This window comes from Photinus pyralis, unplaced genomic scaffold (genome assembly GCF_008802855.1).
Source record: "Photinus pyralis isolate 1611_PpyrPB1 unplaced genomic scaffold, Ppyr1.3 Ppyr1.4_LG6, whole genome shotgun sequence".
NCBI lineage: Eukaryota > Metazoa > Arthropoda > Insecta > Coleoptera > Lampyridae > Photinus > Photinus pyralis.
In genome coordinates, this window is record NW_022170663.1 from 35,076,666 (window position 1) to 35,148,754 (window position 72,089).

A 72,089-nucleotide genomic window follows, 5' to 3' on the forward strand; every position below is an offset into this window, starting at 1 on the left:
GAACGAAGTTTGGTTTTTACACATGAAAATAAGAAATTCAAAATTAGCTTTGTAAAAAGTATTTTTTCTTATGGTGTGTGTTTTGGGCACCGTTGTCGTGCCAAGTATTTCCAATAAGTAAGTTTGGTTTTGTTATGTGCATGGTTATACCCCAGTATCAAATTTCGTATCTCCGTATAGGGTTACACATAGGTACATAGGGACATTCTATTCTATATTCGGGAGGGTTCGAGAACTTTCGAGAAAGATTGGCGTTTATTATATAAACAAATCGAATTATGCCTAAATCAGTTCTTAGTTCTGTTGTGCTCAGATTTAGATGTATTTTATACCGCCCTGCCTCTGGGAGACGCATTAGATTTTGAAGGTTTTCCTAAAAAATTAAAAGATAACCTGAAAAGTGCCATGAAAAAATCCTTGAACAGTGTCTCAACGAATTTCTTGCAGATCTCTTACAAAAATCTTAAAAAGTTCCTTTGAACGGTTTTCTAAAAATTGGAAAAATAAGATATAAAATGCCTTAAAAACCTCCCTTCGGTAGCATTATGAAGTCTCTTGAAGATCCTCGTTGCATATCTTAAAAAACCTCTTGAAGGTCGCTCGCCATCTTGCGGCGGCCTTGGAAAGGAAGTCAAGGTGAATGTCAAGGGCATTTGCTTTAAAAGTTATTCAATGTCAATGACCCCATTTATGTAAAGTAATCTTATTTTCAAGGTTATCAAATTTTTTAGCGCATTTTTTAAGAATTAAAAAAAAATGTGCTATTGTTTGCGTTTTGTCCGCCGTCCATCCGTCCGTCCGTCCGGACCCACTTCTGCCGTTTCGAAGTACTTCTAATGGTCCTAGAGTCCTGAAATTTTTTGCAGTTCGTAGCCTATACCTTGAAGGTGTGCCAGACGGCTATCAAATTTCGTTGTTTAAAAGCCCCCCCCCCCCACGAATTGTTTCCTGAGATGCTGATTTTGAAAGTGAAACGTGCATAACTTTTACATACGACAACCAATAATTGGTCTCAGATTTTGCATACAAGGGGGGGGGGGGCACATGTTCTACCCTTCATGGTATTCTAATGAAAGGTCTCATCGAAATAATTTGGTTTGTACAAACTATCTCCACGAAAGGAACCATTTTCTACCAACTACTCCCCTTCTTTCTGTCCTCTTATTAAAGTACGGGGTGGAGGGGGAGGGGGGAGTGGAACTACTTTTACAACAAGAGTTGTGCACAATTTATACTTGTTTCATCTTATTTCATTGTCAATGGGCTCCATTTTTGTGCGGTTTGCGTATACGTTCACTATTTGATTCGTTTGATCACGTTCACGCGTTCACGTTTTGGGCTCGATTTGCTTTCGGCGGAATTCCACAAACGACTGAGTGCGTGTGTGCTGATGAATGCTTCACAACGCGTACCCGAACGTGAACGATAACCCGAACGTGTACACGAACTCAAACGTGAATGCGAGTACAAACGTGAAGGCGAACCCGAAAATGAAATAAAATATGACAAAATGGCCTTGGTGACATTACAAGAATCTTCAATGGCCTGGGTAGTTGTGGCATCGTGAAAATGTTGTCGTTGACCTTTCGTAACCTCGAAAGTAAAATATGACAACCACAAATTTAGTCATTGACCCCCGATGACGTTGAAAACGAATGCCCTTGAGGTTCACGTAGACCTACTTTCCAAGATCACCGCCACGTGGCGGGCGCCCTTCTACTTGACCTGCATTTCAAAGTCACCGCAAGGTGACGAATGACCTAATGCTTTGAAAAATCCCTTGAATAGCATCTTGCGGGTTTCTTGAAGAACCTATTAAAAAATTCTTTTGAAGGGTCTCCTAAAAATTAAAAACAAAACCTAAGGAATACTTTCAAAATTCCCTTGAACAGTTTCTTAAACAATCTTTTGAAGGCTCTCGACAGATATCTCTTTTTTGAACGAGCGCATGAAGAATGAAAAGACTCTTTAAAAACAAAAAAGCGGATAATTTCATGCTGTCAAACTACGAGGAAGTTAGACAATTTTTGACAGGGGTACAAATTTTCAAAAAGCCGATAACTTATTAAAAGCTAATGAAGTAAAGATCGCTTGCAAGCTCTTGAAGAATTCTGGCGCATCTGTTAGAGGACCTTTTAAAAAATTCTTTTAGAGGGTCTCCTAAAAAATTAAAAAAGAACCTAAAGACCGTTTTGAAAAATCCTTTGTGTAATGTCTTAAAAAATGTCTTGAGTAATCTTATGGACCATGTTTTGCTCTCTAACGGCCGGTCTTATAAAACATAGATGCTAACAATGTTGTTAAGGCATGTGATTGGATGTTTTTTTTTTGCAAAGAATGATGTTATCCTTTGAAAAAACAAAACATTCATATGCATTAACAACATAGTTAGGTATGCTGTCTGTTAAGAAATCTGAAAGGTGTAAAAATCCCTTGAGGAATGGGTTAAAGAATGTTCTCGCTGAATAAGAAGCACTAGGTAAGAAGGTACACTACCCAGGCGATCTCAAAGTGTTTACATAATCTTTGCCAACTTACTTACATAACAACAGCGTAACAATGTGACGAAACTTAATATCGATTTTCTTGGAGTTCACAAATAGATAAACTGGTTGTGTATTGAAGACACTGGGGAATGCCCAATGTACAGGTCTAAGGGGGGGGGGGGGCTCAAACAAGCCTCGGAGCTCTATGCACTCGGAAAGTGACGCCACATCATAGACATCACGCCGAAAAGGGGTATACAGCGTGACTTGTTGTTTGACTAAGAATACAGGGTGTCCCAACTCAAATTCGTATCTCTTAATAAATCTATTTCGAAAGTTAAACAATAAATGCTTAAATCATCCAATTTGTATTAAAGGAGTCTTAAATTTCATCCCCTTAGGTGGGGTGATCATTTGAAACAAATCAAGCATATTAACATATTATATGTTCGAAATGTAACGTTTTGAATTGTATATTTGATGATAGTGATTGAAGTCAACATTAAAGTTACATCTGATTATGATCTACCACGAGGGCCAGAATGGTTTATTGGGAATGGTGCCACTTCCCGACTTAGTTGCACTAATGAGATTAAAAAATTCATAACACCCTAAATCCCTCATGTATTGCTAGGAATTAGCCAGCCCTTTTAATTTTAAAATAGCAGATCTAAAAACGAATGTCAATAAGGTAAGCCATTATTGTATGAATACAAAATCCTAAATAAGAACTAAGAATTAACGCAATCGGTTACAGATGTTAACCGAGACATGCCTCATTCTGTTTATAAAGGAGGGTGTAATTCTGGAAATAATTACTAAAGAAACCGCATCTAAACATTTTTCGCAGTAAATGTTACTCGTAATAATTCAAAACTGCCTGCTATACATAAGCAATAACGAGTTATAGGTAATAAAGCTCATAGGTAGGTACTATTTGCTTTTAACAACCGGCGGGTTGTAGTTAAACCAATACACGAACACGCACATTACGGCCTTTTTTCTTTAAATTTCTAACATTATTTAAATTTGAATGCGAATACTTGGCGGAAATATAAGGGCGCATTATAAGAAAAAAAATTCTGTTTCGACAAATACATAACAGAAACTGCTGTGGGTAAAACGGCTGGATTACTTTGTAGATCCACACAACGGGGGGCGTCCGGACACCCCCTGTTGAGGTTTTTGCTATTAATACAATACCGTCACTCAACACTAGTCTGTAAAATTCTTTATTCATAAATAGGTTACAGTGCAGATGTAAAAACGGATTTTGGGATTTGCCAGGCGCTTTGTGTACCGGATCTTCAAGATCGCCAACTTAAATTATGGCTAATTGTTTCACGTAAAGCACATTAGCAAGTGAAATTTGCGCTACCCTCGCCTAACGAAAAATCGTAAAGTTTCGAGGGTTACAATAGTCGAATGTGTTTATCCGAGCATATGTTACATGCTAAACCCTTGTTGATCTCAACAGGGGTTCGCCATTGTTCTCCGTTGTTCAATATTACTTGCGCCTCATTGTTGGGAACGAATACGAAATTGTTATAGTGGGATTTTAAAAGCGAACACACGTCAATAAAGCATCGGCGGCGCATGGGAATTTTCTAATTTTGATTTTTCTTACTTTCAGGTTATTTGGAATGAAAAGGTGCGCGCGCTGTCAGGCGACAATCCTTTCGTCGGAATTGGTAATGAGAGCACGTGAACTGGTTTTTCACGTGCATTGTTTCTCCTGCGCCGTCTGCAATTCACCGTTAACGAAGGGCGATCATTTCGGCATGCGTGACGGCGCTGTCCTGTGTAAATTGCATTTTGATATTCCGTTATCGGAACCGACGTCGCACGGTATCTATTCCGGTCCGATGCATTATCCCTCGCCGTTTCCAAGTCCAGAGTTCCATTCATGTACACCCCTGCCTCCTCCGACGCCCATCGAACCTGTTGGTAAAGTTCCTTTTTTTAATGGTACACCTACGCCGCGACAGAAAGGAAGGCCGAGGAAAAGAAAACCTAAAGACCTGGAGAGCATGACGGCTAGCTTAGGTAAATTCAAATTTTCTTAATTACTTAATTACACTATTCAGGGCTACAATGGCTTAATGGAACAAGTTATTAATTAATTGGGCTGACAAGTCATGCCAATGTTTCCACTTAGTGTTATGCCAGATGTAGTAATCCCAAAATAAGCTCGCCTCAATGGTATTCCGATGAGGGTTTTCATGAGCCTTTTCATTATTCAACTATGCAATTAACCAATTACTTGGTTCATTGATCAATTCTTTTTTGACACGCGATTACGTGATTAATGAAATGCAATTTTCTACGAACAAGTACGTCCAGTGCCGGGCTGGAGAGAAGGGGTACCGGTGAATTTCACGCGGGGCCTTCTCTTTGGTACCCATGTCAAATAGTCATTTTACATTTGCTTACAGTAATACAACAAAAGATCATGTTAAAGAATGTAGTCAAATGGAAAAAGGCCATTCTTTTCAATTATATCAGAACTTTCTTGTTTTTATAATTCAAGTGAAATTGAAAGATTTCATACAGTATGTTATCATTATCAAGCATGTATACCGGGTAGTTGGATTTTTACGGAATTAAATAGAAGACAAAAAACGAAAAATGACGACGTGTCACACTATACTTTTGCATAAATTTACAAAAAAAGTTTCAAAATCAAATGTTTTACATTCATTTCTCAAAAAAAAACATCCATAGGTAACTATATCTTGCTGAATCAACAGCGCAAATCGTCTATTTCCGACAGTTTGAGCTATGGACAATGAAAACCAAATTTGACAGTTTCAGTTATTTTATTTTATTTTGCCTTTATTTTTGAGTGGGTGAGGTTTCAGCCAAGGCTGCTCTACCAAACCAACCCACTATACATTTACAAATATCCATGCCCGAACCCGGATTCGAACCAGGAACCCTTAGCACCACAGTTCAGCTTTAACTGAACTGCGCCACACGGGCCGAAGATATTTCAAACATTTGAAATGCGTTTTTTTACTCACAAAAAGAGACAACTTTGTCCTCATTTAACCTACACTGTATCTCTCACCATTACGGAGGTCCCAAGCCACGAGTTTGAACCACTCTGATGTACAGGAGACGAAATATTTTTTTTCTACAACTGTCCAAAAAACCTGTCATTTTCTGACGGATTTCGAAACGCGAAGTACTAGATTTTTAAACGGTTAATTAATAAGTAAGGTTGCTCTTGACAACGTGCGCGAAATCGTCAACAGTGAAAAAAAGTATTTCGCGCACGGGACAAAGTTGAACTTAAACAGCAATTTTTATTTTATTATTAACAATCGGTTCAGTTGTAGAAAAAATATTGTATATAACGCTAGCGCGAAGTTATTTCGCGCATTTGACTGATATTTTAACTCGGCTTCGCCTCGTCAAAATACCTTCAGTCTCAATGCGCGAAATTGAACTTCGCGCTCTTGTTATATAAATAACTATTTAAAGCAAATAGTCCAAAATGTTTTGTTTAGCAGTTGTGCTTCTTCTTTATTTTTTGACAGCCATAGGATACAGCTAACGATCTTTGTGACGTTCTTTTACTTGGAAAAAGGTGTTCCAAGGTTCTGAAAATTCTGAAAGAGCTTTCAAGTGTCTTAAGGATAAAGCTCTTGGAGATACGCATAGACAAGCGCTGTTTAAGATTATTTGCCAGTTTTACAGACTTCTGAAACCTCTTCAAACTAATAAAACCCTTTGCAGTTTCAGCTCTTAAAAAGTTTTAAACACAAAAACCATCTAGAAAGATCAAGGAGTACCCTCAACTGACCTTAAAGACCCTTAACGTGAGAAAAGCTGCTGTCTACCAGAGGTTTAAAGACCCCTTTTGACTCTTAAAGGTTTTTCTACAACTGAACCGATTGCTAATTAAATTGCTGTTTAAGTTCAACTTTGTCCCGTGCGCGAAATACTTTTTTTCACTGTTGACGATTTCGCGCACGTTGTCAAGAGCAACCTTACTTATTAATTAACCGATTAAAAATCTAGTACTTCGCGTTTCGAAATCCGTCAGAAAATGACAGGTTTTTTTGACAGTTGTAGAAAAACAGTGTTTCAATGAGTTCCATTGTAACATTGTTTTTGGTAACTTTTCATCTCTAAGTTGGCAGTTCGCCAAGACGTCAACGTCAAATCATCAGATGCATGTGAAATCAAATTACGTAAAACTTATGTGTTTTCCTTGATTTTTGGTACACGAAGAACTTAATACATTCCAAATCAGCAGTTTACACATCCACCATAAATTTATCTACGAATAAAAAATTACACATTCAGTATTCACAGAATTTAAAGTATCCAAATGTCAGTGTTGTGTTTATCTACGCTGCCAACTTAAAATTTGTCAACGTAAATGGTGTTGCCAACTTAAGACATATTAATTCTAAAGTTTCCTGTAGTTTTTCATAATTACTTTTTAATTAAATGAAAGCCCCGAAATAGAAAAAATAGTATGAAAAACACGTGTTACAATGCTTTATTGTAATACTCCTATCTTGTGGACACTCGTGGCTCCGCTTCGCTACGCCACTCGTGCCACAAAATAGTCGTATTACAATAGGTCGCATTGTAACACTTGTCTTTCAATATACTATTAAAGGACCAAGACAAGCCTCTTGAATACCTTTAAACTTTATTAAGGGGTTTTAAAGGCTTTTAACGTTTAAAAAATCCTGTCTTTTGGAGACTCTAAACGACCTTTGGCGACTTGTAATGACTTAATAAATGGAGAGAGCGAAGTTTAATTAAAACATTAATAACAAAAACAACAAATTCAAGTCAAAGTTTCTCTCTCTCTTAATCACAGGAGAATAGCTCTAGGGACTTCATTGATTACAAGGACGGAAAAAGGCTAATGAAATCCTTCCAGGGTATGTAATCACTTACTTTTTTACTTCTATCACAATGTGCATTTTACAATTTCACATTATAATTGTTCTCAGCCTATACGACAACATCGGGAAAGTTTAGCTCCCTCACAATCATGACTTGACGCCGATGTTTAAAATATTGTGAATAATACACATAATATATCATTTTTGTGCATTAAGAGATTACCTGTGTCAGCATAACAACAATAAAGGGGTGTTCAGGGTTTGTGTTCGTGGTTTGAGTTCAGGCGTCCGCCTTTTCCTAGGGCAATCTGTCTCATTATATAATACAGGGGTATAATATTTGCATACAAAGTAAGGTTTCATGACCACATAACAGTCTTCCAATAACATAAAAAACTTCAGGAGCCATGAGAAATAATCACATTTGGCATTTATGCAAAATAAGATGGTGGAAAAATACGACTGTAAACAAATTCAACAATTATATTACGCCCCCACATAAAATAAACCCCCCGACTTATCACACAAGTCGACAACAAACATCATAATTGAATTTCAAAGCCACCATCCTGCGAATGGTTATAAAATATAAAATACAAGAGAAAAGCTAATTCAAATTTACGATAACAAGTATCTCTATTAAATCAACTGCAAATAAACAAAAGCAATTACTTAGCTACTGGTACAATTAAAAAACCTTTGCCAATTTAGTCGTTGTGTCGACAAAAAGTTTCCTTCGCAGTCATCTTGCTTAAAGGGAAAGCCAAGCCATCTCTCTTTTACGCGCAATCTTCGTCCTTTTTGCAACTTGAATTGCTAAGATTCGCGGTAAAACATTTCCAGTGGCGTATCAGGCGCGTCTTTCGCCTTGAATGAAATACACAAAAGCGGGAACGATAAAATTCAAAAGCTGTCAGATATGTTACGTCACAAAGGCATTTAAAAACTTTTTTTTTCTTGGAGACTTTTGGAACCTCTTAGAAGCTGTTGGCAATTTTTAAATGGTCTTAAATCTTTTTAGGGCTCTTCGAAATTTGAATAAAGATTGTTAAAAATTCGTAGACTTTTAGGGGTCTTAAACTCTGCTAGAGGCGCTGTGAGCGTCATTGAAATCTCTTAGGAGGGAACATTTAATGGCCCATGAAGGCTCTTAAATACCCTTAAAGACCAATAAATCCTCTTAAACACTTTTAAAGGCTCTTAAAGACCTTTTGAAATTTTTTAGATGCTGCTAAATCCTCATAAAGACTAAAGCCGCAATAAAATTCCAAAAGACTGTTGAAAGTGAGAGTGCACATAAATGTTATTAAAAAGGATTCATGAAAGCTCTCTAAGGCAAGTGTCTTGATACTCTTAAAGCGTATTAATGGTTTTAAGTCTTTAAAAATCTCTAAAAAAAACGTTGAAGTCTGGTGAAGACTCTTGAAAGCCTTTGAAAACGTATGAACATTCTTCTTAAATGCTTTTCAAGATTTTATTAAAGGAATTTTTAAAGGATTTTAAAGATCCTTAAATGCAACTTTAGAGGCTTTGCACAATTCTAATATTAAACACTCTTAATTTCCATTAAAAGACTCTGAAGGTTTCTCAAGAGCTTTAAAGGTCTGTTAGTGGTATTTTTCTTTGGTGAAAGTCAAAAATAAAACGAATGGACTTGAGAAACGAATGTTGATAAACGTGGACTTTTTACGTTTGGTAAAGGATCTTGAAATCTCTTGAAGGCTCATGAAGATTAAACTCCTCTAGAAAGCTTTAGAGATACATAGAGGTTTTTAAGGTTCTTAGATACCGTTCAACAATACACACCAAAGCTATTAAAAACTGTTAAGGATTCATAAAAGTCTTTAAAGGCTTAAGACAGGTCTATTGGTACTCTTAAAGCGTATCACGGATTTTTTAAAGTTCTCATAACCTCTAGAAGACCATTGGAAAGCCTATGGAGGTGTATGGAGATGCTTCTTAAAGACTTAACGATTTGTAAAAACTACACACTTTTAAAGACCCTTAAACGCACTTGGAAACCTTTAACGGTTCTTCAAAATTGGGATATTAAATACTCTCAACAATTTTAAAGATCCGCAGGAACTTTTAAAGGTGTGTTAATGGCATCTTTATTTGTTCAACCATAAAAAGAAAACCAAAATTAGGTTTTAAATTTTGTTTTATCGCTTATGAAAAATATGACGTTCATCCTTTAATAATGAATCGAATATGAAATACAACCGTTTGTCGGAGTATCTTTAAACGCTGCATGTGGATTAAAGATCAATTATACATGCGTTTCTTGTAGTACTTTCTATTACACCTGCAATACAAAAAAATAAGAGAAATGAAATAAGATCATATCGACGTTATACTGGCATTCATTTTTGATTAAGTGGGCTGTTTATTCTTAATTCCATGGTTGTCATGAAAATTTCACTTGAAGTTTCCTTATACAAATCACCGTCTTTAGAAATAAAATAAATTTGAATGGAAAAATGTAATAAACCGCCCATTCAGTGGTTTGTTGCAGAAGCAGAAGAAAAGTTGCTAGCTACAAATTTGAAATTATAGGAACAGGAGCAAGTTGAAGGAACCTACAGGCCACAAAATTGTTTTTTCAAGTAAGCTAAGCGTAAGCATGTATCTGTTGTTAGTGTCAACGTTTATCATTGACTTTCCCCACTTTGTCTGTTAATTGAGCGCAGTCGGCCAAGCTGCTTTGTCTCTGCTTTTCGTATTACAAAGCTACCGAATTTCAATGCAATCACAAAAATCGTCAAATTATAATTTTATTTGCGATTGCCACCTAGCGTTGTGCCCATATCAATCCATTGGAACGCACTACTCCATCTGACTTTACTGCCGTACCTACTCATATTTTCTGATTCCCAAATTTTAGGACTCAAAAACGTCATACAGTGAAACGTTCAGGCTTCGTCTATCACTGATGATTTACAATTCTCGACTCTTGAGATTTCGACACCAGAGTTCGCTGTTGTGTCTTTAATTTTGCTGACTATATGATCAAAATATTGCAAAGAATTGTCTCAGGGACAAACAGCTTAATTACCTCTTTACAACTGACATTCCGGAGAAGCTTCAAGATTAATTGTCAATTATTGACTTATGTTAAACGCATACTTGCCAACAATATTTTATCTGATTGTAATCGACACGACAACTGTTTATACCTGAACTTTACTGTTAAGAACAATTTATTAATTCTTGACAGCTTTACACAATGCCAATGCCAACTCCTAAATGATCACATCAACGTAAACAAATTATTTCGTCAAAACGCTGTGCGCTACTGTGAATACAGGGGGAGTTCGTAATGTACGCCCCGATCAAATGAAGATACCAAAAACAGAAAAAAAACACCGAAAATATATGAGGGTCGTTTTAATTAGGTTAGATACTTTTACGACAAACCGGTCGCATTCTTACAAACCCGAAATGTCGTTCGCCAAATAATATATATTCACCTGCTCCAAAGCTTTTACAAATACAAGCTACGGTTAGAGTTGCTCTATATATTGCCCCCATATCGACAACCGATGACAGCGAACGCTATAAACGTAAATAACCCGAAGACGTATAAATTATTGTGACTCTACGCCGACCACTGTCTACCCGATTATTCCTTTGCTACTTCATTTTAATTATTTAATCATTTTCGTTTATCTAAGCCATAATGTGTAGAGAGCGTCGCTTGTGCTTGTTCTCACTTTTCCCAAGTGCAGGAAAGAGATTAATTGGCGACCTTCGAGAGATTCAATCGTTCATTGGTGTATTTACACTTGCTGTAATTTGTTTTTTTTATTATTACTTTTTGTTCTTTCCTACTTTAGTTTAAGACATTCGTTTGAGAGAAGGCAAACAGAAACCATAATATAATAAATCAAAGAGAGTTTCTACATGACTCGAAAAATAGGGGTGAATTTTTCATTGCGATCTCAAAAACTAGGCGAAGGTAACAGACAGTTAAGCGAGTAAAGATATATAGGTCTTTTGTTTTTTTTGTAAAATCGATGGCTCACTAGATATTTCGAAAAAATATTTTTTTTCGTTTATATACGAAATGGACACCATAAACCACCAATAACTTTCTTAGCATCATCTACGAATTGCAGGTTCTATGTAACTAGGACGCAACTACCCTTTCAATAATTATAGGTATAGGAACTACAAATGGTTTTCATTACGATTCCGTGTGTATGAAGCAATTAGTGAAATTTGGGGAAGCTCTGGGGCATTTTGGGGGAAATAATGAGAAATTTTGACGGTGTTTGGGCAATATGGCGAAACTTTGGGGTTGCGGCTGCCAAAGTTTCGGGAAATTTGAGCCTCAAATAAGGTTCGTTTTTGAACTAAGAGAAATCTATACACGCTGAAAAATTACCGGCTTAGGTGGGCAATGAGTTGGTCAAAGACACGATTGCAATGAGAAATTGGTAGGGCACTAAAAGAAATTCCAAAAAAACATAAGGCAACTTTATGATAATAAAAAGATATTCTAGGGAGAGAGGAAGGCAATTTTGGGAAAACAAAATCCACTTCAAGAAAATTGTGTTATCGCAATTAAGTTTTTGATAATCAAGGGAAATAGCAATCTTTAGACCAGTGAAGGTATTTTTGAGAATGGGATTATTATCCTGTATTCAGGCAGCTCCTGTTGAATTTCTTTTCTTCAATAGAAATAAAACAATATAGTATTTATTTATTAACGAAATGGTTCGTGTTTTTTACCACCCGCTGGTTAGTAAGGAAGGTATTGATTGGGGTATAGTACCATATGCTTCTCTCTGCAGGCTCAGACCACGCCGCACTCACAGGTGAAGCTCTACGACTTGTAAAATGCAGAACTGTCGTATAGTGGAATTCTCGGTGACACGCAGAGGCGTGGCAATTAGTAAATGTTTGTAATTGGCCGACGGTCTTTTGGGTAACGATATCTTCTGATTTTTTCTGCAGGAAATACCTTCTATAATTGGTCGTGTACTGAAAAAGAGACTTCTCTTCGAAAAGTGATCGGAAGACCCCTGTAACGGTCACGGTCACAGGGTCACTGGGTCAACTGGATCATTGGGTTAAATTGGGTCACTTCATACTCTCTTCAGTTGCTCAGATTGACCCAGTTTGACCCGGTGACCCAATTTCGCCCAGTGATCTCGTTTGACCCAGTGACCCAATTTTACCCAGTGACGCAATTTGATCTAGTGACCCCTTGAAGATCCTTAATATGTCAATGTCCATATATCCGTTATTGTGTTATTTGTGTGGAGCTGGAGAAAAGCTCTATGTATACATTGTGGACATGTACTAATTATTTCTTAGTGTTTGAATTTGACCCCTAGGTAATAAATTGCGCGAAACTTAAACTGGGTCAATAGTTTAAGCTGGGTCACCGAGTCGCGGGGTCACTGCGTCAGTAGACTAAGTGAGTCACTGGGTCACGTTATTCTTGGCCCAGTCCAACTCTGCGTTTGAGAAAATGTTGCCGAGGAATAATTAGTGTTAATTGGGCCATCCGTCTTTTGGTTTTGGCTTGAAGAAAGTAGTTGGTGATGCCGCTTGCGGATTTGATCAATCTATTTATTGTGGATTTGGATTTTGGAACCACGCGGTAGATTTTTTTATTACTGGAGATAAAAGGCAAATAAAATTAGCTATTTTCATTTGGGTCATCCGCTTCTATACAAAGGTGCGAACCGTTCTGATATTTGTTGTTGTTGTGTTTCGATGTTACATTTGGGGTTAATTTTTAGCGGTTCCAACGATAAGGCGTCAAAAACTCATTTTAAATCGCAATATAACTAACAGATAGCGCGGCCAGAGGCGAAAAAATAGACGGTTAAGCATATCAATTACGTATACCCACGCAGGTTTGTGATGTAGTAAAATATTTTCCGAAATTCCAACGGGAACGGGAAAAAAGGATTTAATACTTTACAGTCGAAAAGAGACTTGACATTTAGAACGTAGGTTTCTTTGAAGGCGTTAAGGTGTACTCCCAAAGGGACGGGAACGGAGTATGGAAAAAAAAGTTCCCAAAGGCGGCACGAGTGTTAAATATTGTTGAAGGTGGTAGGAATTTTGGGAATTTTTTTTACAAAATCCTCCAAAACTTTTTCGAAGACGAAAGGAATTAATTTCTACCAACCATAGCCCTCCTCCTCGACCTCTTATCGTAATCGGATATATTCCCTTATACCTCAACAACGGATTGTCGGAAGAGGGTACTCACAAAGGGCGATTGAAACGTCTGCAAGAAATATATCCATTGGTGATGTCAAAACAAAAGCTATTTCGGTTTTAAAAAATGCGCTTTATCTGCACAAGAGTTGTGCACAATTTATACTTGTTTAGGGTGGCTCCCAAACAAAACAGTTTGGAAAAAGAGGAAGAGGGTCTGTTTACTGATACCACGCATGCAAGCGATCGATAGACAATTAATTCATGAAATTTTAATTAATTACACTTTTTAATAATACAAGAAACTGGTCGTTAACTGCGATATTCGATTTAACATTCAACAGGCTGACTGTCTACAACAGTGTTTAAAAAGAGCACTAATACTGTCAGACTACTACCTAGAAAACCTCCGATATGCGGGAAAACGCAACGGCCAAAAGCGACATTTCAAACGTCCACCACCAAAGAAGCCTTGTTTTTCGTTATGTTCTCGTATTTAAGGGATCTTCTCTCTTCTTAAGATGTCGTAGCTAAACAGCCAATCAAAACGAAATTTTAATAATGCCAGCTTCAAAATAAACTGCGCACCTGTTGATTATTATCGGCGATAACACGTGCTTATCTTGAAACTAATTAAATTTCACCTTGCGCAACGCGGTATTAAAGCTTCTTATCGCAAATACACGTTTTGAAACGTAATTTCACCTTTAGCAATTAAATAAACAAATTTTAAGGCGATCAGATTAAACAAAACTTAAACATTCCACAATTCTTATGCAAAACAACGTTGAACTTTGAAATAAAAAAACGAACTCCGTGTTTAATTCAAAACACACCCAAATTTACTCTTAAAAAATGAATATTCCACATACAGGGTGGCCCATTATTATTATAGGTGCCGAGCCTAAACAAAACGTCTGCATGAAGTTGTTTACACAACAATATTTTATTATGCACAATAAAACGTTGTCATGTTTAACAAAATTCCGCTTACACAGCCGTCCTGTCAACGGTGAGTTCTCGTGCCGTTTTCTTAGGTTAATCTGAAAATGCAAAATAGAGAAACAGATTTCTATTGGACAATGTTTGTTTTATGTTTTTTTAAATTATTTTTTTCGCCTACAAAAAAATAAACAAAATTCAAAAATCAATTTAAAAAACAAAAAACCAGCAGCATTCGTTGCTGGTGTGGTAGGTCCCATTAAAAAAAACACAAAAGGGCATGTCTCATTTCATAAAAGAAAGGTTTTACTTTAAATTTTACTTTAAATAAAAAAATAAAAAAAGAGAAAAATAAAATTAAATATATTAAAAAAGGAAAATATCAAAAGACCGACTCCATACTACTACAAACCTGTTCTGTTTATTAAGATGAAGTGCACATCTTGAAGATGGGAGAGCATAATTGTATAATATCTCTTCAACTTAATTAAAACAATAGAGGACGGGACAAATATCCCACCCATTTTGATTAATCCCGTTCCAAGAAAAGAGCGTAAAAATTGAAGATTTTAAATCTTTTTTTAATGTTTCCAAAATAATGATCCCACTTCTAACGTAAAAATTCGATGGATAAAAAGGATGAGGGGTAGAGTGTACATTCCTTAACTAAATGCTATACAACTCAAATGGGCGTTTATTGAACCTCGATAGACTGCTATAATTCTCGACCCTCTTGCTTGGATGTCGCGTACGGAGGGCCCTGTGATATAATTAATGTGCCTTAGTGAGCCAAATAAAACGTGATGCTTTCATGTTTAACAAAATTACGCTTACATGTTCACTAAACCACTAAACTCCCAAAATGTTCTTCTCTTCTTCTATCGTTTTTCCTCAGCAGTTCTAAAATCAAGAGGGTGAAACTGGTATGATTTTGGGTATAAGCATATGAAAATTACAGTAGGTCGAAGAAAAGTCTAATCCCAACGTACGCGTAATTTGTTCTTGTGGACATGAAGATAATAGATCCTATCAAAGATGGTCCATTTTTTGTATTCCGAAGACGCTGCCTCCCAAATTATACCTATATTTTATGTTATCATCCTACAAAGAGATACGTTTTGATTCCAACGGCACAAAACTCCCCATAATTAACGTCAAATACATGAAGAGGAGATCGTGCTGTTTTATTAAATTTATATATGACTATGTACCATACCTACTCGGTACCATATCCACCCTTCGCTAAAAACAATATTAGCGTACATTTTTTGAAATTTTCTCCGGCAATCATCTATTTTGTGTATACCTACTTTAAGTATTGAATGCGGCAGTCGACTCGTAATTTGAAAAATGCGTGGGAACTAAGCTTTATGGATAGTAATTTCAAATGGAAGCCATTTTATGAGCGCAATTCAACAAAATGGATTCATTAATGTAACTTTTGTAATTTATTTATAACGCCCCATCGTGTTTACCGGAATACTTTTACGGTCTTCTGATTTATAACATCTTCAAATTGGATTCAACGCGCACCACATCGTGGAGACTGAGAAATTTGCAAGCCGCACAGGCGATTTCCTAATTCGGCGGTTATTTATCGCACTTTGATTGGTTTGCGAAGGTAGCAAAGGTTTCTAATGGCCATGAATAATGGATTAGTCTTTGTTTTCTTATGGCCTGCCGCGTAACAACCGCAAAGTAAATATGCGGTCGTCGGCGGTGAACATCGATTACAAACATCTAACCACAATTTGGGGTTGGCTTAAAAGCTTACGGGTGCGCGATGCATCCGACTCTTCATATTGTGCGAGTTTCACACACGAACGAGTCTAAGGATCGCATTAACATAAAACAATTTAATGCTATCATCAGCTATTGTTAATAGTCAAATAAGCGAAATAGACGCCCTAATCAACCCCTACAGGGTGAGGTTTATTTGTTTTGACGGTTATGTGAAATTTATATATCTCCACTTGAAATTATGGCCGCTGTAAAGTTTACAACTTCATTGAGGTGTAAAAGGGAACTCAACTGGGGCAATTTCATACCATTATTGGAAGTTTACCTCGAAGATTGCACTTAATTTATTTATATTATGAACTGTTTATAGCTCCGACATTTTTATCTATAAAAATAGTCCTTTTATAAAACAAGCCGGTTGTTGTTGAATTTCTTACCCAATAATAATAAAATGAGGCATTAATGGTTTTTGACCGTTCTTGTAACGGACTTTTTCCCAAGTTTTAGGTACGCGCAATATAATTTAAACATGCGCAATTTAGGACCACGAATTCAATTAGCTAGAGATTCGGTTATGGCGAGCTACCGGAACCAAATAATTAATTGTAGATATAGGTGATTGCATTTGCATACAAATTTAGCATTAATTTCTGTTCCTTAACGGTGGCAGGAACCATAAATAATATAGTTACGCAATGCGAAAAGGTATCGTATGATTCATAGTTTTATGAACGGAAGGCTTTTTAACCTTGGCCACTTGGTCATTTGCATTTTAATGTAACAAATCCTATTTTTATGCACATAAGATATGTTGTAATATAAAATAGTAAGCAATATCCTTGTTTTTTAGTTATACTCAAAAAATACCTAAACCAATAGCTGGAAGTTGAACTGCACAAGAAAGCATGTGCCAACAAGATTGGGCCTTTTCCCTAAAGTCCGGGAGATAACCCGATGTGAGAATTGGACGATGGAATAACATACATAGGAAGCTTTCCACGAACAATCTTATCATATTTAATGTAGTGAATTAACGTTGGAGGATCTTCTCATGTTTAGTCTAACGCAAATTTTATTTGAATTAATTATTAAAATTAATTATTGTTTCACTTTTAAGTAATGGATGTTTCTTAAGTGCTTGAGAATCTGAAATTGAAACAAAATACCGACAAATTGCCGTTTTTTTATGTGAGAGTCATTTCAATGCCACATTACCATGGCGAACGAGTGCCTATACCTAATTTAAATTAAAATCTTTTACTCCTTGTGTCTTCAAATTGTTGTTTAAAATCAGGTTAAAAATTGATAAATTCGCCATCAAGATCGAAATGAGCGTTTTTCAGTGGTAAATTTACGTAATTGAAGTTGTTAGTTGCGATGAAAGGAATCCAACCCTAACGGAGGGAAAAAATTCGGATATCGACAGTGACACTTTTGGATACTGCAGGAATGTCGCATGATGAATTTCCAGGCGAATATTTTGACCATGGCAATGTCGACTGAATCACTGGGTCAACAGGATCATCGACATGATGACCCTTAAGTCAAACTGGGTTTAGCCAAACCGTTTTTCAAAATCTCGTTCCTAACCTCAAATATTGGTAAAATGAGATTAATTAATTATTTAATTAAAATGCTTAAATTGTATCTTATTTGACGTATTTCCGGTATTTGTCGATGGTGCGAAAGATTGTTTGGAAAGGGACCCTACACTTTTAGGTAGGCCTTGTAAAATTAAACAAATGAAACACGATGCATTATAAAATAATAACAGCCGTAATTTGTAAATTATTTTGACTTTGTAATCTTTTCTAAAATGCCGATTTTTAACCAAGCAATTATTATGCTGGCGGCGATGGTTCGTGGTCGATTCGGAAACGGATAGAAGATGCGGGCAGCGATGGTTGCATTTTGAAAATACTCAAAATATATCGCCAGCATATTAAATGCTTCTTGGTTAGAAATCGGCATTTTAGAAAAGATTACAAATTCAAAAAACTGCACTTTCTGTATGTAAACACAGCAGAATAATTTACAAATTACGGCTGTTATTATTTTATAATGCATCGTGTTTCATTTGTTTAATTTTCCAAGGCCTACCTATAAGTGTAGGATGCTTTTCTTTCGCGCCATCGACAAATACCCGAAATACGTAAAAAGTAAATTTAAGATACAATTTAAGCATTTTTATTAATTAATTAATTAATCTCATTTTCCCAATATTCAAGATTAGGAACGAGATTTTGAAAAACAGTTTTCACTGGCCTCTTTGGATGTCATATGGCTTCTTTTTCATAAAGAAAAAGTCATATCATTCCATTTGATTTTTTTAGGATTTTCGGTCAGTGTCAAAACTAGCCCCTTGCGGAGAAAGATTCAACTAAATTAACTATATTTTGGTTGACTCTCATTTCACAAGGAATGCTCTTTTCAACCATACCAAATTTGTTAAAATCGATTAAACGGTTAAGAAGTTAAAGCAGGTTATTGCAAAAATAATTGAACGCCTCACACCATCTTTGTTTGTGAAATAACTGAATTTTTGGTTGGTTTGGTTCTCTTTAAAAATGTGAAAAAATTTTTGTTAGTTATTTTTGCGTTAAAGAAAATGCAATTTCAAAATTTATGATGGCAGTTACGCCCCCTGTTGGTCATTTTTAGAACTTTTCCAGCGATTCTTCATGACCGATTTACCCAATAATTTTTGTTACCCCTAAGTCATATGACGAACGGTTCTCGAGATATGGCCGAGGAACAGTCTTATTGGGTCGCCCAGTACATGCTGCGAAATATTCGTGTTGAATTTAATAAATAATAATAAAAGCTTCGGAAAAATAAAAATTCCGAGTGGCAACCATTGTGGAATTCTGGTGTACAACCTCTTGGAATTCATGAATTTTTTGTAATTCATGGGATCCTTATAAAATTTATGAAATTATTTAGGAATTTATGGACTTCATTTGAAATTTTAAGTCTTTTTGCAAGCTATAGTTGAGGTTTTTGCTCACTTTATGTTAATTTTTACAAATTACTTCTGTAAATTACATTTGAACGGAAATATCGTATTAATAAATCCGAAGCATATGTACTCGTATTGAATGAAATGATGCCATAAGTATTTAAATACTTACTGCAAATAATTCTGTGCACTTTTACCATTGCGAACCACATAATCAAGATTTTGTAATGTTGCGGCGAGGCGAGACGGCGCAGCCACTGAATTCACAGCTTTGTTCTCGTGTTGGGTCAAACAGTGCCATAAATATTCAAATATTCCACAAAAATAGTTCCTTGAATTTGTTTATCATTGTTGTTGCGAGGAGAGTCAAACAATGCCATCAATTTCTAAACAGATTCAATTAAATTGATTTTGGAGGCGTAAGTCCTTTCGGCCAACTAAAAAATGAGAAGGTAACCCTAGCTGTTCTTTATTAAAGTTAAGAAGCGAGAATTAAGAGGTTCAATTAAAATCCAAGTCGTCCACTCGTTAGTTAAAAATATCTTTCACAGAGGACGCCAAGTGGCTATTTCTTATCGTTTAGTATGACTGTATGTTTTGCACGGGACTAAATTCATCTCATCCGTTACGATACCCTTCAAGTATAATAATCGTCTTATTTCTGTAACACTGTAATAAGTGCCCTTTTCAGCATGAAACCACACGTTCTAAGAATTTAACCCAAAACTAACTAAATTAGTGCGTCACGACCTCCAAGATCATGAAAGTACACTTTTGCCCTCCCTTTTCTCTAGAATTTTCCTCAAACCTTATAAAGAATAAATCATCATATTAGGTAGGCACATAAATAAATATCAACATTTTTAACAGCTCTACATTGACAACATTAATATCAACTTAAAATTCTCACTGGAATTCATTGGAAATCTTTTTGGAGGATACTAAAGTTCAATAGAATTCTTTGGAAGTCAATAGAGTCAATGGAATTTTTTGGAATTCAATGGAATTATTTTGCAGTTTTTGAATTCTGGTGTACACATTTTTGCTCAGTGGTTTACCGCTCAAAAAATTCAGAAAAATTGAGAAAACTAAGAACTAAGAATTGCAGCAAATTTACACGAAAACTAGAAGTTATTTTTGGGGCTCGGTGCCATGTGCAATTTTTTAAAAAATAGCGCAAGTCAATCAAAAATTTTCTTCTTTCGATAAAACACCTAATAAAATTATTTGAAAGTGGAAGAGCTTTCAGCCTGTGCCTTATGCAACGAATGTTACAAATTTTACTTCCTCTCTTATTTCTGGTTGTTATAGGTAATATATATTAATACGCCTCGGCTGCTCATCGGATAATAACCCTCTTCTGGCCTCAAGGAAAAGTAAAGGGTAAAGGGATAAATAAGTAACTTAATAGTCTTAAAATTTGAGATGGTTCTTATTTTCTTAAAATTATCGTCTTTAATAGAATAAGATTTTAGTAAATGTGGTTGAGGCAAAACAATCCTGCAAAGCAAATAATTAAAACACATTCCTTCGCAAAAACATACTTCGCATTGGTCGGAAATAAACTGTATAATCAATAACTGTTGTATTTTTATAAACACCCTGTACAATAAAAATAAAGCGCATATGTTAAGAATGTCCAGGAGTCTAAAACTTTACAATAATACAGGCCATTTGTACTCAAATGGGCATTTAGCGGGAAAGTTGTGGGGTAGTTTTGATTTCTTTGATTCCATATGTTTTTTTGGGTGCTGAATCTGAATATGAGGTTTGCTAACCAAATTTCATGACGCAACATTGAAAAAAATACAAAAAAGGCTTTCTACTTTCTATTTTCATACAAATCAGCCTCCTTTGATTTTATTCATCAGGATCTAATACTTTTGAATTAATGTTGGTCACAAAAATCAAAACAGGCTTATTTGTATGAAAATTTAAAGAGGTAAAGGTACAACTCGAAAGAACAAATGTTAATAAATACTGTTCTTGTTTATGAACCAAGAGTTCTCGATGAATAATGGTTTGGTTCCGCCCCCGGGACTTGGATATAATTAAAAGCACACGGACCGACGCGACTATGGGCGTGATTACTCGTTGATTGTTCCTTCGATGTGGAAACGAAATTGACCTCCCAGGTGTGCTCTGCACGGACCGGTCACAGAATTCGCGGGCTATGTTTCATCGTAAGAATATTCAAGTCTCTCGTTCTCATCTCGAACGTGCTGCCAAAAATTACTTTAGCCATACGGCGCCGGCTTTGGCATGATCTTCGTTTTTCGGAAACCACCCTGGTGGATGATTTACCTTAAAACGCCCAACACACTCTGCGATTATGACTGCCGCAGATTCGCCGTCTGAGGCTGCCCGTGAATGAATGCTTCTTCTGGTTGTTTTCACTTATATTTAGAGGTACCGCCATATTATCTGTCGACTTCGTTAGCGCTTTATTTCACTATGACGAATCGTTTAAATACCTCACTCGAGATAGTCCAAGCTTTTTGTTAGTTCGATTTCGGTACTGAACAGACGTATTTAATGTAGTCTACTCGCTCCTTTTTTACAATGACTCACTTCACTTACCTCATTGCAAATATACATATGTACAGCAGTATTTACGATCCTATTCTATTTACATCTGAAATAAAATTGCATCTCAAAAACGCGATTGTTCTTGTAGGTCGAATTTTGGACACCTTCATTCAACAATTTTCATATGAAAACAGGCAACCTTTTATAATACAGTACAAAGGTTGCCATGTTGTGCACATCAATTTTTTATGGTTCCTGTGGATGCTTCCCTTCCAAGATCCTGTGGTTCGTTAAAGAACACCAAGCTGTTGTATATTGTAAAGTATCAAAGATAAGACATATGAGTACGTCTTTTTTTACAAACCTAGCTAAGGGAATGTTTTACATACCTTTTTACTAGCCGCAATCGTTAGCGATCCTAAAAAATCTCTATTTATCACGAGTCTTGTAAATTCAGTACATTTAATTCCGCTTCTTCGTGACCAACGCGTGTCTCCAATTCGGAAATGTTCCCTCGTGTAAATTTTTTTCACTCGCAAATGAATGACCTTGTTATAACTTACGACTTTCGAATTTTAATGTAAAAACCGAGCCTGTAGGTAACTCTCACTCTCACCAATTTATTCCCAAAGAGATTCCGTGTCTTCCTAAGTAGGCGAGTGATAAAAATAAATAGCAGCGACGTCCTTGGTTGGAATTTTTCCATTCAAAACAAAACTTGCTTAAATTTAAGCAATGGGGCGAGAAGAGTTAGATCTACTCGTTAAAGTACTATAAATTTTCTGTTTCTTGAATTTGAAAAAGTTTCTTCTCTTCGTAGTCGCAAGTTTTATCTTTGGTATTCGTTATAGGTAAATATACGCTGTAACTGAAATAATTTGAAAGGAGCAAGTAGCAACTAGAAGATCAACCTCCCCAACTTCAAGGAAGAAAGGCTTTTCTATAACAAAGAGTCTTACCTTACAATTAAACACTTTATCATAAAAGAGCACAAAAATTGACCTGCGTAAGTGGTTTTTTTTTATATCGTCCTAACTACCCCAAAAATTCTGTTTCGTGTCCAATGTAACACCCAGTATCATAATGTAGGTAAAGGAGAAGTGTATTCTTTTCATTCTTGAACATTCTCGGTCGTCAAAATCATTTTGACTTTAGGAACCCCTGTTTGCTCATTGTATAACGTGCGTTTAGGGCGTTAGGCTATCACTTGGATTTGGTGAAAACACCGAACTACTAAATAAATCATGACTTTTAAGTTATGGATGTGGGTCGGATTGTAACGTAGGTCCAAAAATCAAAATTGCTATGGCATTGCCTAAACTGCACTCAAAATAGAGCATGCAAGATCTCTTTGAAAGGAAACGAAATGATTAAAGCATTATGTAAAGTAACGTAACAACTAAGAGCGCGCGCTTTAGTCACGCTTTTCTGAATTTTTTGCCATAAGCTCGCAATTAGCCATATACAAGGTAATAAAAGAAATTGCACACGACAATTCAAACAACCAATAAAGCATAATAACGCGTATAATTTCGATCGTAAAATTTACTTTTAATACTTTACTCAATGGATTGCTTTTAACAAGGCAAATGTTCTAAATATAAAAAATCGCCGCCGAAACAATAAAAATAACGTAACTCCGCATGTTAAATTTAGTTCTGCTCCAGTTACACGCATATAATGCTACTCATTTATGGAATCAATCCTTTTTTCGAAAATCCTAGGTGGAGGTACAGCGGCTTTTGTTCGTTTACGACAATTTTAATGAGTTTTGTAGGACGAGGACGTAAAACTTAATCGGTCTTTTGAAATTTCGTCCGCCCGAAGATATTCCAAGATAACCCATTTCATTTCGGGGAATTGAAACGTTCTTAGATTTTATGTTGCTTGTTTCTCGTTTTCTTGTACACAATTTTTTACTCGATAGTTTTATCTAAAAACAAACTGCTGCGTTATATCTTATGTCATTGAGACTGATGGGAAACATCTTAACATTTTTACTACCAGCGCGCGGTCGCGGCGGTAAATGCGACAAGTTTTGGTATACAACAATAAATTTGAACCGATGGACGAAGAGGACATGCGAGAAACCCCTCGCACGTTTTAATTAAACTTAACTCAATACAAGTTTCTGACTAAAATTGGAAACGATTTCGTTTCGCCATCCCAATTTTCCCCATTTTGATTTCGGGATGTTTAACATCAAAGCGAATTTGGATATGCAACAATAACAAACATCTAAAGTGTCACCGAGTGTTAATTGTTGCTACATGTAATACACCTGCCAAAAAATTCTTCAATCGTTTAGCTTACACTGCCTTTGATTTGCCGAAAATTATTTATATACTCGCTTGACAACAGATTAATAATTTTTTTATGTTTTACAAAAAGATTTCTAGAATTACACGGGTCATTTTGTCACACATCGCGTCATTTAAAAGCGGAAAATCGTGCAGTGTGACAATTTTCGATGGATCTTCAAAGGCTTTTCGGTTCACTTTTTATCACCAATTATTAAGGCAACTAGATTCTATTTACTTTTTGCTACTAGCTTAATTTCTTAAAGCTATATATATATATATATACCCCCGTATACCCCTTTATGATGACCCTATACATCTAACAAAAAAAACTGTACGTACCTGCTAAATGGAAACAACGCGCATGGATTTATGAAAAAAATTGATAATACCACTGAACAACCAAATCTCAATCAGTTGGTTTGGTTTGAAATGTTCCTACAATATTTACAATGGAAATAATCTCTAATTTAAGAGAACGCAAATCCTTAATAAAAATCAGTAATTGTTAAAATAAACAGTCTGTATAAGAGCCTGATTTGTATCTATAGGTACCACGCCGGAAACGTACGGAATGCACGAAAACACCCCAAAATTCGCTCGAAACATCAAGAAGGACCATTGGAAGTGCTCACAAAATTCAGCACTTACTCTACGTTAACTAAATACGTGATATTCGCTGTCTCGTGTCTTGACGAAATCAATAATGAATGCCAATAGTCGATAGTCGTTGAACAAACAATCACGAGCAAAGGAAACAAATCGCGATTCATTACAAAGCAAATCGTTGCGACAACTGTAGATTATCTCACTTAAAAGGCAATTATGTGGACTGCATTTCCCCTCACTAACCTGATGTATTTGACAAAGGTTCATTACGCTCGCTAAAATGGATGATGTGCAGTCGGAGGAAAAAAGGCAAGGTCTATTTCGAAAATGGACGTGATAGATCCACTTGGTGCAGTTTTCTAGGATTCGCTTAACCCGCGCGTGATCAAGACATGAAATTTTCCGCGGGTGCCCAAGCGGGGTAACTCGGTTACCCAGTTAAAATTTTGAGCCGGACATTATTGTAAACAGTATTGTTTATGAAATAAAAATAGTTTACTTTACTAACAAAAGTAGCACTTATAAACTTAAAAACTGTACTGTACAAAAGAAACAGATAAAGTCGAAGAATTGGAACTGCATTAGGTTCTTTCTCGACGAAATAAACGGTTAATTGAATCATACAGGGCAATACACACGTTACTGAACCGATAGAAAACTGTAACCCACGCCGACTTTGTGTCAAGCTTCATCGCCAAGAAGAATCGCTATTTCGACAGCTGCGCAGACAATAGTCGAAGGCTTTGTCGTATATTTTCACCATGATGCCCTTTTTGCTGTAAAGTCTGTTGACTAACTGTAGCAGTGTGTCACACATAAAAAGAAAAAGAAAATGTACTCAATTTTCAGTATGCTGTAAAGATTTATTTACATATTTTACAAGGGTTTAAATCCGCACTTGCAGGAAATGAATTTTACTATCTACAGCACTTGCAAAAATTTTACTGTAATTAATACCACGGCTAGCTCAGTGATGAATAAACTTTCAATGACTCTTACCTTGCGGAAAGTTGGTTCTTTATTTCGCCATAAATTCACTTGTTTGAATATATTGATAAAGATATTATCATTCCAACTCCACTTTTCTTTACATTTTTTTGTGATTTACTATTGTAAACTGTAGATATTTCTAAGTAATTCATGTAACGAATATAAACTGAAATCTCTATCTGGGGATCACGATCCAAATGTAGATTAGTTAATATTTGTAATTAATACATCTTGTACATTTTCAACAATAAATTTACACACCTCTGGATGCTAAATAAAATTCTAACCCACACAATGAACTTAAAATTTAATTTCACATTTAATGAGCAAAAAGATCACCCAAATCTTTTGTTTGGGTTCAATTATCATTCATAAAAAATATACAAAGCTGTTCACGGAATAAACTTCCGTGGGTCGACTCCTTCGGGAATATCAAATTGACGTTGAGCATACATTTTTTACAAAATCCCCAAAATCATCGACTCCTATTTTTACACAACGCAAAAAATTTAAATAACTTAAATATAACGATGCGTCGAAAATTCTTTTTTTCTTTGTCCCTTTTAAAGGTGGCAGCAATTCGGAAAATTGTAGGGTGGAAATTGCTGCTACCTTTAAAAGGGAGAAAGAATATTGGGTTCAAATGTTACCTTTGCTACGTCTCCAATGTCCTGAAAATGTGCGTTAAAAGGGCCATTTACACGATGCCAATTATCAAGACATTCCAATAAGCCAATCTACAAACGCAAATCTACACTGCTTCATGTTCCTACCCACAACTACACTACAAGATTCAAAAGTTTAAGTTTATCTTACAATATAAGGGTTAACAAACAAATTGCACAAAACAACTTCAATTTTCATGTAATCAAGCTCTATAACCATTTAAATATATAATATAAATAAAATATAATATCTACTCGTTTTTTATTGTATCGCAAAAAATTCTTTTTGAGAAATGTCAAAAAAATTTGTGCTTCAATGAGTATTCAAAAGTTTCGAATCATTCTTTTTATTCACTACTATAGTAGTCCTTTGTTACTTATCATCTTTCCTTTTATCTTTATTTTTTTTTATTTTTTTATTATTTTTTTTAAATTATATTATTAAGTTATTCACCTTGCACCTGACAGAAGATATTAACAAGTTTTTAAACTTGCGCCAGTGGAGGGGGAAGCTATTGGCGCCAAAAGATAGAAGGCATTCCATTTAGTGGATTAGGCTTGAGACAATAGCGAGACATTCCATTTTAATGGATCGTCTTTATTCACACGATGCCAATACTGGATTGCCAATGCCAATATTGGATTGGCTTACTGGAATGTCTTGATAATTGACCTCGTGTAAATTACCCTTGATTTTTATAATTTTTTTTCTCGATAATCATTGAATAGGATGGGGGAATTAACGGCCATACTTACGATTTTGAGTATGGCGTTACCAAACCTTGCAGGAACATTAGATCTTTGGCCACGCGAACAGGTAGCCATTGGGATGAACCTGCTTCTGGTAAGTTACAGGAAGTCTCAAAAGTTTCATATTTTAGGAATGTATGGAGTTGTTGACGTGGGAGCGTATTTTCATCGGTCCTTGCAGTTGAAGGACTTCCGCTGCACGTTTCAGTATGTATCTATCTTCCTTCTGAAAATGCCTTAAATCACCGTATACAGTGTTATTCATTTAGAAGTAGTTATAGGGTCTACTTTTTAATGACAAAAACTCTTCTGTAAGACGCCTAATTTTATGCAACCTAGCAACATGCGCACGCATTCTGCTCTGTCATTCTCGATTTTAAGAAAAGTGACAGTAAATAGTATGCTTTTAGGTTATGATGAAGAGATATTAGAAACTGAGGGTTGTTTACAGTATCGTATGTGCATCGCACTTAAAAAACCACTAATTTTAAGGTGATCAACACAGAAAATAAGTCTATTATGCTCGTTAAACTGCTACCGGCACTATACCAATTGATAATATCAACATTTTCTTTAGTTAAATACACGAACAAAAATAAAAATACAGAAGCCAAAGCAGTACTATTCCAATTAATTAATATGAGATTTTCATTTGTTTTAAAAAGTCATTTTGGTTGCATAAAAGTAGGCGTCCTTCAGAAGAGTTTTTGTCATTTAAAAGTAGACATAGGGAAAACAATACACACAAATCCCTATGTCTACTTAAATGAATATCACTGTATTGAACTGGCATAGCAACTATTGTAGGACTAGTCTTAGTACTGAACGTTCATACAATAAATAAGAAAAAACCTTTCGGTTTCTAGACCATATTGAAGATTCAAAAATAGATCCAAATGTTTTCCCCCTTCGGCCAAACAGATGAATTAAATCAGTTTTCTGGGAAGGTGGGTTCAAGATTCTAACCATGCATCATCGGTGTCCTTACCACAGTCTCTATTTTTTTAACCCTGTACACAAAGGATCTTTTGCCCCTTTGAGTAAAAATGAAAAATTCCCGCGATGTCTAATTGCAGGCGAAGCAAGAGCTAAGTTCACGCCTGAGAAGACAAACTTACAAAAAAGAAACGCCTCCCCTGAGCCCTAACTAAGATATAGTTCCCTCTTCAACATATATAGTCCTCAGACTACAGCTGGGGTAACGGCTTTTTTAGGAGCATTTCTCCGGATTTTTTAAGTTACTGGAGGAAACCGTTCAATGTTAGGCAGGACCATGTGATAAACTTAATTATGTAATTAAAAATAACCACGACTAAGTCGCCAGTTTCTTTAACACACAGAATTTACCGAGCACCTGCCAATTGGTCATTAAAATGATAACGCAATGGTGAAGCTTTATTGACGGACCTAAAAGCGTTTAATGACAAGATAACCTAATGATCACAATGACAAACCGCCCTTGTTTATAATTTGCACCTAACACGGGTTCAATTACTTTAATGCTGGTTCATCACGGATTATTTTGACACTAAGCGAATGAAAGAAAACTGTTAAACTTCTAAATCTGCGCTAAACAATTTTAGGTTTGCCGTTTACCATGTTTCATTTTCTGGTGGATCTAAAAATGCCCATTTTCTAGCATTTCTGCGACTGCAGTTGATCATTGTGATTGTCCCAGTGAATCTGCTACAGTAATAAAGCCACTTTTGATGCGGCAAATTATCTCCTAATGAGCTCACGATTCTCCCAGGAAACAGAACTTTTACTCCCTTTTTGGTCAAGTAGAACCGGTATCTTTTTATTTCGTTTACTGTTCTTTCAACCACCCCTTGACATTTTGTGTCCTGGACATAGGGCTTTTGCAAGCATTTCCGTTCCACGTGCAGTGAAAGTCAATAACGCAAAAAGTTCGGGGTAGCTACAGTTTTATTATCACAACACTGCAATAACCGAAACGTTGCACCATTTTATAACAGAAAATGATTAATCCGTAACGGAGTGTATAATTCTATTCATAAATCATTCTCTGAACGAAGCGAGTAAAACAAAACCTTAATTAAATATCCAACTTTTGTCGAGAGCTGCTGCATCGATAAAACGACATGTACATGGATTAGCTGTTTGAACAAGACCTGATCAGATTGACGGCAAGTTAATTGTGCCCCATGACAGCAGATCTTTCTGGCTTGTGTCTACCGCTATACAATCCGCTTTTGTTAAGCGGATTGTCGAGAGGGGATTATGGCGCACCATATTGCACGATGTAGTAGAGGCCATTTTGGTGGAGTACTTTTTTTTATTGCCCTTAACTGCGTATATTGACTCACGAGGGGCACACACAACATAATTTATTATGTTTACTTTAGCGCTGTTCTTTATTGATAGTTATTTGTTGTTTTTAACGGCCGCCTCGGTCAATGGTATAAGATACTTTCACTTTTGTGCAGAATTGGGCTTTCGTCGATCAATAACTTGTTCTAAGTGGACCACTGCGACTCGCGGTAAATGAATTTTACGAGCACCTGTGCGTGTCTCGGGTATTTTCTTAATTTCCCATTTATAATTTTGTGCCCCCATTCAAATGGAAGTCATAATTTATTAGGAGACGAAACAAATTGAAATGTCCATCATAATTTATTGCGGAGCCATTAATTAAGTTAACTATGTTTGACTATATCTACAACGGTTTTTAATCATCTCAGACATCAGTGGGAAAAAAACGAACAAAATTAAACTGAATTTAAGTTACAAGCTTTGAAATTTCGTAATCGCGACGCAATTTCTGCAAATTAGTTGTCTGAGCGAGTGCGACGTCATATCGAATAATCAACAAGTTATTTATTACAACTATTAAAAAGAATTATTTAAATGATTCCTATTTCGTATTGAGTGAATGAAATTCCATTTTTCCAAATTCTTAGCTTACTACGTTCCTTTTATTAGTTTCTTCCCGAGGTATATGAATTTTTGTTCCCATCCCCAGATGGCAAACCATTGACGTCTCTACTTACTTGTATTGTTGTATATATGGTTTGCCAACTTCTACCCTCAAGCAGTTGTGGGAAGATTTCCCAGAAAATTCGCCTCCCCCCCCCCCCCAGATAAGTTCACAATATGCGCGCCAGAAAGGTTTATGTGCGCAGTGCGGCAGATGTCTCTCCAAAGGTTTCGTCCCGTAAAATTCGCCATAAAAAAAATATTATGATATGGATATAGTATGCAGAATTTCACCACTTGTTCTACAATTCATAGTCACAATACAAGAACGAGAGAGAACTTATATATTCCTTTTAAGAGAATATCAAAAACTCAATCTATTTACATTTCTTATAAATTATACAATAAATTGCCATATAATTGGCGCACACTTAATGAATTCAGTCTCAAAAGTAAAATAAAAAGTTATTTGCTAAACAATCCTTTCTACCACTATGAAGAATTCTTAAATAGTACCATCTGTGATAAAGTGTGATAAATTTGTTTAATGTATTCTATGTAGTTTGTCATATCATATTATATTGTCCATGTTTTTTGTTTTTTACTTTACACAACTGTTATATTTGTACCTATATACTTATACTTTATATATTTTTTTTTTGACAATTGTAAGTACATCTTGTATAATAACAAGCAAATATATATATTATATATTATTATATTATATTATATTATTATATTACATTCCTGGATTGTTTTTACGAGAGCTGGGTTGGTATCGATCTACCATCGATCGCGGTACTGTAAGACGATATGGTGAAGTTCTTGATAACAAATTTTCACTGGGAGCTAAGATACGTCCTGAAAATTTTCCGAAGGCGAATCTTCTGGGAGCATAAATACCCCGGAATGTACCGGCTTAGCATTTACAAGGGTTGAATCCCGACTTGCCTTAAATAAAATAGAGTTTCTACAGCACCGGCAAAAATTGTAATGTGGCAGTTTTTATTTTACCCTCGGGCTAAAAAACATACAAAAAAATGTAATGCCTATCTCGTGATCACGTGTCAATGCCCTTATCTAAAATTCATATCTTTACATAAAAGTCAGGAAAATGACACATTACTGGTTAGGAAATATTGAAGTACAAGGCCCCTTTGGAGCCGAGTACTTTAATTTTCGAGTCAAGTAATGTCATTTTACTGACGAGTTTTGTATTAAATTTTACTTGAAATCGTATTTTAATATAATTTTTCAATTTTCATATACAACTTTTGTTTATGGCAATCTGTCAATTATGATAGGAGTCATTATAGACATTTAGCAATGTGACAGGTGCGGCAGGATAAGTGACAGGTGCGGCCGGTAAAGTGACAGGCGGCAGGAAAAGTAGACTGGCCTGCCTTCGTCATAAACACTAACATTTTCCTGACATAAAGTAGGCATGAAAATGAACCTTTCATGACGATTTTGGGTAAAATAAATTACTGATTCATTATTCTGTTCAAAACACATCTCGGAATGCCAAACAAAATTTTCATCCAACCAAAGGACTTATTATTGAAATTAAATGCAAATTTCCAATTTACGAAACAAAATAACCAAAAATCCTTTGTTTGAATTCAATTTTTATCACTAAATCTGTTTCTTGCAAATAATTTTCATGGGTCGATTCCTTCAAGAATATTAAAAATATTTCGAACAAAATTCCGACTACTACGTTATACAAATCAAAAAATGTAAATTAATTTACAGTTATTGACGTGGGTAATATTTCCTTCTGGTAAAAAAATTGACCTCTCTTTGAAAAATGCCGCTTTCTTCGTGATGAATGCAAAATTTTCGGGAAAAAAGGTTTGTATGAGTCGCGAATCCAAGCAAATTCCCGAAACTAATAGTCGAGATCGTGATTACGCACGGGAATAAAATGCCAATGTTCCGCTGTTTTGATATTAGTTTTGTCGAATTAATTAGATTTTTCTGCTGTGAGTAAAGGAACCGATTGTCCTTAAATTCCCTGCTGTATATCAATATTCTTACGCGATCGCTCTTTAAGCTAAATCGAAGAATAATTTCAGCGCGCTAAAAAAGGATACGTGCTCGCTGATGGTCTAACTGAAACTGCATTAAAAAATCACCGCGCTACGCTCTCTCTTCGCACACTCTTATTGAAAAGGTACACTTTGTTATCGATCTTCTTCCAGACACACTTTATCATGTTCGCTATGAAGCGGTATATTTGTAAATTTGTAAAATATAAATTCAAAACTAAATTTTTGAAACGACTAAGCGACCACCCGTTACAGAACGCCAGTTTTTTGGAGCCAAATTTTCGGCGTCCGAATTTTCGGATGGAGAATAGTTTGAGGGAGTATTTTCTAAGGAAAATTCTTCCGCTGGTGAAAAATTTTTCTGGCGCGAATTTTAATTGGGAGAATCCTCCCGAGGCGAATTTCACTGGGAAGAAACTTGCGGGATCGAATTTTCAGGGATGAATTTACCGCACACGACCCCCACGCACCATTTACAAATTGAAATAGTTTTCCTAACTCAGCAATACTACATTTTAATGGGGTAGGAATTTCAGTTCTTACCGCGAATTGTGCAATAGCGTCGAATTTTAGGACGCTGCTCCCTTTTGTTCGTGAGATGAGAGTAGGTAAGCAACTATTGTTCTGCCTCACTTTGACCTTGAGAACTGAGTTCAAAGTCATTCGATTCGGTTCTGTTTGTGGACAGGTCGGTTAAACCAATCTGATTCTGTTAAACCGACCAATTTCTCTGAACAAAGCTGTTCTATTTAATTGACTTGTTTTTGGTACAGACTCGTTTCTGCTCAACCAACCTGTTTCCACCGACAAACAGAACCGAATCGAATGACGTTGAACTTGGCGCATGCGCAGATCTCAAAGTCAAAGTAAGCCAGAACCGGTGTTACTTATCTACTGATAAGAATTTTTGAATTTTGTTGCTGATCTGATCTAAAATTAGAATCGTCTAAACTTTCATGCAGTTGCGCTGCTATATGTTCTTAAGTTTGTATGGATGATTTCCATGGTATAAATTTTTGTTTTTGATTTTTAGCTGCGTCTTCAATTAAACAAATCGCATTTTTACTTTGATTCCAGTATTTAAAGGAACGCCACTTCCATGATAAAATAATCTCCTTCGGGATTTTTCAAATTAACCTCCAATTACAATTAGACTTCATAACGCCAGCTTCGATTGAACGCGCCAAACATCCCCACTTACGCCGTAATAACGCGCAATTTTTCGAAACACCTTATCTTCTAAAAGGGATAAGAACACGTGCGTTAAATAAATTTTGTCTGATGAAAACTTCTTATCGCAAACGACCAGATGTCTCTACGTTTTAATACGCAATTTATAAATAAATACGCAAATCTAAGTAAACAATTTACAAAAGCCATCAAATTTAAACAAAGAATTGCGCAATTACAAACAATTCCAAAAGGAAAAACAGACACTGAGATACAGATTCTAATAAAATAAACCAATTCTGTGCTTATTTCGTAAATAATCTACCAGATGTACACTCAATAAAGTGAAATATTGTCATATACAGGGTGTCCCGTCACAATTTTTGTTGTTAAAATAGATATTTTAATGTCTACGATGTGTTCCCAATGACTTTTACAAGGAAGCAGGACGCAGTTTTGTACAAAGATGCGGATTCGATACGTCGCAATTGAGAAGTATTTGACACAGCCACGGCAAGAGATCAAACAACCAGCGCAGTTAGTAATCGTCCTAATTCGGTGTCAAACGTTTCAGAATTTAAGCGCGGCCTTTTCAAAAGCAATAGCACCTCAATTGAATGAGATTTTCAATATTAGGTACCTATATAAGATCATAAAACTTAATTGGTAATTAATAATTTTGAAATCAATATTCTATCGCCGGAGAAAATTGTTTGGGAACTCTAAATTCTATACCATACGCTATTTTTACTTTTACATGGTTACTTTCTTTATCACAGGGTGCAGCACGGTCACAGACTGCTTATCTAATCACGTGTTCCATTAAGAAATAGAATATCTCATCAATATTTTTTTTTCAATATAAAACCTTGTATTATGTTATATATTATTGATCACCTTTCTCTGATAGTTTTTTTCTGAAGTTTATGTAGGTGGGTACATCTTTGATTGACAGAATGATAGAGTTCGGTACAAATTAAAAGGAGAACAATCACTTATACAATAAATAGTTTGTGCAATAACGCCATTTGGTACTAACAAATTTCCCTTTGTTTGGTTATCAAGCGCAGAATAAAAGGAATGTTACTGGACTTAGAAGCTGACCTTTAATTCACGATATGTGTTTGACAGGTTTGAGAATGATTTTTTTACGGCGTTCCCAAACAATTCATTGTTATCACGTCCACAGTTTAAGGATTAAGAAAATATTGAATGATTCATTCACAGTCTTGTATGGCCATAAACGTAGACAGTGTAGGAAATTGTATTATAAAATTTAACAAGGCCCAAGAATTATAGGTTGCGAGTAGTGCATTACTCACAATCAGATTTTAATCGAAAAATGGTCGATGTGTTTGTCAATGTTGAATTTGTTGGCTAACACTATCAACGGAAAATATCGTGAAGCAGGAGCCGCTACGCCCACTTTTGCTTGTTCCACTCGGCCATTTAAACCTACGCTTCTTTTTCATTCCCATTCGGTTTTTGTAACGTTTTTATTAATGTCACCCTTCATTTTGTTGAAAATAAGCCGAAATATACTCATTGCAGATTTAAATTCAGATTACTTGGACATGTCGTTCGGTCGATCGCCCGGAGGACCTGGAATGGGATCTAACCAAAGGACGAAAAGGATGAGGACGTCGTTTAAGCACCACCAACTTAGAACAATGAAATCCTACTTTTCAATTAATCACAATCCCGACGCGAAGGATTTAAAACAATTATCACAAAAGACTGGATTGCCGAAAAGAGTATTGCAGGTAAGATACAATATTTATGTTGTAGATGTATTAATATTTATTAAAAATCTATTTTATGTTCGTACCAATCCTATAAACGTCTACTTGGTCTTTTCCACTTGAAATATTGGAGTTACGGGAGTAATCGTAAAGTCTTAAGGCCTGGGGCGGTAGTAACGAGGGCCCAAGATAAACAACCTCACTCGACTGAAAGATTTTAATAGGCCCAGTTTTTACAGCTAGCGGCGTTTCAGATGGTGCACCAATTGTTTATCAATGAAAAAAGGCTGAATTTGCGCACTTTCGAAATTTTCGCATCGACTGCACGTCGACGAACTCATCGCGGGCGACGCATCCGCGAAGGGCGCAAAGAAAAAAAATAATTACTTAGACAAAGCGGAACGCGGCGAAATTTTACTTATGGAATATTAAATCAATACGAGAGCAGCATATTCGAGCACGCCTTTTTAAACCCACCCACCCGCATCTTCAAATAAAATAAATCAGTCTACCCTCGTGGATGCGGTCCAATTACTCCATATCCCCCAGAGAGGGTTTTCTTCCAGTCGCCATTTTGTCAGTGTCAACTTTCAAGTAAAAGAAAAACGTGAAAAATTTACGGCGCTTGAGCTTTACGGATCCGGATATTTTTTAGTGCCAAATGAACCGAGATTTAAATTCATTTGCCTTATTAACGTACACTTTCCATTACTCTAAAACTTCATATACACGCGTGAGTTTATTATCTTCGATTGATTTAATTTCTGTGAATATTTGTATACTGAAACTTTAAGTTTTAAGCTCGTTTTAAGCTGTTTAACTCAGATCTCCTCTTCTGTCACTGAAAATGCAAGACTTACTATATGCGTTGTAGTATACAATTACCTTCAACGTCAAAGGTTTTTACAGTTTCATTCGTTTTGCCTCCCTACAAATGATGAAATCGCAAAGGCGGCATTTTTAGAACAGCTAAAAAAAGTTCAATTCTCGTTTCTTTGAATAAAGCTTGCGAAGTAAGCGAAATTAAACGAAGTATAGGTTAATCCTAGAAAAATTGGACTACACTAGTTATTGTCCACGCATCCCTCGAAGCAAGCATCCGAAAATCCCGGAAGTAGGTAGGTACTTTATTTGATTTTCGGAGTCCGTTCACTTAGCCCCCCATTAGCCCAATAATTAACCAATGTTGTTATCTACTGTGCCTCATTTGCGCTCTATTGTGCATTTATGCTCACGGTTTGTGCCTTGTGCCTTTTTGGTTATATTTCTAAAATTCAAATGGGGGCTAAGTAAACGCATAGCCCCTTTTTTATACTCAAATCTTATACAACTGTACAAATTGACGAAGACCATTTTATTCACTGAACACGCAAGTTGATTGTTTAAAAAGTTAAAATTTTGCCATATAACAATAAAGGAAAAATTGCAGAGAATATATATTGGCTTGACCTTCATTCTTTTTTCAAAATATTTGGGTTAGAAAAGAGGCATACTTTTTAAAATGGTTCAGTAGGTCCTGGTTTTATTTGGATAATCTCTTGTTTTGACAGTTCGCATTAAAAATTGCATTTTGTGTTTAATGTTGTAATTGAAGGTTTAAATATGTAAATTGTATACGGTAGAACTATAACACTCTGTAGTCCGGTAACGAACTATGTTTATTGAATTTATTTTAGTTATAAAATTAGCCAAATAATTCCCCCCTTCCCTATTTACATCATATTTAAGAACACCCTCTATACGAAGGGACGACTAAAATTTTTATTTTAATCCAGAAGATGCATGTTGACCGAAACGAAATATCGGATTGAAAAAGTTCGAATACATAGTTAAAAAAATATTTAAAAATTCAGAAAAATTATAAAATCTCACCTAAACATTTGGAGGATAGGATAGACATTTCAGTAAAATTCAAAAAATTTAAAAAAATTAAAAATTAAAAAAGTTCCAAAAATCGAAACCCCCAAAAACATGCGCATAAAATTCAACTCTTTCTCACCGAGAACCTTTTGTTATATCCTCTGACGAATAGACAAACACGAGGGACTCGCGTCAAAAGATTAAAAAAGATCTTTACTGAATCTGTCCAAAATTTCCCCGAACCTTTTCTGAATTCATATGGAATTTTCCTAAATATTTTCTGAACTACGGAGGGGGCTGGGGCGGATTAAAAACTGATTTCATCTTTCATGGTACTCTAATAAAATGTCTCAGTAAAGTAAATCGTTTCTCTATACTTGATCGGCGTATCTTCTGATGAATCAAAACTTGATTGTTCTTGCACTATACAGGGTATTCTAATGTACATACGGAAGGGACTAATCCTTTCGCTGGTGTTATGATTAAAAGTTCATATAAACATAGATCCGCAAACACTTCGTTACCAATCTACAGGTTTCACGATTTTTTAAGTTTTTTTCTTTATATCTCCTGCAAATGCAAGATACAATTCCAAATGCGAACTGTTAAAACTAATAAAAACAAAATATTATCGAAATAAATCCAGGCCGTACGGGACCATTTAAAAATCTTTACTTTCATTTAGCTAACTAGAAAATACTACCAAAAGGTTTCTAAACAAATCAGAAAATTAATTTCATATTTTACAGTTTACAGTGGCGCGTTCAGGACAAAATGGAACAAGACAACTGAAAAAAACACCACCCTGTATATTCTTACTACCATTGATATGACTAACGATGTAAGCCCTTCAGCGTGACATATATTTCAAACACCCTATAGATCGGTAACGAAGCGTTTGCGGAACCTGTTTGAATATGGCCCTCCAATTTATATAAAGAAGCAAAAAATGTCGTTTTGAAATGGATTGCGCATCGTATGCATCCGTTTGCATTTTGATTGCGCGCGACCGGTTTCAATATTATGGGGGGGATCTCTTGAAACTGGGCACTTAATCACAGCCAACTCAGCGCTGCCCAAGCTGATCGTCTGTTTTTGCAGGCTGGCTATGGAAATGAGCACATGCAATGCGCAATCCATGTATTGCTTCCTAAAATTGTGAAGCCAGATTCACGCAGGTGTTCGCGGATCGTGTTTGGGAACACCCTGTATAACCCATATTTTGAATCTGTGCCAGACCTTTAAAAGATCCCATTCCTCATTCATCCTTTTCCCTTGGAACACACTGGAATCGTTTATGAATCCTGCATCGAATGGTGCTCCAAGGAGTTCTAACAGCGTTGCCGAAATGAAATATTCAGTAATAAATAGTTTGCGCTCGAGTTATGTTATAAACTATAAGTGATAAATAATAATTTTAATTGTAAACCACGTTACAGTATTTATGTCAGCAGAGCCAATTCCAGACTACAGACGATATTCATCGACAATAAATATTTCCGGAATGTTACATAAATCTTTCTCGATTCTATATTGAATTCCTTTTATCTCCGTAAAACCGAAAGCACTAATAACGGACAAAATGATCATCTGGACGAGACATATCTATAATTGGTGAAATCGAAGCGAATATCTTGAAAAGGAAGTGCCACGTGTCGGAAGCGGGCGTACTCATAAAAGGCAAGTGGAGACATATCTACTGGTGATGTCAAACTTTCAGTGCAAATATCTGCAGAACGGAATGTCGCTGGAGGGGCACTCTCAAAGGGTGGAAAGATCGTCTAGACGAGACACATCTATTGGCGATGTAAAAACTTAATTGTTAATATCTGTAAAATGTTGGAGGACAAAGGCAAAATGCTATATTTCGGAGAATTTCCCATCCGTCTGCCTGTCAATTCGGATGCGCGAGTATACATGATGTTCAGGTGGTCCCTCATATCTTTTAGTTGGTCAGTCTTAATTTTCTCCCATCCGCAGCTCGTCTAACAGACTATACAGGCTGTTTAATACATAACTGCACATATTTGCTCATAAATTCCGCAGGGAACATGGCAAGTTGCACTGTCTCGATAAATTAATGGTTCTTAGTACCATACGCTATCCACTTGACGGCTTGAGTTGGGTTGTTACCGAATCTAAACTGAAGTAGGTCGGCTCCATAGCACAATATTTCATTTCATCTTAGAAACTATCAACCGACGGACACTTTACTCCACTCCCTTTTTTTTCATTTTCAGATTAATTAATTTAATTCGTGTTTTATTCCCTGAACTGCAATTGCATTCTAATTACATCAAATTGACTCTAATTAAAATTGCTACCGCGGTAATTAAACATCAATCAAAATAATAACACATATGTAATAAAAATCATTATCACCCATTTAGGTGTTATACAACGTTCAATTGAACTAATTAAGATGTTTACCTAAATGATAAAATCAAGATCACCGAAGCAAAATGGCTGACTAGCCATTACTCTTTTCCACTACACTATAACAAGTTAAAAGTTATTACAAGATTTAAACATATTTAGGTAACTTAATGCTTTCGGAATGCGTAGGTGTTAAGGGCATTTTGTTGTTACGCTGCATTTAGGGTCATTTCGAATCCATTTCAGGATTTAAAAAAGGAATTTGCTAAATATTACCATTTTCAACTTATATTTATGCACTGGATTAATTGACCAATGTTACGCAGTTAACCTATGTAACCTAGAGTTTAACAGCCAGCAAAGCGCATTAATTCTTTAAACTTTTTTACCGGCTGCCGTTTAATGTAAAATTTATTAACACCCTGTATACACAAGAGAGGTGTACAGTTTTGATTCATAAACTTGTTTTGTATCGTCTACTCGCTCCAAATATAAACGCAATGGACGTTCTGCACCTTAGACCACAACGCTTTCATAGTAACGAACGCTAACCCAATAATGAAATAACACGCGTACATATTAAGAAAGTAACATATTCGCAATGTATTTACGGCTGAATCTAAATCAGACGTCCGCGCGTATTATTGGTTTTCCGCGTATCGGTAACTCACAATGAATTGATAATGCAACGACAACAATGATTTCGTCGAAATGGTGGCACAGTTTTCCTTTAAAATTCAGTAAATGACTTCACCTTTCACTATAAAATATCTTAACAAAATCTTTATGAAATGAACCCAAAATGGACGTGCATGGTTATTTAAGAAAATCAAAAATGCTACGCTTTTCCACCCTCTGTCAATATAACGCCTTGTAACGACCCTTGGTTACAAAAGCTAAATATGATTTTCTTCTTTCTCTTCTCCCTTTATTATTCTATATTTCTTTACCTATCTTTTTTTATTATTATTTTCAATGGCGTTATAGTTATTGGGTTTGTCAGTAATCAATTGGCCATGCAGTTACCTCAATCGAAAATATTTAGAATCAAAGGCTTTCAGGAGAACCTGGGTTACTTCAAAATACAATAAAATTGCGACGAACGTTGATAGTCCGCACACAATAGAATTAATCGCAATTAATAACAATAAAAGAATACAGTTTACTTTGGCAAAATAAATTGTTCACAATCTTATTATATTTTACTTTACAAATCAACTCCAATAGTCGACGGAGCAGTGCGGTAGCCTTGACGGAACCGGACGAAATTTTAAGCGCCACCAGGAGTTTGTCGATTCTTGCTCTTGATCAAGGACGGTAGATTACTGTGTCGGAAATTCAGAAACAACGGTCAATTCCAGAATTCGGAAGGTCGGTCACTGGCGAAGAAGGTAAAACAAAATTACGGCACACGGATACGACAGTAATTTCCATAAGCGGGAAGGGGTATCTACTGTGAAACAAGATGAAGATAAGCAAACCCAAAGCCTCTTTATATTTGAAGCAGAGAAACGTATCAAATGTTCTGGCACATGAGCCAAAGAAAACCTTAACGATTAAACTGCGCATGCGCACGCTGTTAACTTTCTTATTTATTAATGTATTTTGTTGAAATTATAACCAGTCAGTGCCAACTTCTTATAACCAAAAAATGAAGCACTTTTCGAGGAAAATTTATGAATACTTTTTTAAAGTGTTTGAAAAAACCTTTCTTTTTGTTTTTAAGAAAAGTTCCTAGCATCAAAACTAAGTGAGTTACGCTCAAAATAGAGTTGGTCCTTTTTTTTGGTTAAAAAAAATCGAGGAAATCACCCCCTAATTAGCACCCTAATTGTAATTAAGCGTTACCGCTTGACAGTTTACTTTATTTATGTATTGATTATATGATCTGTAAGTTTGACCGGTGCAAAGTGCTTATTTTTGAAAAAATGTAGTTTTGAAGTAAAAAAAATGTATTGCCTTTTTTTCAAAATAACTTCAAAAGTATTAGTAATTAACATTCATATAAACATAAATTTTATTTTGTTCTATTTGTTATTGAAAATCTAGAGATCTAGGACGTATATTTCAAACAATAAGGGTTGTTTTTTTAATTGAAATAAAATAAATTCATAAAATTTTAATTAAAAAAATTACTGTATATATAGTATCAATGAAGAAAAAAAATTACTACAACTTTTCGAATTTCTTCGCAAGGGTTAGTTTTTATAATGGTAGAAATTATGTGGTAAAAAATAAAAATAGGAAAGAAATCTAAATTTAATGTTACTGTATAATTAAATAATCCCAAATTGCTTGAATTTACAATTATATGATTAATACGGATAGTTTCCACCCCTAAAAAATAAACAACCAACAGCACAAGGCCAATTTTGAAGTGGAGGGTAAGAATAACCTAAATCCAAATTTCCATGCAAATCAGTGGAGTCAACTCGGGAGTATTCTATGACTATTTTAGAGGTAAGATTTAGGGGTTAAACTGTAATAAAATCTTAAGTTATGTTGTTTAATGTTAATTGATATTTATTCACTCCTTTAAAAGATGATTTGAATCAATTACCCGCTTTAATTTACAATTATACGATTTTGTTCTAATTGGGGTAGTTTTTCCCCTAAAAAATAAAAAGCAACCCTGGGCTCAAGTTCAACTTTGACGTGGAGGGTAAGTAGAATCTAAATTCAAATCTTCGTGCGATTCGGTGGAGACGCGGAAAATTACATAGTATCGCCGTATTCCACTTTCATTTATTGGCCTACAGCTTCCATTTTCCACCAATCGCAGGCGCTCTTTTTTATTTATTTACGTTATCCGGATCATTGAACCAAATCGACAATCTCCACGAAATTTCTTTCGATCTGTATAGGCGAATCCCATTTCAGTTTGGATATGAGTTACTTGGGTCCTAGGTATGAATGGTCTTATGGATGAAACAGAGGAAATCGCTCTGGCTATGAAAATACCAAGGTATGAATCGTTCGGGTATGAACTGTCTGGGCCTGAAACATTCTCGACCCACACAAAAATTGACCCAGATTTCTCTGGGGAATACCAGTGCCAAATTCACATGTTAGTCCGATTCGTCATACTACGTTCAGTCAAAATCTACACCTGCAGCGAGGTAAAAAGCTTGTAGGGTTGTTGAAGAGGGGCCATCGTATGGATCAAACCCACAAGGGTTGAGAATCAGAACCGCATATACGTATACTTCATGAATACTTCTCCAGTAGTAAAAACTAAAGTAACAAAACAAGTGTAATCATAAGGCGGATGTTACCGTTAATTGATATTTTCAAATTGGAAAATCAATGATATGCGGTCGTTGTACGCTCGGAATAAAAAAAACTCGTATTTGCCTCTTCCTGTGTTACACACGGTTTCGTCGATAAACGGCATCGATTAATTCATAAGCAAACTTTTTTTGCGATTATATTAATAGGCCAACGACAAAATCTACGTAAAGCCATTTATTTTTCGTTTCTTATCCGATCGAAAATCTCGTACGCTCTGCCGTGCTTGGTCGACTGTACAAAAGCGTCGTTTGAGTCTAGCGACTATTTCTATTTCTGCTAATTGCTTGAGGCGTCTGCGTCGGAATGTTAGCAGTGAGAAATGAGTAAACTGACGGATTACCATGGAGATTCTACGTCTGGTATTGGCCCGATTCCATGTTGCGCGCGTAAATCGATTTATATTCGAAAAGGGGGAAACGCGCGCTTATCGGAAACACTTAGTGAGCAGATAAAGCCATAGGAAAAAAATTTGTAGTGGAAATTCTTCATGTTAGAATTAATCATAAAGCGCTCGCAAGATTAATATCGATGGTAGAAAAAAGCGTTCCTTCGGAAATAATATTTCATCCGGGTGTTATTCCAACGCCACATTAATTTGACAAACCGAACATTTATTTAGGCATGTTTATTTTAAATAGACTAATTCTCTGTCTTCTGGCTTAAGCTCGTACATTAAACACGACTTTTACACAATTTGCTTACCTACCTCCGACAATCTCAATTTGATTAGAAAAGTTGGCAATCAATCAATCGAAAATTGTGTTTCCGTTGTCCTTAAAGAAATAAATGTCCGTAATTTATAATGGTCGCAAAACAAATGCATTATGAAACCCTGCACGGGTGAGTTATACTCAAAATTGTTGGCAAAGGCTTATTTATTATTTCGAGTCATCCTTTTCGCTGATAAATTGTCGGTGGTTTACGCCAGAAGGTGAAATTTTAGATGCTAAATGAAGTGGATATTTAGGTGAAGACTAATTTACTGTTCGAGATATGGCCGGCAATTATTATTTGGGATCGCAAAGGAAATTGTGAAAGTTAAAAATAACACCATGTCCAAGATTAATACAGAAAAAACGACCAATAATGGGTATCGTACCTACACGACTCATAGACGCGTTTGGCACTGTCATCTGGATCATTTTTCACTGTCTCAAAATATTATCCGAAGAGAAAATTGAGCGAAACGTTTCAGTACTCAAGTAGTGTTAAGTGCAATTGTTTATTGGATTGCAGCTCTAATGGCTAATTGCTTCCTTAGAATGGTCGTCTCGAAAATGAAACTGATTGTTCAATTGTAGGTACCAAAACTCGTTTCCATCTAAGAGATTTCGAATAAATTCCTAAACGATTTGCGTATCTTCGGTCGCATTGAATGTACCTCAATCTACCAAAAGGATTTTCAAATTTACTCTAACCGCTTTCCAAAAGTTCCTTATGGAATTATATTTCCTGTCCCGTAGGGACTATATAATTTCGACGATTGATTGAGGCTTATTGCTTGAATGAGTTATAATCTCCCCTCGTGCACTTCCGGCCTCTGCTGGAAAGAAAAATCCCAATTTTGACTTAAGTTAATCAATTTGGAAACTCGGCCTCGATCAACTTCCGAAAATTCTAAAGAATTGAGTACATAAATTTGGATTAGCACCTTACATAAATCTTGGGCAGCAATAGATAAAATGTGTAATGAAAACTCTATCCGGGTCGCACAATAGATTCGAATAGACACATAATTAATTGAGTGACAATAACAAACACTTATTCCAAAAAAATAAAACAAAATCCCTGAGCTTATGTGGACATATTACCTCGCACGCAGGCGGTCGATTATAAGAAATCTTAAAATTACTTACAGTTTTAGTGGAATTTTTTCTTTCGGAAATTGTGATGGTGTTGTCCGTCTGTCTGTCCATCGTCTAACTCGAGAACAAAAAAAGGCAACGTTGTAAAACATTCGCTAATCGATTTCTACAAGTTTAAGGATTAAGCTTGTTTCACGCTAAAGCTCACACTCTCACTCAAGGTATAAGAAGAGAACCTTAACAAAAGGTCTCGCTGTGCACTACTACCGCTTGCTTTTTCAACTTGACGAAACTTTTTACGTAATCGGATAATACACGTTGCACTTCTTAATAAATTGATGAACTGCGTCTTCAAGTTAACGAATAGGGCTGACTGCCCGAGATTTAGCGTAAAAATATTTACACGATCTTTCAGTGTCGCGTAACTGAGCAGCCACCAGTTTTTCCTCATTGTCTCCAGTATTTAAAGAAACGCCACTTCCACCATAAAATAATCTCTTTCTATATGAAATTTGCAATAACTCGCCAATCACGACGAACGGGACTGCCGACATGAAACGCACAATTCTTCGCAACACCATTATCTTATTAGCACACAATGTGCTTGAAATTAATTATCTTCTTACTTCTAACACCTTATCTAAATTGAAAAATTACAAAGCGATCAAATTTAAAAAAGAATTACACATTTACAAACAATTATAAAAGGAAAAACAAATACTAAGATACAAATTCAAATGAAACGAAGTAGTTCTGTGCTTATTTTGTAAATAATTCTCCCGATCCAGGGGCGGTTTTCAAAGCGGTTCACACTATTCAAAAATAAACAGAAATTTCAAAAAGATTCATGATTTTTTTCACTTATTCGGAAATCTTGTTTTTAATCTACGAGGGTTGTCCAGAAAGTAGCAGACGTTTTGAAATAAAAAATTTTTAAATTAAATTAAAATCTATTATTGTATATATTTGGGAGCTACACTCTTGGGCTATTTATCAACACAAGTGCCATTCAAATTGAGGCACTTATTATAGCGTGGCACAAGTGTTTTGATTCCAACTTTTATAAATCCGCCGCCTGAGATTTTAACCTGCACTGGGTAACGCTAACATGAAGTTCGGCGTCCCTATCGAACCGCTGCGTTGCGAGCCAGGTTTTCATCGCTGGGAAGAGGTGGAAATTTTGTTGTTCGACGACAAAGCCCGCCCGTACATAGTCAACCGTACTGGACAGCTCTTGGACGATTTTGAATGGGAGAAAGGGTCACTCTCCATACAGCTCGGATTTAGCGCCAAGCGACTTCCACCTCTTCCCAGCGATGAAGACCTCGCTCGCAACACAGCACATGACAGTTGAAGTCTAAGGCGGTGGATTTATAAAAGTTGGAATCAAAACACTTGTGCCACGCTATAAGTGCCTCAATTTGAATGGCGCTTGTGTTGATAAATAGCCCAAGAGTGTAGCTCCCAAATGTATACAATAATAGATTTTCTTTACAAGTTTAAAAATGTTTAATTTCAAAACGTCTCCTACTTTCTGGACAACCCTCGTAACATCATATATTTATTTTGATTCGGAACATTATTCCATAATTAATAATGAAAATATAGGGTCAATCTGAAATTGAGAATTTTGTTATTTTGTACCTCCTAATCCGTGATTATTTTCAAAGTTTGATTTTAGCGTTTTAAGTTTGTTCCAAAAAGAGCACAAAGCAAAGCGATACAATTTCAACAAGAATTTTTACAAACAATTAAATTCTAAAAAAAAACACTGAGATACAAATTCAAATGCAACGAACCAGCTTCTGTACCGTAACCGTAACCGTACCGCTTCTTTCGTAAATAATCCAGCGGACGGTTTTTAAAAAGGTGAAAAAGGAACACCTTTACATCTTCTAGCTGGGTTGGTATTGTTCAGCGGGGGACCCTCTACGATAACTACGTAAAACAGCCATCTCTAAATCCCGAACGCACCTACCTCTAATTAAACGAGAGGGCGGAGAACCCAAATAATGCTCATTCAGATGCCGAAATAAATAATTTCCGTTTCCCAAATGGTAAGTTAATTAATTCAATGCAATCCTCAAAAATAATGTAAATCTCGCAAATAAAAGTAAAGTATATTCTCTCGGAAACTCACTCTGAAATGTAGGCAATCCAGTGGCCAACACAAATATACAACCACGTAATGTATCTCCAAATGCATATCCTAGCAAATTAGAATTTGATATTAACCTACCTACATTTTTCGACTTCCTTAGCTGTGAAAGCCATGTTCCTTCCATAAATGAAGAACACGTTAAACTTGCAAATAGTCTAATATAGCAGTACTCGAATTCACAATAACATGGCATTAAAAACAAAAACCAATCACTGAAACGAAAATACAAATACCTATGTAGAAAACATGAATTAATTATAGCCTGCTCGCAAATGCAAATTGAACGTAAATTATATGAATTTAAAAGAGACACACATAAGAGATTTCATAATAATGCAAAGTTAGGTTAGGTGTACATTCCAAAATGGCGGAACATAACCTTTTCCTTTATTCAGGATGTCAGCGAAGGAAATTGACGAAGTTCAGTAATATTGGAGAAAGGAGTTACAATATTCCATGGAAATCACTCTGTAATTGGGAGCGAGCCTTTTGAGGACCCAGAACAAGAGGGATAATAAATAAATAAATAAAGTGATCCAAAAGTGTGACATTTGCATCTAAGACACTAATTCACATTTTGTGTACCTACTTTGGATTTCATCACTTCAAATATTAGTTTAATGTGACCTTATTGAGCCCAACCCAAAAAGTTGTTCACCCTTTATTTCTCGTGCTGGTGCTACGTGCTAGAGGTGCTAGACCAATCTACTCGGGATCATTTTCATGGAATAATACACCGGAAACACTATTTCTATGATAACAATCGCAAAAAATATGTTTTGGTTTGTTATGATCGACGTATATCTGTAACCGATTAAGCGTATCAAGGAAATAAATTATTGTTAACATTTTTTGGCAACACTTTAAAACCGCCACTTCCTTTCGTTAACTATTGATTGCGATTTCTTTTGTTGATTATTAATCTGTGCACGGTCACCGGAATGATACAGGGCGACATCTGTAATTGAAACGGGGTCGCCTTATTTATTTTCGGCTCTCGGAATCGCGAAGTAGGCCGTTTTTATTAGCGAAATTAAGGAAAAGGTGCAAAAACTGCGTTTTAGTAAGAAGCGTAATTTATTACATCTGCCCGTTCCCTTCGGCGTTTTATGGTCATTATAAATTTAACAAGTTTTAAGGTAATTGGACGAAAATCAGTAGCGCTGTATACATAATTTTATGTTACAGATTAGCATTCCTTTCGACATTTGAATTTTATTGCTTCGGTCGTTTCTCTAAAATTGAATGGGTTCGAATAGCTATCGTGCTTTTAGTATTGCAAAACGATTTTGGGAAAAGGAATTTACTGACTCACTTTAAGCCGAATCTTTACTAACTCAAATGTTGGCGAAGTGCCCGTGTCAAAGAATCAATGAGAAAATGGTGTTTTTAACACAAGAAGTTAGTCAAAACCATTTAGTTGAACCCTCAGAAACGTGAGCCTGCCGATGTACATGGATTCGGTTGCGTAGAAAAAATAAAATAGCAAAATATAACCTAAGTGGTCACCTTCACAACTAACCTGACCTTCGTGTCGAAAATTGAATAATCCTAGTTTTAAGGTGCTGAGACATTTGTATACTTACTTAAATGGAAGAAGGTTCGTAAACTGAACTCTAACATGGTAACCGCTAAATAATCCAATTAATTCAAATTTAACCTTCCCCGGTGCTATTAAAATACCCATAACATAGAAACCTTGTCTGCTAATTGAAAATGGACACGGGGCCTTAGTATTTGGGAGTACTCTCGACACTCCGTTCTGCGGATATTTGCACTTCGTTCGATTCATTGTATCTTTGTGAGTACTTTTCTCCGACAAACCGTTATCGAACTATTCGCTCTTAAAGTTTTGACATCACCAATCAATTGCAATGGGACGTTGGCACGCATCCGTTTGAATGCCATCATTTGGACGCCGCCGCTGTTTTGACGCAAAGACGTTTGAACGCAAGGTACATTTGAACGCGGAAATTGCATAATGATCGAGTAAAAAGCAATGTTATGTATTTTATGTGACACATTTATTAAGGATCCTCAGATCCTTTATAGTTTTGTATTGTCGTCCGTCCGTCCGTCCGTGTGCGCTCTAACTCTTTTTAAAAGTGGCCGATTGAGTTGAAATTTGGTGTACGGGTTCTTTGGACATTAAGGACGGACGCTATTGATTTTCAGGAAGCTGGTTCAATAGGAACAAAAGTTATAGGACTTCGAGTGAATCGGGAACAGGAAAAACTACGGGCTCAATATAATAGAAATCAACATATTTCATTCCCTAGGTCATGTATCGGGTTGGGACTTCCGCTAGATTATTCCCTATGACTCTTAGATGTGTAATACTTTAATATAACTCTTCTCTGTGGTATAGGTCGAAAGTTTTAGAGCAAAATGTAGCAAAAATTACACTTTATACATGAATTTAGAGTTTTAAAAGGTTTCAAACGCATTATCTTGATGCAGCAAGAGTACATCACGTGCACATTTGATAACCGCATGTGTGTGATTCAAAAATGTTAAATTATTGCCATATGGGTTTTGATCAAAATAATCAAAATCGTTATTTATGCACCAAGATCGTCGAGAAAAAGACTAGGGGCATTATCTCAATGCTCAAGACATAAATTTGATGCATTTCTGGCGACCACATGGATTTTGATCAAAACATGTCAAAATCGTTATTTATGCACCAAGATCGTTGGGAAAAAGACTAAGAGCATCATCTCAATGACCAAAACATGAATTTGATCTATTTTTGGCGACCACATGAATTTTGATCAAAACATGTCAAAATCGTTATTTATGCACCAAGAACGTTGGGAAAAAGACCAAGAGCATTATCTCAATGATCAAAACATGAATTTGATCTATTTTTGGCGACCACATGGATTTTGATCAAAACAAGATTAAGAGCATTATCTCAATGGCCAAGACATGAATTTGATGTATTTTGTAACATTAAAATAAATTATCGTTAAAAGTTATTGTAATACTGAGGATCCTTCGATATTTCGTTGTATCGGTTTATTTAGATATAAAATCAACTTTCCATTAAATAATTATGCGATATAGCATTGGGGGGGTTAAGGCAGCCGTCTGGCACACCTTCAATATATAGGCCACCTATTGCAACCACTTACTGGACTCGTATCATTCCTTAAAAGTAGTTCAACACGACGGACGTGGGTCTGCACGGACCGCGGACAAAACGCAAACAATAGCAAATTTGTTTAATTCTTTAAAAAAATGCGCTAAAAATCTCTTACTGCAATGAAATTGGTTCGCTTTTCATTTCTGTCGCTCACGCGAAGTTTATTTACAAAACCTTCGTACTGTTCCGGTTAATGGGTTCTCTTTTACGGTTGGTCAACAAAGCAAAAATAAATAAGAAAATTGGATAGGTGCCACTTAGTCTTTTTAAAAAGAGAGAAAATGCTTACTGAGGGGGCTATTCTTGATATAGCTAAAAAGGTAAAGAAATTGAATCCTAATCAACACTTAATGGAAAGCGATAACTCAATTTACGTTATATAGCAAAATTTTTACTCGACGAGGGCTCGTCTACAAATCGGTAATATACAAAAGAATAAACGAACTGTTCTCCAAAAACTATTTCACAAAGGAAAAATGACTAAATTTCTATACAACAAAGGTAATCTGAAGCATATAGCAATATACTCCAAAAAGGGTCATCTGTAGATAATACTTGTAGGTACAAATCAGGTCTTCAGTTAATAATTTCGAAGTAGGTCAAAGGTTAAAGGTAGTAATATAGTACTCTTTAATGAGGAAATAAATATAGGCAAAGAGAAAAGGAGGAGAGAAGATAAAGCCCTAACAGAATTATGTGATGAAATAATGCTACGCACAATCTTCTCAGGTTAAAACAAAGAAGGGATAAAATGAAATGCAAAAAGCCGCATTGCGTGACCTCTAATGGCAAAAGAAGGAACTAAGGTAAATTCAACCTATAACACTTAACTAACTACATCTAAAATAAAAAGATTTACAGAGAAAATATATAGATGGCGTAACGGTTCGGTTATCGCGCGACCTTTCCAAACGTGCCTGGATGTCGCCTATATACCTACTCATGATTAATATTCGTATAAGGCGGTACATATGAAATTCTATTTAGACATGCTAGAACTCAAATATATTTAAAAATCGAAAAAATGTTATCAGGCTCCCGTTACACATTATGCCACGAATTTAACGCTAAATTCAGATCATATAGTTCTCAAGTTCCTTCCATTTGGCTAATCTCTCCAGTTCCTTCAGTTTCTCTGGTAATTCTTTTAGGTGAACTATCACTATCTATAGTTTCTGAAGAGCACGTGGTTCCTGTATTAGTTTTTATAGTTCTGTAGTTCCTTTAGATTGTCTAATATTTTGGATTATTACAGTTATTAGTTCCTTTTTTGTTAGTTGACTTCTCTAGTTTTGCCTAGCTGCTCCAATGCCCTTAGTTCTCGAGGCTTTTGTAGTCTCTGTAGCTTTCCTTTTTTTGTAGTTCGTCTAGTGGTTTGTAGTTTTTATTTTGCAGCGGACCTTGAGAAGGAAAAAGGAATTGGCCACGGCTAGCCAGGGGACACGGGTCTTCCAGTGAAACAGTCACTGGGATCAGACAAATCTCCTATAATTTTGGGTGTCAGGCGTGCGCAAGTCACGCCAAAAAGTAAATAAAAAATATAAACTAAAACTAAAATAAAAATACAAGCGTTGTGAATCCTCAGACACTCTTAGCAAAGAACAGTACATATACACAAATACTATTTAATTGTATATAACAGTAAATAACCTGGCAATTCTGGGCAAAGTTACACTTAACTAAATGCAAATTTTCAGCACAGAAAGATATTAAATAACTAAATTAAGATTAACGGCACAAACAACTGCTCCGATATTTCAGCATTGCAGAACGTCTCATCTTAAATACCATGTGTTAGATGAGTTCCAGCTAACCAAAACATATGAATCATATGTTGGTGAACTCGTTGTAGCATTTTATAAGAGAAGGTACTTCATCTATAGGGTTTACATTAAGAATACATCCAAAAACTACAATACCGATATCAAATCCAATTAATTCAAACTTACGTACCTCAATAATAAATGGGTTTCGGATTGCGATATAGATAGAAGAAAGATAGGTAACTAAATTAAAACATATGGCATAACCGAAAGCGAAACGTATAAACCAAATAAGGAATCCTATGAAAATAACCTTACCTGGAAAAGATATATCAGTTCCCATTCACGTAAATACGTTTAGATATAAAAATTAGGCAATTTTAGCTTGACGCCTTTGGATTTTTAACAAGAGATTTTCTTATTTTTGCTTGTACCTGTCATTTCATTGACAATAGTAAACAATTTTGTAACAACTACACTCAACATACTAAAAGCGCGTTCAGTCAGTTACTCAAACTAAGGGTACGAGGTACATTCAAAAAAATAACGGGACGTTACAAGTTGCTGCCGATTTTATAGTTTATCTAGTTTCTGTGCTTTCTGTAACGGCTGTCGTTCTATTTATAGTTTCCTTAAAGTTATCTACTTTGTTTAGATTCTTTTCTCTAGTTCCCAAAGTCTTACCACAGTACCTGCAGGTTCTCAAGTTTCCGTGGTTTTTGTACAATAGCTCTAGTTTTTTGGGCCTTCTGGTAACTAGTTTATGTAGGTCCTGCAGTTTCTCAAGTCTAAATCATTTCCTAGTCCTAGTTTCTTCAGCTTTTTGAGTACATGCAGCTTTTGTAGTTTGTGTGGTTAACTCTAATATCCCTTTATGTTTCTGTAGTTTCCTTAGATTTTCTAATTCTTGTATTATTGCTTCTAAGATAATATAGATTGCATTTTTGTGGAGAAAAGGGTGATTGAATATTTTTTTACATCAGAACTTCGTCTGCGGGTTGTTACCAACCAAATTTGTGAATTCCCTTATCAAAACCTTTCGGTACTTATTTATGCTGCTACCCCGAGAGACCGAGCCGGTATGCTCCTTCTTTGTTTCTCTTCATGGAACCTCCTTGTCAATTTTTTCCAAGACTCCTCTCTTGTTCTATCAGAATTATTTTCTGATCTACCCTAACCGACGAATTAATGCGGACCGACCTGTAGTAACTGGAATATAAATGTTTATAAAACGTAGTTGCTAGAGAGCAAGTGGGTAATAAAATTCATCTAGGATCGGCTTTATCGATAGGAAACTGCGGTCAAATATTAAAACGATTAATTTTTCAAAAGGAAGTGTTGGGTTAGCCACAACTAAATCATCAAACTCTTAAACATTGCGAACCGATTGGAGATGATGACGTGCCACCGCCGAGGAAAGTTTGACAGCATCGGAATAATTCAATCGCCGACAAGAATACAATGGACGCGATATAAATTGCGAATTCAGAGAGTGTAGTAAACTATACGAAATGCGGCTGTACAAAAACTGGATCGTTCGTGATTTTGCTAATTCATTTCGAAGCGGTTTTTGCATCGGCCATGTTGAAAGTGGTAGCGCTAACAAATGATAATGGGTAGTTTAAGATTCCTCCACGGACCCTCACCATCCGGTTCTTGTAATGCTATTATTACCACGTTCGTTTTATTGTTATTAATAGTGGTAACCATATTAGGAGTAAGGCAGCCGCTTTTGTAAACATTTTAGTCACCCGATTAATGAAATCAACTCATTGTAATGTAAAAGGTAAATCTACGAAGAAGATGCGTTCATTGAGCGCCGGTCAAAGATTTACCATTAAACATTTTTCCGTAGACGAGAATTATATCTTTAGTTCTGGTTTTCTTGGGCAAATTCTATTCAGTATGGATATAGTGGGCACATTTCAACTTTATAATTTTTTGTGCTACCGTTGGTGCGTATTTCAGACAATAATTTATGCCACCACCTTTTTTGGCACTATTTAAGCGCGATTACCATGGGAAAGGAGCTCTTCCTCCCATCGAGGAGAACGAATTGTGTTAAACTTTTCTTCTCTGTTGGCGCTTCCTCCAGCAACTACAGCACAATTGGCTTTTTTCATAAAAACTTTGCTCGTTTTGATCTTACTCACGCAGCATCATAAACATTGGGGAGCCAAATGCCAATATTTCCAATCAATTTTTGCTACACTGATGGATTCGAAACAATTCACTTTCGTTTTCATATGGTTTTTGTTCTAAAAGGCATAAACTGTCGAACAGTTTTTTAAAATAACTTTTCAAACAAAAGTTATACTCATTTAAATGTTAGGGGAAATTTGTCCTTAAAAGGAGCGTGTTCTTTTGGAAGTTATTTTTCAACCTAAGATTATGAAAATTTTTGATCATAGTGAAAAAGTATCATACGGAAAGAGATTTGACTTTTTCCCCTACCTTATTTAGATAATAAATAATCGATCAGCGCTTTAAGATACCTTGGTAGGTGTTTTAATCGATACATCGAATTTTTTTATCATTTAATGACCGAATTAATTCCAAATAACAAAATATCGACTCAAACCGTTAATCTTTTGTTTTTGCGACATTGTCAACCAACACATGCGAAATTATGGCTTACTAGTAGGCTTGGGGCACTTCGCGACCCGAAGGACCAACATTCAAATGAGTATAACTTTTGTTTGAAAAGTTATTTTAAAAAACTGTTCGACAGTTTTGTTCCTTAACTCGTTTAGTATGTACACAACAAATTTCGTGGAATTATCTCTATTTTCGTTGTCCCGCCAAGAATTGCAGTGAAACTTTTTTTTTCGAATTTTCAAAAACTAATTTCAGATTCGTGATTTTCATGTTAAAAAAACCCCAGATACCAAATTTCGTCGAAATCAGAATTTTTTTTGCACCCTAGTTTAGGGGTGCGCCCTTTAGGGGTAGGAATTTTGAAAAAAAAATTGCAAAATCGGAAAGAGCATACCCAAAAACCTATTCAAAGACATGCCACCCGACTTTGTAACTCTTATGGTTGCTGAGAAAAAAATTTAAGAAGAAATGCAGATTTCAACACTCTTTGGGGGGTGGCTCCCAAACGAAACACGTTGGACCCTCGGTTTATTTGGAAAAAGTGCTTGTTTTGATGCCCTCTACAACCCGATTTTTTTTTTTCGAACGGTCGTGTAACACCCTGTATAATCAAACGTTAATTATGTAGTCGTCGAAATACAAAAATTACCTTTGAACTCTGGTCGTAGCGGCCGTCTGAATACAGAAGGGCTCGTCCTGCAGATCTGTAACAGATTACAACACAAACAAACAAATAAAAGAGGTAGTGAATCGCGCTGCACATAAAATATTGCAAAATAGCGATGTCTAACGTTTGACACGGAGGGAGACCTGCAATTAATACTCAAAAAGAATCAATAATTCGAATGACTTTACACTAGCAAAAGCAAAATTTTGCTTCGACTACGATGGTCCTTATAACAATCTGTATGATATGAGCCGATTCTTTGGAGTAAAACGAATAACGTAGATAAGAACTTCGAACTGATTTTATCAAATCAACGGTAGCTAATATCTGTATCACATACCTAATCTGAACAAACAAATAAGTAAATTAAACCAAAGTTATTTAATATTAAGATATGTGATATTACTAAATACTTTTATATTTATCTATAACAATACCAAATCACGTAGAACCACCAAAAAAGTTGACACTCCCTACCGCAACATCGTAGCGCTGTAATTTGCGACCAGTTTCCAATGTACAAGCTAACTTTATTTAAGGTTGGGGCTGCCTAATCATTACCAACCTAACTAAATTTTAATATATAGGTACAGTACGAAACAAAATACATATAATATGAAACAAAATGTTAAAACAAAAACCCTGCTCTCTGGTACCATTTTAGTATACGTTGCTGTAGGTTTCTTTATCTCTATAGGAGACTTAAATATGTTACATGTCGGTCACATACAAAAATAATTTAGATATACCAAAACACAAAACATTTTATTGAAACGACAATTTTTTTTTCAGGTATGGTTTCAAAACGCACGCGCGAAATGGCGGCGAATGATGCTCAAACAGGAAGGCAAATCCGGCGAAAAATCCGGCGCCGACGGCTTGAGCGACATGGAGCTCTACACTCACGGCCCCGGTCCGATGACGAGCAGTCTACAGTCGCTACCACCACAAAGTCCGCCTTTCATGCTTCCGTCGGGCAGTCCCTCATCCTCCCTCGATTGTTCTTGATTAGAAGTGATAAAATATTGTTGGACATTTGAAGGTATGAAATTGACACCACAATTGTAAAGTATTCTCAGAGACTTAGTTATATAAACTAAATATAGATGTAAATGTAAAAGATTGTCCAATTTATATATTAAAAACACACAAACGTGAAGCCAATAAAAAATATTCCTATGTTATTTATTTAATTAATTAATTAAGAGGCACATGTGATTAAAATTTATTTATTAGATCATTTAAATATCCGCTATTTACGAGAATTTTACTGTTTTGTAGATTATAGCAACATAGACTAATAGGGGTAATTATTTTAAATTGTAAGAGATAATGTGTACTTATTTTAAAACGTAAATATGGCGATGGTTAAGGGCACGTTTCCTATTTTTAAAGTGCAAAAAAGTGTTAAATTTTAATTCTCCGCTCATTAAAGCGCGCGGTGCCCAATTTTTGTTTGTGTAGATTATGTACGTTTATTGGTAAACAAAAATCATTCGGATTATTTTCAAGAGCTTGGTCCCCCGACTGATTTTTGTTAAATTACTGTTACATTGTTCCTATAACAAATAGACTTAATAAATAAGGAGCACATATTAAAAAAACGCACTTTCTTATATTTATAACTTGTTAAAGCAATGTCTAGTGCAGGTCGTTTTTGCATTGTCTTCCTTTCAAACTCTACACAAAGCGAGAAAAAAAGCAGTAGATATGTGGTCGGTCCAATAATAAACGGAGATGGAGAATCAAACGAAAATTATTGTCTTCCTCGACCGCCAAACAAGTTTTTATATAATTTTAAATCAATTCAAAATGGTGCACATTCATTGATAATGTTTTTGTATCCCGATTCGATGCTATAATCAGTCGTATTTACATTATTCATTTCATGACCCAAAAAAAATGTTCAATGTATTGTGGAAATAAATGTAAGTTTTTCGAAATTATTTTAAAAACACGAAAATGGTGACCTTATTTTACGTTTACGCTACCTCATTTTGTAAATATAAAAGGTAGCCGAATCCTATTAATAAATAAATTTCATTATACCGTAAGGAACTCGGATGTTTTTTTTTGCGCAAAGACGTGCTCGGTGTAAATTTTAGGTCATTTACTCATCTTACCGTGAATTCAGGTTGTACTCGCAAACGGCACATATTAAAAGAACATCAAATGGGTGGATCAATCTTAAATTTAAGCAGCGTGTTCAGGTTAGTATTATAAATTGCCGGACTATCTTATGACTTAATCTCATTGCATTAATTTCTTTATCTGAGTAACACTCAAAAAAGTGAAAAGGCTGCGTACAACGACTTAGTGTTAAAAAGGTAAGTGCCTGTGAGCTGTGTTGAAAAAAGAATTAAGTATCACTACATAGTATTTACTTTAATTTCTGAAGGTAGTTTTTCTTCAAAGTATTTACAAACAAATTGCTTTTAGATTAAAGACGCGACGTGTTTTCACGATTATCCATGCCATCGTATACCTGTTAGTACAGTCTAGTTTTTTTAAATTATAATTTATCTCCAGTGCGTATCTTAGATGCCTGCCTACGCGAATTAGGTGCAGATGAGTATAAGCTGTGTCAATCGCACTTTTGAATTACGGTGGTAATTAAGATAACGTTACGTTCGACGACGAACGTCCAACAAGAATTTAAAAAAGATCGTGAAAAAAAGATGGAATTTGAGCATTAAAGCAGGACAGTTAATCTGGTAATGCGATCATTTATAATTTTATTTTTTCCGTGTCTGCTTCCAGTGAAATTCGCTTTATGATCAATACACTGAAAGTTAACATTACATATATAAAGTATATATTTTGCAACCTAAATGTGTCAATTGAACAGATGACGTCTGTCAAATGTCGGTTTAATCGTCTGAAATGACCTGCTTTTTCACGTTACCGATAAATCTATCCGACAGTTAATTTGACCGTGAACAAATTACAAATTGCAAAAGAATTGATCTAAGCGGTTTCTGAATGAAAACGATCGAATTAAGTTCACCAATGTTTGACTCCCGGAAATGCCTTAACCGGAAGTGACAATCTGGAAATACATGGTTTTTGGCTCATAACTAATACATAGTTGCTTTTAGGAAAAAAATATGCTATGCAAAATGACAGAGCATCAAAATCCCTACAAAAATGTTATAAACACATTTTTTTGTTGGAGCAGTGGTTTAGGCGCAACGTGTGTAATTATATTGCGAAATAATAAACTGCACCAATATAGACAACGAGCGACAAGATCACTTCCAGTTGACGAGTATTAACCAAAATTTAATCAGTTAGTTCTTGGCTATTGTCTATCTATTACTGAAAACAGAATTGGAAAATGCGAAAGCGATCTCGAAGCATCACGTACACAGATGGACGGGTAGACGGACGTACGGACGGACAGAAAGTTCAAAATAATGAACTCGCTTTTTGTTTCTCTTTAATAAACTTTAAAACACATAAGAAATTGTATAAATCTGGTGTAACGAACACATTCCCTCACTGTTAATTTTGCTGCAGAATTTAAATCCCCCTATATTTTACAAAATAAGAATGGGTAATTAACTACTTTATTAAGATTACTTTAATGTACGATACACTATTACATTGTTTATGTGTAGGTACCGTATGCCCCGGTCCCGATTAACGCATGGCACTGAACCCGGAATTATTCGTCTATAACGTCCACTAACTCCTGGACATTTTGCGCACGCCGAGCTTGCGGCAAGAACATCCCCAACAAGAAAAGCAAAAGCGAAAAAATAAATTGGTGAAACTTAATCAATTCCTGAAGCCTTCACAAGCAATTCCTATAGCTTGCCATAACCATCAAATTTTTTTAAAAGTTCAGAGTCGACTAACGTCAGAAGATCGATATGAAGGTGCTATCTTTGTTAAAGAATCCGAATCCTCTGGGCTGGGGTGTATTTCTAGTGAACTTTCATTTATATTAATTGTGAGATGGTTGTGATTAGAAATCCAAGGGGTTAAATTAAGCGGATAGGGTCACCTAATATTTTTGAAGACGGGTCTCTAAAATTTACGCCACTGGTTGGTTTTCCTTATAAGTTGCTCCTTTTCTCCGACTGACTTGATGTTGTGTGCAGCTTTTTGGTTCCGGAATCCCTCTGCTTGTTTTTTGAAATAGTTTTGTTGCTATAACTTCACTGCTACTTCTTTGCAAATTCCGAATAATTTTAGTAGTATCGCATCCAAAGAAAGCGTATGCAAATAATAGTTTTCGCATAGATGATTTTCGCACCATTATTTTCGTATTAGTAGGTATACAGGGTGGTGACTTGCGCATAGGGATTTCAATGTAAAATTCATAACATGCGATTATTGGCTCCCCAAATTATTTTAGAGCAAAAATGTATTAGTTTTTTGTAGAAAAAATTTTTTACGTCCATCAACCGTATTATAGTTTTAAATTTTTTGCATAATAAAGACGGAAAATTGGGAAAATAAAACCCGCATCTTTTTCAATAATCTGCGATGCCATGGAATTTTCTAAAACAAAAAGATATCCCGTTATCAATTAGCAGCAGTTCGAAATGGCTTTTATGATCGACATGGTTACTGTATTGCAGTTAATGGTGACTTATTCGAACATTTATTCTAATTGTTATATTAGGAAACCGTTTTTAGTAATTTGGTCTTTCTTTATGTTGAATTCGCTGTTCTAAATATAATACTTTTTGATAGAATTTGATTTGTTTTATAGCAGGCATTCCATGGCATGACGGATATTGGCGTAGTTTTTGTATTATAAAATTCCATGGCATCACAGATTATTGAAAAAGATGCGGGGTTTATTTTTCCAATTTTCCGTTTATTATGCAAAAAATTGAAAACTAATACGGTTGATTGACGTAAAAAATGTTTTTCTACAAAAAACCTTAATACATTTTTGCTCCAAAATAATTTGGGGAGCCAATAATTGCATGTTATGAATATTACATTGAAATCCCTATGACGCGTTACGCAAGTCACCACCCTGTATACGGTGATGCCTTTGGAGTTGTTCTTGCAAAAAAAACATCGTGTTGCAGAAAATTAAATACTGTTCACCGGAATCGTAAACGACGTCAAAAGAATGATGTCCTGCCTTACAAAGCACTCACCACCACAACAGAGACAGGATGCAATAGTTTGCTCTGTTGCATACTTTATGAATGAAAATATTCGGCTAAATCTTATATACGTTATAATTCATTTAAACAGGAAGCGTACTTGAGATCCTATTGGACCCTTTCACTTTGATCCTGTTCTTTTGCAATTTATTCTCGGATACATGATTTTTTCTGATTCGAACCACGGACCCTTAGTAGGTTATATATTTTTTGTAGAATGTCGTGTCAGATGAACTTGTGTTGTCCAGGGGTGTACCTCAGGGTTCAGTTCTAAGGCCATTATTGTTTACTATATACACTAGTCAGTACCTTGGTGCACTCCAGGAGGTCAGTACGCATCTATATGCTGACGATACACAAATTTATTACGCTTTTGATGTCGCAAATGTAAATTCCTCAATTAATGTTATCAATAGGGCATTGGAATTCGTTTCAGGACAAGCTGTAGATCACTGCTTAAAACTAAACCCTAGTAAATCTCATTTATTAATATTTAGTAAAAATAAAGATTTTGAATGCTTGAGTGATAATCTGAAAATAAGTTTAAATGGAGTGGACTTAAATTCTGTTAATTGTGCAAAAAATTTGGGAGTTGTATTAGATACCAAATTGCGTTTTAAATCACATGTCTCTAAAATTATTAGTAAGTCGTTTTTAGTCTTAAAACAAATATATTCGTGTATACTTAGCCGTGCATTAAAGATTACACTGTGCGAATCATTAGTACTTTCAAACTTTAATTTCTGCGATGTCGTCTATGGTCCCTGTCTCGATTCTTATGATAAGCTTAGCGTACAAAAAATTCAAAACCAATGCCTTCGTTTTATATACGGAATTCGCAAGTACAATAAAGTCTCACATTTATTGAAGCGGTGTTAAGTGGTTAAATCTGTCCAATCGAAGGGTACATCATGCACTCTCACTTTATTTTAAGGTGATTAAATACAAAACCCCTCCATATTTGGCGGAACGCTTAACATATACCGCACAGATGTACCTATATAATCTGAATGTAAGAAAAAAGTTTTATCTTAGGCCTCCTAGGCACATAACATCACTGTTTGAGAGGTCTTTTTCTTATAATGTTTGTAAGTTATGGAATTCTTTACCAGATAACATCAAGAACATCTCCTCCTTACCTCTTTTCAAATCTGCTAGTAAACAGTACCTACTACAATCTCAATAAGCCACATTAACTATCACTATCTCGCATCAACTGTTGGCAATCTGGACGTTTCGTGGACCATCCTAATTATATCGTAGATTTTATTTCTTTCCTCTTTCTTTCTTCTATTTATATTGTAAATTTTATTTTCTTCCTTCCTGTTGCTGATTTTGGTCCAAGTGGAAGACCAGGAGCGGCGCTTGTGCCTGTCCCTGAACTTGCACCTATTGTCACTCATAAATGTATCAACAAAGAAATGTTATTTATTTGCTGTTTGTTCGGTTGACAATAAAGACATTTATTATTATTATTATTATTATTAATTAGCATTATCGTATGTATAATAGGTACATCAAATTGAGGTCCAAAACATCCCCATAGTGCCTTTCAGATTTTTCTTGCATCAATAATGATTATTACATTTTCTTTATCAATACTGCAATAACGTAAATTTCATTCTGTCGTTTAGTTATTTACAATTAATTAACAATAAATTTATAACAGTAAAATATTATTTATCACTCACAAATACACAATTTATAACAACGCGAACTATTTATTGGAACGGCACTGAAACGCAATTCTTTTGCTTATATAGGAAGATCTGGAGCGCTTGCGAAGGAATCCAGAGTATTTTAGAATGTTCTCGAACAAACACGTCACATTTCCCGGAAAGATTAACGTTACATCGGCCTTCGTTCTTTATCATCGATGACTAATCTTTCATGGTACCGCGATGTCTATTGAAATTTCTAATATTTGCTACACTGCACCCATCTTAAAACAGTTACGTCTCGCAACACGGACAACAGTTGAAGCAGATACACAGTCCCGGACTCTATACCACGAACTTGATGGCGGTAATTATACGAAGACTCTCTCGGGCATCTTCGGATCAGATCTTCGGAATTGCAAGCTTTCCAAAAATCTTCGTAATTATCCTGAAATACTTGGCTACGCATTGAGCTAAAGCGTATCCCCCTGGTGCTTCAAACAAATCTTTAGATTCCTCACGGACACCAAAGCAAACATATTTACTAACCAGACTCGACCAACTTCGTACCGCCTATCAGTCAATGTTCCGCTCGGTTTCGGATGATTCTGAAATTGATCAAAACGATTTTCTATGGACGTTATGGCCGTGCCTACCAAAATGAAAAAAAGATTATTTTTGTAAATTTCTTTAGAAGCGGTAGATGCTATATCCGTGCCCTCGTAGTCCAAGCCCGCTTACGTCTAATTTTTAGCGTCCAGTTGTTAAGCGAGATACTTATGCATTCTTCCAATCGTCTGAACGCTCGCTCGCTTGATGGCTTCATGTCCATTGATTTAAAAGAGAACGGATGGACCGATAACGATGTAATTTTGCAGGTGAATTCTTTATCCGTGAATTGGCAATGTAGGCCCAAAAATATCACTTGGCACTTTTGATTAAGGCCGATTCACATTATCGGTCACATCACGGTGCGGTCAATTATTGAAGCGTCTATTTCTTATGACCATGTACTTCCCGTGACCTGACTGATAATGTGAAAGGGCCTTAAGGAATATATATTATAATAAATGACCGCACCGTATGCGGACCGTAATTTAACCACCCGAACGTGGCCGATAATGTGAATCGCCCTTTATGTATCGTTTGATCGTGCATGTTCAAAGTGTTAACATATTCCAATGATTATAACGTTTGGTGAATTTGGCTCTGCCGCATAAACGGGCAACTAGCTTAGGGTTAAACAAGAAAATACAAGTTTAAGATCTGTCACAGGGGTAGTTCGTTCTGGGCATTTGATGTTCGTCCTTCCTTGCGTTTACCAATGGTTGACCGCCACTCAATTTCTAACTTAATTCTTCCCAAATGAAATTGAGAAGATACGAGGGTAGTAAAAACAGTATAAATCAATTTAGGAGTCACAAGAAGTATTGGTTTATTCATTATATTAATATTAAAATAATAATTGTCTCCCCAATTTCATAGCGTATCACACAAAATACTCCCCCAAATACTCAACATTATAACTTACGTTACATAAAAATTTTATTAACTTCGCTGTACAATTGAAATTCCCCATTTTAACAAAACCCGCAATCAATAATGATCGATTAAATTGATTACTGAATTTTAAAGTAAGTTTCCACAAATAAATTGATATTCTGGATCAAAATTCGCACGTATAGGGCCAAGTACAAGTAAAACATAGGGAACTATTATCTTGCATCAATTATATGTCAACATCAAGAAGTGAGCTCAGTTCTCGCATCCAAAACCTGCAAATAATCAAAAAAAAAGCTCCCAAGCCGCAGGGCTCGGTATATAATTAGTTAACCTTTTTAAGGAGGGTGGATTTTATTTCTTTAATAACTGAAAATGAAATAATTCTGTACGCCTCGGATTTCCCACTTGCTTGCAAGTCTTAATAAAAATCAAAGGATGTCCAAATAAAAACCAAACTCATTTTCATATTTACTAAATTTACGTTTATTAACCCAGAATTCCGTTGTAGAATCAGGTCCCGCCACTTATCTTACCTAACCCCCTTTTAAACAATAACAATTAACTCCTACTACTCCATCTGTTAGGACACAATTCGCATTCTTAAAAATATAATAATTCAAAAGGAACACATGACGTATATACTTACTTATATACTAACAACTCCGCAGATACCCTACAATATGCCGGAAATGGGACACTCTGTACAACATAAATTTCGTTTTTTTTTAATAATAACTTGGTATCATTTTACGAATAGATAACAATTTACTAAACTGAAATATATTGCTGTATGCCCCACGTTGGTCGCCAAATAAATAATGTTGGGTAGCCCCACGTTGGGCGCCAAGTAAATAACGCGATATGCAAACTTCCCAATCATGACTTAAATTAATAATTTGCTCATTAAGTATCGTCAACCGTTTGTCATTTGGGCCACCAATGCCAACGATTCCGGAACTGTCAGTAGATTCTGCTTCGACGATGAACTTCCTCATCGCCATCTTAGATCCTCCTCCAATCACTAGGCTTCCCTCGCAGAGATACATGCCGGTTTGGTAAATTTTCAGGAAATCTAATCCTGTAACAAATTCAACATTTAAGGTTGGATATCGTAACCTCGAATTGGGCTACAAAAGTGGGGTAAATTTGATTACCAATAAAAATGTTTTTAACGGATGGGCTAAAATAGGTCGGGCAGAGCCGGTAACAATTACCGCTGAAATCATTTTGTTACCTAGCTTTAAATTAATGAAGAGTCTGGCATCTGGGGAATTATTTGCAGTTCTTGATCTAGGTGCTGACGAGTAGAAACTTTTAACGGTGGCGAGCCACATATGCCATATTTGCGAATCCGTGGTATCCTAGATGGCTTGAGCTGTATGCTGTAGAGGGTACCTTAATTGCTCTGGTCTGCGAGCGAATGGCGTTTCTCGAAGTCGGTACTCTACAATCGCAATCAAAACCGGGAAAAAGATTTTTACATTGGAACTTCAAATGTCCCGGTTGACCACAGTTTCGCTACACTTCGGCTCGGTTATAGTGAACGGAATGCGGGAAATAAAACTCAAATCTAATAATATCCACAGGAAAATACAAAAAAAAATTAATCTGAAATACATAAAAATAATTCATTCTGAAACTGTACAACGGCAAATATACAAAAGGTAATTATCTGGAAAACAAAATTACAATTTATACCGTTCAGGGTGCAGGGCCGGAGTCCCTGCTCGAGCGCCAAATTATGTGGGGGCCGTACATATAAATATAAGATTATGCGGACTAAGGTTTCCCGTACGTCCTCATATCGGATCAGTCGGTTCTTCCCTCTAGCAACACCAGTGGGTAAACGGTGGGTCATCTGTTTTAATCAGAAGGCTCCCAGTTACGAGTAAACTGGAATTAGAAGGGTTAATATGCTACCTGGACTACCACAGTACCACAGGGGAGCTACTCTACAAGACAGCAGACGGGGTTAGTGACATGCGTTACCGGGACAGCACAACCTTGTCGGTGGGTATGTACAAAGGTAATTAAATTGAACTAACAAGACACTCTTTCAGCCACTTCTGGTTAACTGATTGTAATTATATGTCGTCATTTGAGCCTGGCAGTAGCCCAAGGTGACGCCGGGTAAGTCGGCAGGAGCTTGTGAAGGAGACGTACGTAGTTCAAACTGATGGAATGCACCCTGGAACCGTAAACGTTCCCACTTTTGAATAAAGTGTCGGATGAGTTGTTTTATTTACGTTAGTGCAAACACTCACTCACCTCATGGGTTAAATGACGACGAAATAAAATAACAGGTAAAATCTTAAGTTCTAAAGGACAGCAAGTAAAGGTACCAGTAAAAGTAGAACAATTGTTTAATCTCTGGACCTACACTCATATACTGTGGGATTGGGGATCTGGTGGGTAATGTGATTCAGAGAAGAGAAATTATCTTGGGGAAATATCATTTACTATATTGTAAATTATTTTTCCCTACTTAATTTCGGCTCCTCAAAGTAGCATCGATGAACTTCAGAAAAGTACATAAATTTTGAATAACACCTGAAATCAATCTTGGGCGATAGAATGAATCTGATATGAAAACTCGATCCGGGCCGCAACAATGGATTCGAATAAACACACAATCAGTTGATCGACAACGATAAAAATTTATTCCGAAAAAAATAAAACAAAATCTCTTGAAAGAAAGAAAAACTTACAAAGCTTGTTTGGACATATTACCCCGCACGCAAGCAGTCGACAAATAAAATAAGAAATCTTAAAATCACGTACAGTTTTTTGTTAATAATTCATTTTGTTCTTGATAACACTGAACTTTATGACGAAATCTGGTTTGTTGAATTAAATAACTTTTGGTAGCTATTTTAACTTTCGAAAACTTTTGCCTGATAAACACTCGTTATCGCAACGACCAGATAAAGCCTTTTATAAAACACACCAATTAGACCAGATGTATTTTTACTTGTAACACCTTACCTAAATTGAATAATTTACAAAACGACGGAATTAAAACGAAAACTGCGCAATTAAAAACAATTCCAAAAGGAAAAATAAACACTAAAATAAAAATTCAAGTCAACTTTGTGTTTATTCGAAAATAACTCCCCTGATCTACTTAATAAATTGAAAGTATTCTCATACACAGGGTGTCCCGTCACTATTTTTTGTGCCTACATCGAAATCACGTCCACAAGACGTTTTCTACACAACAATATATTGAAAATGAAACTTATTTCTTAATGAAAATATTTATTTTCTGAATTTTTTCTTCCTTCCACACGTTTTCCTTGTTGTTATTCTAATTTCTGAAATTAAGTTCAATTACTGCACTGCACTGCATAATTTTGTATCCGCGGAAAGGAAATTTTCCCCGTTCAACGGATGGCACTAAGTTTGCGTCAATGTAATCACTAATCATTTTCCTCATTCCCATTTACTACGTGTGTTTTCTTCCATCGGAGTAAGAGAATAAGAATCGTTTTGTTAATAAATAAATATTATTATTATATTTGCTATATTTATGACGCGAAGAGTTTCAACAAGAGCTAGCCGAGGCAACCCAATGCGAGAATTGAACTCCATACAATTTTTTGTGTCATAACTTTGCACTCATTTTGTATTAAATTGTGAAAAACAATATTTTCGTATTATTCTCCTCTTTTGAAATCTCCCTAATTTTCTTAGTTAATTCAAAGGGTAGAATTATGAAGACGACCATGGCCACAGCTATAACACACTACATTAGTATGAGGTGTGAACAATTTTCCTCTCAGTGCAAATCACGCTAACTACGACAGCTTTTTGCACCTGCAAGGATGACATTCCCAACCATAAATTGTATCCTTCGATGTTCTATTTTCGAGAGTTAATCGCGTAGCCGCATTTTTTCGCAATCTACCGAGAACTGTATATAAATCCTTTCAGCCGCAAACTTTTTCGTGTGCTAAAAAACCGGTCTTTTGCTCTAATTCGTAACGTTAACAAATTACAAGCAATTACACAACCCGATTTTAATCTTTTAATTAATTACAAGGAATAATTGTTACTTTACTCGTTTTGCTGAAATACTTTATACACGTCGGTATTAATTGAACGCATTTACTATATTTTTTGCCCGTTTCGCGATTAGCGCACATTATAATAATTCACAAAAACTATTTCTTCGAAATTTTTGTAACAAAACACTTCTTAATTCGTCTCTCACTATAAGCATGGGAAATGCAACTAAATCTGAGTTCATCTGTTAAGCATATGTGGCCTACATGTGTTTCTATCTTTTTGATTGATGACATCAGTGACCCGTGGCTAACTTGTGTATATGGTACGCAACTATCGTATATCGCTCACTTGTCAAAAGCTGTCACATTTTTATAGGGAGAGGTCGTTTCTCGAATCGAAACGCGTTAACAAATTTTCTTAATGACCTTAAAAGGCGCAGAAGAATTAGAAAGGGAAATAGATTGACGGCACGAAGTTGTAGAATGATGTACCTACTTCAAGTTAACCTATGATTTTGGGTAACCTAGTGTGCAAAATTTGTAAAGGTCACTAGTTTCAGAGCCGCTTTTGATATGTCATACTGTCATGTCAATATCGGGCGGATTGTTTGAAAATAAATGCCATGGCAAATTTCAATATTTCATTACAATATATGTGAATAGGATGAAAATTGCAATTTAGATTGCTCAAAATTGAATGGATTGGCCTCGGGCCTGGCCGGAACATTAATTTTAAAAAACAAAGATTTATGTAGTTTACGTAACGATTATTATTGACCTATTTAACTGAAGAAACGTAAGGTAACCACTGGAGGGGCTACAAGCTATCTACGTTTAAATAGTCTCGATGGCCACCCGAGTTCCACAATTATCGTTGCTGGTAAAATCTAAATAACTTATACATAAAACTTAATTTAAAAGAATTTTATTAAACTAAGGGCCCACATAATAAAGAAGGAATTTTGTAACACGCTATGGGAACAACAATGGAAACAGTAATGTCCCTATAAAACATCAACAGCTGAATTAGAGAGGATTAGAGTCCACCCAATATACAGGGTGCTCATTTGAGAACCTCCCACCACGGATTTATCGAAAACCACTGATTAAAGAAAGAAACGCCGAGACCAGTCAAATGATTTTGTCAAAAATTACTTCACCTCCTTTCAGCCTCTGCCCCCCAGGGTCATTCCCTTAAAAATGTTAAATGACAAGTAGTATTGAGTAATAGCTTGTTTGAAAGGTCTTTCGAAGTCCTTTATTTTGACGTTAAAAATTAGAATAATTTCCACTCTTTCGGCTAGTGTGTAAACCATTTTGGAAGTAAAATCTGAATCAATAAATTGAATTGGTTTGTTTTTGTTTTCTCTCTGAACAAATTGGGATAGGTCCATTAAATAAATTAAATAAAGATTTTCTCGAAAACGAATTTTAAAAAAAATCAAACGTCTAAATAAAGGACTACCAAAGATCTTTCAAACAAGATATTACTCGATACCACTAGTCATTTAAAACTTGCCACCAAGGTCAAAGTGAAGTTTAAAGGTCGCGTGACACATGACGATGACCTTGGAATGTCGGTCAAAATGAAGGTCAGGCGTATTCGCCTATAGCCTTGATTGTTGTGTGGTCATATTTCATTTTTTCGGTGTCACACCTTACTCACCAAGTCAATAAAGGGCCCTATTTTCTAATGTCATTTTATTTTCAAGATCATCAAAGTTCAATGATCTCATTTTTGTCGTATCTTATTTCATTTTCAAGGTCAATGGCCTCATATTTGTAGTACCATTACATTTTCAAGGTTATCTAAGCTTAATTACATCCACTTCTTTGCGGTGTCAGTTTCTACTACCAAGGTCAGATGCCAACAGCCCTTTTTTGCGGTGTCATATTTCATTTTTGAGGTTAACAAAGGTCAATTAATATCCTCCAATTTTACGGTGTCCTTTTATTTTCAAGGATAGATAAGGACAATGACCCCACTTTTGTGGTATCATATTTCATTTCAAGAGTCACCAAAGTGACGTAACCTCAATTTTTGGTGTTCTATTTCATTTTCAATGATCTCAATTTTTGCCATATTTGTCGCGGTGTCAGTTTACTTTTAAAGTCATCCAGGGTCAATAATCTCATTTTGTCCTGTGTCGGTTTTCACTTGCAACGTCATCCAAGGTCAACGGCCCCATTTTTGCAGTGTCACATTCCATTTCCAAAGGCATCCAAGGTCATTTTTAACCTTTATTGACCTTCAATGCTGTCTATATAAGAAGCTTCAGAGTCAATTATGTCTACCGATTACTTATAAGCTGTAGTTAAGTATATCGCCTTATGAAGTATCTCATAATTTTATATAATTGTGTGCGTCACAATTTTGTTAAAAATAGGTGCTTTTGTATGCTATATTTCATTATTTGGATACATCAGTTCTAAAAGGTAACTATGAGCGCTGTTGCTATTTATTACCTTGGAAATTAACATCGATACAGAAAAAATGAGATTATTGACCTTGGATGACCTTGAAAGTAGAATATGGAAATGCAGAGAAATTGAAGTAATCGAGCTTGGATAGCCTTGGATATGAAATATGACACCTCAAAGAATTGACATTGAAAATGAAATAAAATATGACAAAAATTATATCATTGAAAACACAAAATGAAGTATTGACCGCTGATGACCTTGAATGTAGAATATAACACAGCCATTTGCTGACCTTGGAAATAAAATATGACACGGCAAAAAAGGGTCATTGTCCTGTGATCACCTTGATCGTAAAATATGACACCACAAAGAAGTGTAGGTAAATGGGCTTAGATAACCTCAAAAATGAAATATGACACACACAAAATGAGGTCAGTGAACTGTGATGACCGTGAAACTGAAATTACAGAAATTGTCATTTCCCTTTTATGACCTTGAAAGTGAAATACGACCACACAAAAATGGGGCCGTCGACCTCCGACAACCTTGAAAGCGAATGCCCTTGAACTTCAACTTGATCCACTTTTCAAAGTCACCACCAGGTGGTATATTTTAATTGTAGTCACTACACATCTTTTATGCTGCTATATTCAATAAAGTGTACTTTTTAATAATATGATATGAGAACTAGAAGTGGACCTTAAAAAATATGGTCTGTAACAGTTCCTTTATATTCTCAAGTAATTATGAATTATTATTTTATTGAGAATCACTGTATAATTTTTAATTGAGGACTACTGCTATTGCCGATCATTCAGTTTAACGAGTTCGGATTGGTGAATTTTTGGTAAAGAACCTACCTTCGTTACCTATCCTTGATGTTCATGTTTGAATAGGTACCCTTTGAGAGTCTTCATTTTTGATAAATTCAATGTTGATTTAATCGCATAATTATTGGGTCTTTGGTGGTTTTTCGGTGAAGTGGGAGCACTCACAGTAGCTTTTGTGACCTGCTTTCTCTCTTTGTTGGAGGCTTTAATTGAATTTAAGGTGGTAGTATAACGACCATTTTCACATTTTGCGCATTCTCTTTAGGAATTGTTAGGAATCATTTGCAGTATTATTATTTTTAAATAGCCCTTTCTTCAGCTAGGATGTTTATTAATCGAATTATATTTCGTCCTTTTATATGCTACCATCCCCGAGCCAGTTGGCCGTTTATGGGGCGAGTTTGAGGAAGCACGGTGTCCACTGATCATTTCGGAAACTATACAAAGCTTCTTACAAAATGTTGTTTTAAACATGATTTAAGTGTTCCAGGCAACATTTCCGCCCTGTAGAATACAATAGTAATGTATAGTTGTAATCCCCACAAAATATAGAATTTAATGCAAAGAAACGTATCTGCAAAAGAGATGGACTAGCGAGTGTACTAGTACACACAATCGAGAAAGACGATGATAAAGCCAATGCATCGTAGATGCGCTAAAAAGTAAAATTGGTGAAGGTTAGTATGAAAACTGCAGAAAATACTGCATTATGTGTTAATGACGTGCGACTGACGTGCGACGTTACTATTTTTTCATTTCCGTTTTACGCACATACTACTCAATAGATGTCGCTGCAAGCGCAACCCTAAAATAAAAGTGCCTGACGTAAATTAGCTAACTTCACTTGGCACTTTGTTTCCAATATCTTAGTTTCCATAACAGCACAGCAATTCCGTAATAAATTCTGCTCTCCTATTTCACAATGCGGAATCGTGTACCTACCTTGTACCCAGGCTTGTACCACTAAATTTACATTTACACTTGTAAAGAACGTGAGCGGATTTGAATATAAACGTATATAAAAATTGCCGAAAGAGAGAAGGAAGCGAGTCATAAAAGTTGAAAGTGAAGTTATAAAACATAGCAAGGATCGTAATGTGTCACACAACATGTACACTTTGGGAAGATCATTTTTAATTACTTATATTTATTGGGGCACTAAAATTATATAATTAATCTTTAAATCTAATAAAGAGAGCGGCGTTTCTTACCATCAGGTGGACCGAAGTGATTTTACGTTTAATTAAGAGAACTGTAAAGGCCGCATTTAAAAAAATGTGTACTGAATAAAAACCAAAATGCTTAATTGGCGTAGCATATGCACTTGGTATTTATACGTACCCTCTTGGCTCGAAAGCTTAACGTGATCCCTAAATAATCCTTGGCTGTTACCGGCTCTTAGGCATAACCCTCCTTTAAACTATCTATAACCCCTAAAACATGCCCCATGTACATCGTATGATGTGTAATGGTTGTTAACATGATCAAGTGTGACGTGAACATATTAACTCACATTGTCACTAATTCAATGGTTTCCATGACCAGTTGGCTGTTAACGCAGAAAATTATACGAATTAGGGGATGCGTTACTACCAGATAACATCTCTTTTTCCTTTCGAAAGATTATAAATTGATTGGCCAACTGCGTTCAGAACGGGTTGATTAAACGAATGACATCGGAACTCGAAAATTAAGTGGCTATAAATTCACTTTTTACGGTTACGGTAGGGTTGAATGTATTGTTAATTAAATGAAATTAAGAAACATTGTTGGCCGAGGGGTTCGAACACTTCACGATGATTACACAAAAACTACGATGTTTATCTGCTAAACATTCGTTATTTTTATTGCGTTCAGCTACTTGTTTAGGAAACATGAAAACGAAGTTGAGAAGCAAACACAATAATCGTGATCAGTTACTTCGAAATATCTGAGATCTTTACAT

The 72,089-nt window shown here is 35.7% G+C and overlaps 1 protein-coding gene across 2 annotated transcripts; it reads left to right on the forward strand.

The window, feature by feature from the left end:
* Window positions 1–4,115: 4,115 nt before the first annotated feature.
* On the forward strand, window positions 4,116–56,576 carry LOC116174899 (protein apterous-like). Of its 2 annotated transcripts, none has more exons than XM_031492923.1 (3): window positions 4,116–4,532; window positions 34,731–34,942; window positions 55,383–56,576. In XM_031492923.1, the coding sequence occupies exons 1-3, from the start codon at window positions 4,130–4,132 to the stop codon at window positions 55,596–55,598; spliced, it is 831 nt and encodes a 276-aa protein (XP_031348783.1). In that variant the 5' UTR covers window positions 4,116–4,129; the 3' UTR covers window positions 55,599–56,576. The 2 variants fall into 2 exon arrangements, with proteins under 2 accessions (XP_031348783.1, XP_031348784.1); XM_031492924.1 differs by having other exon boundaries at window positions 34,743–34,942.
* Window positions 56,577–72,089: the final 15,513 nt, after the last annotated feature.

Bases quoted from the DNA above. Each gene is read 5' to 3' on its own strand.
- LOC116174899 (XM_031492923.1), top strand. From the start codon at position 4,130: ATGAAAAGGTGCGCGCGCTGTCAGGCGACAATCCTTTCGTCGGAATTG. The intron at 4,533-34,730 runs GTAAATTCAAAT...TACTCATTGCAG, and splicing joins GAGCATGACGGCTAGCTTAG to ATTTAAATTCAGATTACTTG. The intron at 34,943-55,382 runs GTAAGATACAAT...TTTTTTTTTCAG, and splicing joins TGCCGAAAAGAGTATTGCAG to GTATGGTTTCAAAACGCACG.